Below are 70721 nucleotides of genomic sequence, written 5' to 3' on the forward strand. Positions count from 1 at the left end.
GAAATCAGGGTCCTCTTCTACATGCCCTTGGGGTAGACTGATTTCGGCTGATAATGATAAGAAGTGGGCAGGTGTCAAGACCGTATAGATCTCATCGCTTACGTACACCAGCGGTCGTGAATTTACTACTGCTTCAACTTCGACGAGAATGGTTGACAGCTCCGTTGTTCCGAGAACTAGTCTGCCAATAGACTTACGGAGGGCTTTCTTCACGATTCCAATCAACCGTTCATAGAACCCGCCCATCCATGGGGAGAGTTGCACAATGCAAATCCATTCGATTCCATGGGAAGCAGCATAATTAAGAGTGTGGTCATCCTTCACAATGGCTTCCCAAGCAAGCTGTAGAGTCGATTTCGAAAGCAGGAATTGCTGAGCGTTGTCAGAGAAGATCTTGCGCGGTACTCCTCTTCTTGCCACAAATCTGCGCAATGCCATCAGGAACTGTTCTGTGGTCATATCAGCAACAAGCTCGAGGTGGATGGCACGTGTGACCATGCACGTAAATAGGCACACCCATACCTTGTGGATGAGTCCATGTTCTCTGACTGTCATTGGGCCAAAGTAGTCGACGCCAACGTGTGTGAACGGTTTAGACTCAGCTACGCGCTCTGGAGGGTAGGGTGCCATTTTCGGTAGCGAGTACGGCCGACCATTGAACCTCTTGCATACACCACATTTCTTGAGTACAGTCTTGACGGTTTGTCGTCCTCTGGGGACCCAATAGTCATACCTGACTCGCGATAGGGTATGGTTAGTTCCACTGTGCAGCACCATGCGGTGACAGTCATTGATGATAGCTGTGGTTACTGGATGTGAACGAGGTAGAAGGATGGGATACTTCGCTGAGTATGGTAGGGATGAATTCTCCAATCGACCCTTGCAGCGGATGAGGTTATGTTCATCTAGAAAGAGCGCAAGGTTTTGGACCAGCTTGTTCTTGGCGTTGCTTTTGATAGCCTCAATCTCCGGTGTATAGTGTGTTGCTTGAACATGTTGAATCCACAGATGTTTGGCGTTGTCGATTTCAGCAGCAGACAAATGAGTGCCGCATGTGGTCTGTTGACGGCATCTCTTGACAAACTTGATACCGTATGCTGTTACACGGGCTAGCTTCTCAAACGAAGTATACTTGCTCTCATCTATACTCAGCGGTGATGGCTTGCTGCTGGTCTCGGTTTCCGCAGGACCCTCCGCCGCGAATAGTACTGTGGAAGGAGCATCGATGACGTCTTTGGGCCAGTGTACAGGAGGATCTCGAAGCCATTCTGGACCACACCACCAAGCTGTACTGTCTGTCAGTGTGGCTAGCGATGCTCCACGGGATGGTAGGTCGGCTGGGTTGTCGGCTGTACGGATATAGTTGAAGCACACACTCTGGTCTGCACGGATTTCCTTCAACCGATTGGCGATGAAGACAGGGTACGATTTCTCAGTATTCTTAATCCAGCCAAGCACGCACTGTGAGTCAGACCACAGGTGGGTAGCTGAGATGTGAACTGCGCCCAGAAGCTCTTTCTTCAGAAATTTGATGATCCTGGCGCCGATGAGTGCTGCTAGGAGCTCTAGACGTGGTATACTTGTTGCCTTGATGGGCGAGACTCGTGTTCGGCTGTAGATCAGGTCAACTGACGAATAGGCACCGTCAACTTGTCTCACACACAGGTACGCGGCTGCACCGTAACCATCTTGAGACGCATCACAGAAGACGTGGAGTTCATAGGTGACCTTGTCGACGTGGATTTTTGGTCCAATGAAGCGAGGAATGGCAACGTCACTTGCGCAGGACAGATCGGACAGGATATCCTTCCATTCATGAACGAGAGCGTCAGGCAGCGGAGAGTCCCAGTCTACATGTAGCTTCCATATACTCTGTACTAGGATCTTCGCACGCATGATGACCGGGGAGAACAGGCCCATCGGATCATAGAATTGGGCTATGCTGCGGAGGACATCTCTTTTGGTAATGACGGAGTACTGGTTTGTGGCTGACTTTGCCGTCGACAGAGTATCGCGATTGGTATCCCATGACATACCCAGTACCTTCATTACATCACAGCTAGACTTGTCTTCAGGAGCTAGAGCATCTCTGAAGTCAGGATCGTTGGTACCCCATTCACGCAAGTTCATGGTGGCACTGGCAAAGGCGTCCTTTGCCTCTCTGTAGTATGCAGTAGCATCCTGGACGCTGCTCTGCCCGGTGACAACGTTGTCAACATAGATACTGCGACGTACATCATCGCATGTCCCTGTCTGTTGCTGTTGGAGATGGTGGTCAACTGTGGCGGCGAGAAGAAACGGGCTAGCGACAATGCCAAATGGAACTCGGCAAAAGCGGTAGATCACTAGGTTGGCTGTGGTGACGGGTTTTGTAGGATCGCGAAGCCATAGGAACCGTGTTACATTGCGATCTGTCATAGATAGACCTAGCTGAAGGAAGGCCTTCTCAACATCACTGACAATGCCAATGGGGTGTAGCCGAAATCTCACCAGGATGCCACACAGATCCGGCAGAAGTATCGGACCTCGGTGCAGGCAGTCGTTCAGGCTGTTGTGTTCTGCGCGAGTTCTGGCGGAAGCATCATATACCACACGGACCTTTGTTGTGGTACTGCTGGGGCGAACAACACAGTGGTGGGGGATGTAGTGAATCGGCCCATCCTGGTGATCAAGGTTCACTTCCTCGATAATGCCATTGGCTAACTGCTCTGTGATGGTACAATGATACTTCTCTAGCACTTGTGGTGTCTGCTGGAGTCGTTTGACTAAGGATTTGAGACGGCCGAAGGCGAGCTCGTAGTTCTCTGGTAGATTAGGTTGTGGAGTATGGCTATCTTTCCATGGCCAAGATACCATATATCGGCCGTTGATCAGTTGCAAGGAGCTGCGAAAGTGTTCCAGGGCAATGTCGTCCGCTGTCTGCGGATCACTGATGTCATCGGTGATACCAATATCTTCAAGTCGCCAGAAACGTTGGAGATCAAATACTGGGTCTGGCAAGGTGGTAGCATCTGTGAGCATTATGTGGCCCGCAGTGTCATCTGTCTCTGTGTCAGTAGGGCCTGCTGGGACAAATCCCAATTTGGAGTTCAGCAAGACCAGGCCATTGTTGAGTTGGATGTGACCGTTACCCATGATGGAGAAGTAGAAATCCGTGCCGATAAGGAGGTCAATTTCTACCTCCTCACGCTTGGTGACAATGGTGTCAGCTAGTTGGATGTTCTTGACTTCAGGGTACTGGTCGATGTCGATTGGGGATTTGACAACAGGACAACAAATCCACGGCATAACATTGGCGGTTACGGGCAAGGCTGATCCATCTCGACATAGGAGGGAAAACTCCACTCTCGGCAGGGTGACCGTTCGCCGGGACGCAGATCCAAAACTAGCGATGGACAACACGTCTTCACCGACAACAGCTGCGTTGACAGAGGCAGCTAACGATTCATGAATAAATGTGCGAGTTGAGCCGGTGTCAAACAACAGTCGGCAGTCTGAGATGTTGCCTTGCCCGGCGACAGTTGCGATGGCGGTTGGGAGATTCACACCTTTGGACTGGACGTGCACCGTAGCGGTAGTATGTTTCTGTGGCCCTTGCTGCTGCTGAGTAGGATAGAAGGTACTTGCGGCAGCTGACACTGGTGATGAGCCAAATTTCTGAGGGCACAGGGCACGGTGATGGGTCAACAGATTGCAGTGATAGCAGGGTCTTCTAGCAGTACAGTCCTTTGCCCAATGTCCCTTCCGTAAGCATACAAAGCAGTGGTCTTGTAGCTGCTGCTGTCTGGTAGAAACCGTGTTGAACGTTGGGCAGGTGTCCGAGAAGTGTTGCAACTTGCAGAAGAAGCATCTCGGAGTGGCGCGCCGCACAGAGCTAACTAACGTGGCTGCCGTGGCCGGAGGTTGGGAGTAGGCAGCATGAGGCTGTGCGGAAACAGGCGGTGGTCGTGGCAGAGTGCTCTCTGGTTTGCTGGCTGTGTCTCCTGCCAGTCGCTCGGCCGATTCACGGACCTCCAGGTAGATTCCCAGCTGTTTCCGCAGCTCATCAACAGTCCAACTCTGATTGTGGGGTTTCTGTGTCTCAAGTTGTACGATGACGCACTTTGGTAACTTGGAAGTGATGACAGGAATCAGCAGTTCCTGTTGCACACTTTGACCTTCCGCTTGCAAACAGCGCAAATTAGCCTCCACCTCGTTGTAAAATCTCCGCAACATGTGAGGTTTATTTGATGGCGCTGGCATTTCGGTAATTGCGCGGTATCGGGCTGCGATGATGGCATCCTTCTTGCCAAAGCGATCCTTCAATAATCCTAACGCCACGGGGTAATTTGAATCGGTGGTGGGAATACCGGCAATAACATCCAGGGCCATGCCTGTCAAATGACTTCTCAAATACGACAGTTTCTGTACGGCAGACAGGCTTTGATTTGTACCGATCGCAGATTGAAACATGTCAATGAACTCAGTGAAATGAAGTATGTCACCATCAAACTTCCTGATTGTGAGCACGGGCAATTTTACAGATCCATGAGCACTCTGTGCAGGCTGTGCCGAGTTGGCCGCCAGCTGGCCAACCGTGCTGGTGTGCTTCCCAATGGCTGACAGCAACTGCTGTGTTTGTTGCTGAGTTGCGGTGTGCATTGTCAGCAGCTGCTGGACGTCAATTCCAGGTGCTTGACTGCTGGTACTGGTGTTGGCTGTGGCCCTTTTGGCTTGAGCACTCAGCAGGGACAGATTTTTGAAGTACGACGGTAACGTACTGGCCATACTTTCATACTCTTCTTCATCTTCTTTCTTTTTCTTTTTTTGAGTTGCTCCACTAGCCACGAAATCGTATAACGCAGCGCCGTACTTATCTAGGTCAGCATCCAACTTCGTGAGGGCATCTCTATGCTGTTCACAAAACTGGGTCCGAATCCCGACCCACTGGTCTGCGTCGTCAGATGGACAACTTTCTGAAACTAAACGTTGGCACTTCGTATCGTCATCGTGGACAGTAGAATACAATGCACTGATTTTATTTGCTAAAACTCGGAGACTCCCTGGATACTCGGACATGGTTTCGGCACCAATTTATGTTGTGACTAGAGTCTAGACTCTCTTAGTTCCACAACATAACTAACTTCATAAGGACTGGGATTAATTCTCATTCAGTACTACATGACTTACTCTAATCTCTAATCATCAAGAAGCTGGGTAAAACCATAAAGCCATCAAAACAAACAAAAGGGCTAATGCTACGTGGACGATAACGTCACACAAACATACACGTGATATTATGTACAACTTCGTGATGTAATCACGACAAAAGTTCCGACCAAACATATAGCTGTTTGTTATGGTCACTGCACACAATGTGACATCAACTCATTTGCCGTCAAGGCTTTCTTTCTGTTTGAATCTCTCTACTGTACTGGGCCTTGTTGTTTGTGAGGTGGGCCTTGTCTGAAGCGCAATCCTACACAGTTGCGTCGGGCATGCCGCTCTGATCAGGCCCTCGGTCATGTGAGTGATCTTGCCCTCGGTCGCGACGCCCTCGGGGCTACGCCCCTTGGGCGTCGCGACCTCGGGCAAGATCACTCACAGACCTCGGGCCTGATCAGAGCATCATGCCCTCGCAACTGTGTAGGATTATGTATTTCTCTCACACACTCCCACAGACCCAAGTCAATTTTTGAATTTTTTTAGGTTTAGCACGTGCTACGAGGTCGTACCTTTGATACAACATCCAGTGCTGGGACCTCCAAAGCAAGCCATTTCCACATAACAGCGCTGCACACCAAATCCAGGATACCCTCAGAAACCGGTAAAGACTACCACTCACGTTTCACTACTGCCTAGTACTGAATCCTGCCTGATGTAGTGTATCCACTAGGGGTGAAACGGTTACCCTTTAAAGTAACAAACGGGTATCTGGCTTAACGGGCGGGTTATCGGGTACCCTTTATCCGCCATACTTTTTCCAAAAACATTGCATTTGCTTGTGATCGTAAGCGCAACATGTCTTTTACAGGCATTCTGATAGGAGAGCAATTTTCGGGCAACAATTGCTACAGTAGCCTTCCGGACTTCACGCCAGGAGGATATGCGAATCATATAAGTACACTACACCGCAACAAGCACAGTGTGCACAATCACTGTGTTACATGCTAACAGTCGAAATAGTCGTAGCTACAATGGATACTGTGATATGTAGCAGGATTGAACGAGGAAAACACACTCAAAACTGTGCACTGAACTGTACAACTGTACAAGCAAGCTTCTAATACTGTACCCTACGATCCTACACGACTAACGGGTACTCGTTTGCTAACGGATCAGCAGCTAAACAGACGGGTACCCGGGTTACCCGGATCACCCCTTTCACCCCTAGTATCCACTCCAAACCCCATGGAGATTTCCGTCAAATTTGTCTAAATCGCAACTTGTACTCTTGACCTTTCCTTACTTTTTGGTCCCGTATATCCATAATCACTCTACTCTAGTTTCTGCCGATCCCGCGTACCCGCGCGCGGTGTTCTCACGCACCGTATTGCGTGGTACGATAATGTTGTACTTTCCTATGCCGCGTACCCATTTTTGGCTTTCTTCTCCCTTTTTCTGTATTCTCCCTTCGACAAGAAGTGCTTCTCTTCCCTTGGTAGTTAGGAGACGGTTGTCGTTTTTTCTCTCTCAACTTCAGTTTATCCATGTAATTCTGGTGCCCCTGGCTTGCTGTGTCGTGTGGTGTTGGATGTGAGGAATTTGCATGCTTCCCGAAGATTCCCACAATTGGTGACCCCGATTTTGCCGTGTTTTACTACTTCGAAGTATGTCTACGCCGGTTCGTCCCCCTGCCTCTGTCAGACGTGGACGTCCACGGGGTTCCGGAGCTGTTTCAAATACGCCGCCCCAGCCAACTGCGTCCAGTCCCCATGCCACTGACGGACAACCTGTACCAGCACCTCCACCAGCAGCAGTAACCAGCGTTTCTCTCAAACTCCCACCTTTCTGGCCGAACGATCCGCAACTGTGGTTCACGCAGGTCGAAGCGCAGTTTGCCATAAAGGGCATCACCGTGGAGAACACCAAATACCAATACGTGGTGAGCTCGCTATCCCATGAGTTCGCTCATGAGGTGCGCGATGTTCTTCTGCAACCGCCAACTCAGCAACCCTACACCAACTTGAAGCGGCACCTCGTGGAGCGTTTGTGCGCCAGCGAGCAGAAGCGCATCCGCCAGCTTCTCACGGAGGCACAACTCGGAGATCGCCGTCCATCGCAGTTCCTCCGGCATCTTCGCCAGCTACAGGGCACCTCTACTGTGGAGTCTGCAGTGCTCCAGGAACTGTTTCTGCAGCGACTCCCACCCCATGTACGAATGGTCCTCGCCTCCGCATCCTCACTGTCTCTGGAGCAGCAGGCCTCCCTCGCTGACAATCTAATGGAAATCGCCAGCACTCCGCAGCCGGCCCTACATCATGTCGCCGCTACGCCTGTATCACCCAGCCCTGACGCGTCCATGGAGCTTCAAGAACTGCGTGCCGAAATTTCCTCCCTCCGCCAACAACTGGATCGTGCCAGCTCGTCTCAGCAACGTGGTCGATCCCAATCACCAGGGCATGGCCGTAGCAAGTCCCCACGACGGCCACAGAAGGACCAGTCGGACGACACTCTCTGCTTTTACCACCGTAGATTTGGCGATAAAGCCCAGCGCTGCACGATGCCATGTTCCGAGTCGGAAAACTTCCGCGCCAGCCATTAGCTGCGGCGTCATGTGCTGGCGAGCAGTCACCTAGCCGCCTCCTCCACCTGACTGACCCCACAACTCGTACACGTTTCCTGGTCGACACAGGAGCTCAACTTAGTGTTTTGCCGGCCACTCGCACTGATCGCCGCGGCACATCGTCCCAGTCACTCCGCGCTGCCAACGGTACACCCATTGCTACATATGGACACCGTAGTGTTACTGTCGACCTGGGACTCCGGCGCCGTTTTCAGTGGGTCTTTGTGGTCGCTGAGGTGGAACAGGCCATTCTAGGAGCGGATTTCCTCCATACTCATCACCTGCTCGTCGACATTCGTGGCAAGAAGATCGTTGATTGCCTCACAAATCTGTCTACAACTGCACACACCATGTTTACCGCTTCTCCTGTGCGTCCGGTCGTTAACCTCCTGTCGGCACCTCCTCCTGTCCAGGAGTTGCTCGCCGAGTTTTCAGGCATTACTCGTCCGTTCTCCGCAGTTCAAGAACCCCAGCACTCAGTCGCTCACCATGTGACCACCAAGGGTCCCCCGGTTCACGCCCAAGCTCGCCGCCTCGCACCTGACAAGCTACAGTCTGCCAAGGCGGAGTTTCAACACATGCTGGATCTTGGAATTATTCGTCCTTCGTGCAGCCCATGGTCCTCACCATTGCACATGGTCGCTAAACCTTCTGGTGATTGGCGGCCGTGCGGAGATTACCACGCACTGAACAATGCCACCGTCCCCACCGCTACCCCATTCCGCACCTGCAGGACTTCACAGGGCAACTTCATGGCTGCACAGTATTCTCGAAGTTGGACTTGGTGCGCGCCTACCATCAGATACCGCTACATCCTGACGACATCCCGAAAACGGCCGTCATCACGCCTTTGGACTGTTCGAGTTCACCAGGATGCCATTTGGGCTACGGAACGCCGCCCAAACATTTCAGTGTTTCATGGACCAGGTGCTACGTGGGCTGCCATTCTGTTTCACCTACATTGACGACCTTCTCGTGGCTAGTACTGACATGAAGAGCCACATGGAACACCTTCGTGCCGTCTTCCAGCGCCTGGCTGACCACGGAATTGTCATCCACCCAACCAAGAGTGCGTTTGCTGTATCCTCCTTCGATTTTCTAGGACATCATGTTAATCCTGTAGGTATTACTCCCTTAGATAGCAACATGTCCTCCATTCAATCTTATGCACAGCCCACTACTACTCGTTCTTTGCGTCGTTTTCTTGGTTTTGTGAATTTCTATCATCGTTTCATTCCTCACTCTGCTGTCATTCTCCAGCCATTGCATGCATTGCTGTCCTCGCATCCTGCCCGTCGTAAGTCAGTGCCACTGTCATGGACCGATGATGCAATCACTGCTTTCACTGACATCAAAGCTGCTCTGTCACAGGCAACTCTCCTGGCTCATCCACATCCCTCTGCTCCTATTTGCCTCATGACCGATGCCTCGAATTCTGGCATTGGCGGTGCACTTCAACAGTTTGTGGATGACCAGTGGCAACCTCTCGCCTTCTTTTCTCGTAAGCTCACGTCTACCCAGCAGCGGTACAGCACCTTTGGCCGAGAACTCCTCGCCATGCATTCCGCTGTCAAGCATTTTCGTTACTTGCTGGAAGGTCGCTGCTTCTTCATTGCCACTGACCATCGCCCCTTGACTTCCGCTTTGGCTGCACCTCCAGAGCGCTACTCTCCACGCGAGGTACGTCATCTGCAGTTTATTTCAGAGTTCACCACTGACATTCGTGTTGTCCCTGGCCTGGAAAACCCTGCTGCAGATGCCTTGTCCCGTATCAACAGTGTCTACCGCCCTACAGGTCGTATTGACTTCAGCGCATTGGCTGCTGCTCAGCGCAATGATGATGAGTTGATCGCCCTTCGATCTCGACCAGACACCAGCCTCGTGTTTGAAGATCAGCCCTGCCCTTCCGCTGAGTCTACGCTTGTTGTTGATACCTCTACCGGCACAGCCCGCCCCTATGTCCCGCAGCTGTTCCGATGTTCCGTGTTCGATACCTTACATGCCCTGTCCCATCCTGGCATCCGTGCGACGCAGAAGTTAGTCTGTTCTCGTTATGTTTGGCCCGGCATGAATCGTGACATTCGTGACTGGTCCCGCGCATGCTCCTCCTGCCAACGCTCCAAGATCCACCGTCACACCCGCAGCAAACCTGGCATCTTCCCATTGCCTGAAGCCCGTTTTCAGCAGGTGCATCTTGATCTTGTCGGCCCATTGCCCATGTCCAATGGCTACACGCACTTACTGACATGTGTGGACCGTTTCACCCGCTGGCCTATCGCTGTCCCTCTCTCGAACACAGTCACATCTACTGTCTTGGCTGCATTTCTCTCTCATTGGATAGGTAATTTCGGCGTTCCCACCCACATTGTCACAGATCGTGGTGCCCAATTCGAATCCATTCAGTTCACCGCCTTCCTTCGTGATTTCGGCATCAAGCGTCGTCGCACAACAGCATATCACCCCCAGAGTAATGGTCTCGTTGAGCGTTTTCACCGGACCCTGAAATCTTCCCTCATGTGCACGCCTCATCCTGAACGTTGGTCTGAGAATCTTGCTCTGGTCTTGCTTGGCCTCCGGTCGACTGAGAAGGCTGATTTGGGTTGTTCTCCGGCAGAGCTTGTTTATGGTAACTCTCTCCGTTTGCCGCAGGATTTCTACCGCGCCGCGCCGGAGGTTACACCCGACCCTGCCAGCTACGTGTCCCGCCTTCGAGAGTTTGCTCACACCCTTCAACCTAGTGCCTCTCGTCCTGCAGCCACACCCGTTCACTTGTCTCCTGACCTCCGGACCTGTACTCACGTCTTCGTCCGGAATGAGAAACGTCGTTCTCTGGAGCCACCGTACGACGGCCCCTTCCCTGTTCCCTCTCGGTCTGATAAGTACTTTTCCGTTGATATCCGTGGTACCACTCGGGTCATATCAATTGATCGTTTAAAGCCTGCCCGTCTGCCAGTGCCTGCTAGTTCTGCTCCGCCGACTGCAGCCCCTGTCCATGTTGTGAAGCGAGTCCATTGGCATTGATCACTTGCCATATCTGCCATGTTCTCCGGCCATTCCTTTCTGTTCTCTCTCCTGTTCTCTACATCTACTCCTAATCTCATTCTTCCTCTCTCTTCCTCTCGCCTTGATATTCTTTTAGGGGGGAGGTACTGTAGTGTATCCACTCCAAACCCCATGGAGATTTCCGTCAAATTTGTCTAAATCGCAACTTGTACTCTTGACCTTTCCTTACTTTTTGGTCCCGTATATCCATAATCACTCTACTCTAGTTTCTGCCGATCCCGCGTACCCGCGCGCGGTGTTCTCACGCACCGTATTGCGTGGTACGATAATGTTGTACTTTCCTATGCCGCGTACCCATTTTTGGCTTTCTTCTCCCTTTTTCTGTATTCTCCCTTCGACAAGAAGTGCTTCTCTTCCCTTGGTAGTTAGGAGACGGTTGTCGTTTTTTCTCTCTCAACTTCAGTTTATCCATGTAATTCTGGTGCCCCTGGCTTGCTGTGTCGTGTGGTGTGGGATGTGAGGAATTTGCATGCTTCCCGAAGATTCCCACACTGACTTCTTGACACGACTCAAACTTGCCAAAGTCACTAAATCAACGTCAACTACAATATTAATCAATAAACAAGCCACATATCTGCAACGTCACGAGGGTGCTGGCAAAAGTCCTGCTGGCCCAATACGTGGCTAAAAAACCTGATTTTTTGGACTTGGAGCAAAATTCTGCACACTTTCACGTGTTTCCATGATACGACAAGTAACATAGTTGCGCACGGTCTGCTCACATTCAAATACAGTGCTGCCAACAAATGACAGCGTGCAACAAAAAAATCTTTCCTTGCAGGGCACATTTTCGGCCATAACTCTTGAACGGCCGGTCAGATCGGGACACAATTTTCAGAGAATTTGCAGCTATTCATGCTCTTTCAACTGACGTAGCACTAAATATGAATTTACAAATTTGATTTTTCAGCGAATTTTTGGGTAGTCTGCCACCTTAACCTGGCATGTGGACTGGTCACCAGTGAAAGGATTGCCGTAGATCTACCACTCAGTACCAGATCTACGGCTGCCGGGCTGGGATGCTGCGGGATCGCGGGTAGGCTGCTACTATTGTAGCGCTAGTCCTGGTGCATAGGTCTGCAACTATGTGTCAAAGACGATGGATCTGAAATAATGAGATCAGAGAGCGAACGGCCTCCAGCGGACATGTGGGAACATTGATCCTGAGTTGAATGATGGTAGAGTCTACATTGTCAGCTGGTGGTGTGGGGCAGTGCCAGTGGCACCTTCTCCTCTCACGTCCGCTGCAGCATTTCACCTTGTCAGCCAACACCTTCATTGCTTCAGCGAGAATGGTACCGTAGGAGTAGAGTTCTGGTCGAATGGCGCGAATCGAGTCAGGATAAAGTTCAGAATACCAGCACTTCAGCTCATCATTCCAGTTTCGACAGTCGATGTTTGCCGTCGTTCGTTTCGGATGTCCTGTCGTCAACGTTCTCGTTAGTCCGTAACGTTCTGTTATCGTCGTCGTGTATCCTGTGCTGCCCAAGACAACGTCTCGTTCCAGTGCCCGCAGGAATAAGCATCGTTTGCACCGTTGGAGCAAGGTTGCCGGCTGGTCTTCGCCGACTCTTCGCCATCAAGTCATTCACGTTTACGATTGTACTGAAGGTATCGGAAAAAAAATGAAGTCGCGAACAGTCACTACTATGATCATGATGATGGTCGTCCTACTCGTCGTGCCACTTCTAAACGGTAAGCTTGGACCAAAAAGTATAAAATTAATGATAATTTTAATGTTACAGCAAGTAACCGACTCGGAACATTTGTACGACGTGTTCTCTTTGCTATCATGTAGACCTACACAGTCTACAGGTGCACCGGTGCGGCGGTGGACATGTAGAGGCGACGGTTCGATACCGGAACGGTTTGACAGCCAAATTTGTATACACCCAAACCGATCATCAGCGTAGATTGTTCACTCGAAATATGTTTTTGGAAGGAAACTGGCATGTTGAAGTTTGCTATGAGGCCAGAGTCAATCGAACTGAGCCACTCCTTTGTGTTGGCCCATTGCCTCCAAGTTGCCCAATTTTTAGCTTCAAATCAGGGGTAGCTCCAAACCGGAAAGGTTTTAGACTGCACGTCAAATTCGCTCTGAGTTCTGAAATTAGGTAATTGCTATCGCTCCACATCGGCCAGTACAGAGTAACAATAAGCCTTGTGTGTGCTTACATTAGTTTTCATTGGTATAAGGTGCTTTATTGGCGAGAGGCGAGCCGCTGTTTACCTGCGACAAGAAGTTGATTTTGAAGTAACACGTCAAAAACTCACCTGCTTGGTGTGGCGCGTCTGGTCACCGCAGAGCCATATGAAATTTTCACTCGGAGTAAAACACATCGTAGTCTCACTGTGACATATGTTTTCTAATCAAAATACCAAGAGAGAAAGTGAATATTGAGTCCGTTCCGGTTTGCAACCTACTTCCTATTTGAAACCGTCTCCTCTATAATCATGTAGTTGTACTAGTTTTGTAGTTCCCCTCTCGCCCTGCGTCTGACACAGCCAGGATTAGGAGTCACTCACTCACCACATAAAGAAAATAAATATGCTGTGTGATCCCTGCCCCGCACGCCTTGCCTTTCTACCTTCCCGCAAGCATCCTGTACATACTGTACTGTGGTAACCTGAATATCAGCTATGCGTGTCTACAGTGTGCATATCAGAAAGTCTTAGTTTTTGAATGAGTCAGGGATAGCGAGAACTAGGGACAACATTTGTTGACATGTAAGTTGTAACCAATACTCGTTATCACTTATCAGGACGTTGATTGGATAGACAGATCACTTATCAGGACGTTGATTGGATAGACAGATCACTTATCAGGACGTTGATTGGATAGACAGATCACTTATCAGGACGTTGATTGGATAGACAGATCACTTATCAGGACGTTGATTGGATAGACAGATCACTTATCAGGACGTTGATTGGATAGACAGATCACTTATCAGGACGTTGATTGGATAGACAGATCACTTATCAGGACGTTGATTGGATAGACAGATCACTTATCAGGACGTTGATTGGATAGACAGATCACTTATCAGGACGTTGATTGGATAGACAGATCACTTATCAGGACGTTGATTGGATAGACAGATCACTTATCAGGACGTTGATTGGATAGACAGATCACTTATCAGGACGTTGATTGGATAGACAGATCACTTATCAGGACGTTGATTGGATAGACAGATCACTTATCAGGACGTTGATTGGATAGACAGATCACTTATCAGGACGTTGATTGGATAGACAGATCACTTATCAGGACGTTGGTTGGATAGACAGATCACTTATCAGGACGTTGATTGGATAGACAGATCACTCATCAGGACGTTGATTGGATAGACAGATCACTCATCAGGACGTTGATTGGATAGACAGATCACTTATCAGGACGTTGATTGGATAGACAGATCACTTATCAGGACGTTGATTGGATAGACAGATTTAAAAGTTGTGCACACTACGCAAACGAACACCTCTTATCTGGATTTGGATTTACGACTATTTACATGTTCAATCAGGGGGATTTTGGTTCGTTGCCTAATGAGGTTTGTCTGGTAACTGCACACTAACAAGGGTAGACCTGTATTTTCTATAGAGCTCATGAACTTCAATTTAACACCATAGCATTATCGTAACTTAACAGTGATAAGGTTTCCCTAAGGGTGTGTATTTTGTCTATGCTGTGCACAATCTACCTGTTATCCAAACGTGTAACTGGTCTACAACACCATTACGGATTGCGTACAGTTGGAGGGCATGACCTTGTTACAGCTGGTAAGTAATTGTATTTTGCATTATCTCTATTTCAACCATGTTTGACGTGGACAGTGCAGCCTTGGCTACACCTTCATACTAAACAGGAATAAGATTATCTTGCTGGGATTGTCTGTGAATGGCTTGTGGAGACTGTGGGAGCTTGCATGACCTACCAAAAGAACAAATTACCTGTGATTTACTTCTTCTGTGTTGATCAGTGTATATAATGTGCTGTCTTTAGAAGCTTGGTGGACAACATTTAGGATACTAGTACTACTAGTAGTTGATAATCTGAATGTTGAATGTTTGAAGATGCCTGGAGCATTACAGACACCAATTCTGAACCCATATTCGGTGAACGCATGCATGTATGTCTGAAGTCGATGTTGAATATCCACTTCTGTCACCCAACATTTCCCCACTCACTGCCGGGTGTTTCTGTTCATTTTCTGTATAGATGTCCCTACTACAACTCCCCCAGCCACTACAACTGCGTCACCCGCGTCGCAGCCTCATCCACCAACGACACCCACGTCGCAGCCTCATCCACCCACCACACCCACGTCGCAGCCTCATCCACCAACGACACCAGCCACAATGAATGCCACAGCAACTCCAGCACGAACACAAACCACTGGACCAGAGAAGGTGGTGTCGATTTCATGCACAACCAGCACGAGTGAGTTTGTTCAGTGAAACAATTTGTTAAGTCTTTGGATTTGGGGATCTGGTATATGTCACCATTACTGTGATGCTTACAGACCCACTCACAAGAGAGAGAGAGAGAGAGCGAAAGAGAGTGCGCGAGAGAGAGAGAGTGCTCGCGAGAGAGAGTGCTCGCGAGAGAGAGTGCGCGAGAGAGAGAGAGTGCGCGAGAGAGAGTGCGCGAGAGAGAGAGTGCGGGAGAGAGAGAGAGAGAGAGAGAGAGAGAACGCACGCGCGAGAGAGCGAGAGAGAGAGTGCGAGAGAGAGAGCAACTCGCATGACATTTTCTCAAAAGTGGCCTTGAGTACTGAGAGAGAGAGAGAGAAAGAGAGAAAGAGAGAGAGAGAGAGAGAGAGAGAGAGAGAGAGAGAGAGAGAGAGAGGGAGAAAGAGAGAGAGAGAGAGAGAGAGAGAGAGAAAGAGAAAGAGAGAGAGAGAGAGGAGAGCGAGAGAGAGAGAGTGCGAGAGAGAGAGAGAGTGCGAGAGAGGAGAGAGAGCGAGAGAGAGAGGAGAGAGAGCGAGAGAGAGAGAGGAGAGAGAGCGAGAGAGAGAGAGGGAGAAAGAAAGAGAGAGAGCGAGAGAGAGCGAGAGAGAGTGCGAGAGAGAGAGAGAGTGCGAGAGAGCGAGCGAGAGAGCGAGAGAGAGCGAGAGAGAGCGAGAGAGAAAGCGAGCGAGGGAGAGAGGAGAGAGAGCGAGAGAGAGAGAGGGAGAAAGAAAGAGAGAGAGCGAGAGAGAGCGAGAGAGAGCGAGCGAGAGAGTGCGAGAGAGAGAGAGAGTGCGAGAGAGAGAGTGCGAGAGAACGCGCGGCGCGCGCGAGAGAGAGAAAGAGAGGGAGAGAAAAAGCGAGAGGGAGAAAGCGAGAGGGAGAGAGCGAGTGAGGGAGAGTGCGAGAGAGAGTGCGAGAGAGAGAGAGAGCGTAATTCCAAATATTTTTGAACTGATTTCAAGTATTTTCTACTGATCTTGCACTGTGCAGAAGGGGATGCAACGGCTCTATCCATAGATCGTCATCATTACGGGATAAGTGTTGCGGCGCTACTACTCACTATCTTTCATCTTGCTTTCCATCTAGGAATATTAATCTTTGCTGATGTATACCAACTAAGATTCCGAGGTATGGGTAACTGAATTTTGTAGCCACAGACGTGTTGGTTAAGCCATATCCGAACCAACCTCCATCCATTTAGCATTTCAGTGCAAAGGGGGGTTGATGCCCGTTTTGTACACGCAACATTAACACACATACACATACACACGCACGCACACACACACACACGCACACTCACACACTGTTACATGTGCATTGTGTGTATAGAGCGCTGTTCATGGTATGACCTGTGCTCAGTATTTTGTGACTACATATACTTTGTCATGCAGGTACGGTTCATAGTAAGTAGCAACTGGACATTTTCTGATTTTTGTGCAGGGCTCTTCCATGCGCCATATTGTACTAGAACTCGAGCTGATGAGACTCATTTTTCCAACTCCTTGATTTTGCTCTCAATTGTGTTCCCAAGGGAAGAAGGATTAACTGCCGCCAGTATGGAGATGAGTTAAGACTGAGCATGCAAGCCACGCAAGCACTTCCTCTTTGGATATCACATTTGTCATCTTGCTCAGCTGGTGAGTGCAAAGACTTCGGCACCAAACACAAGCACACATGATTGTTCCACTTCTCAGTGGCCTGCCGTTTTTTTACTATTATTTCTTTTATTTCATCGTCCAGTGGCAAAAGCCAATACAAAGGGGAGGGCGTTAGCCAACCATGGAAAAAGGAGGTCAGAAGTTTCGGGTTGGAGCAGAACCCTCCCACCGACCCTTATACAAGACACCCACATTCGATGGAGAGTTCAGGGATGATGTTGTTCTCATTCTCACTTTCGTGTGTGTGTTTGTATTTTGAATTCGTTCATTTTATTCGCCTATGCTACGGTGTCCTGAATTGGCTCTCAGCGGCCGCGAGTGGTAGGGAAACGTAGGGGTTATCCGCAGGTGACATGTTTGGAGATGTCGCTGTTGCTGATGTTTGTATGCTTGTGGTTCTCTTACGGGAAATCTGGTGTGCCTGTTTACCGTAAGACTCTATTAGTCCAATGTGCTAAACCGCTTGAATACAAAGGAAGTATTTCTCTTCAGGCTTTTCCCGTTGCAGCTCCCTCAAACTATCTCTCTTCAAGCTTTTCTCGTTGCAGCTCCCTTAACTATCTTTTCTTTCCCATTTGTCACAATAGGGCTTGAAAGTGCAACGTCACAGCATAGCAACAATTTCAAAAATTCAAAAACTGGATCCACTTGGATCCAGTTTTTGTATGGATCCAAGCACATTTCAAGCAGTCTTACCCACAGCATGGTGATGTAGCCAGTGTAACTGACTGATTTGGCTACTGGGGGCGGGGTTACAACTGGTGGCGAAATAAAAGTCACACCTGCATGCGGCATGAGTGGGTTGCTATGCACCCACATACTTAGGCAATAGCAAAGTCACACCTTAGTGGATCCAAAAATAGAAATCTGATGTCAACTTACTACTCCCTGGCCGTTTTGACGTCATCACTTTCAAGCCCTATAATGCTGTGTGTTTGAATCTACTGTGTATTTTACTGTTGATCTACAGGTTGCCATGCCAATGCCCTGTAAGGTTGTGTTTCAAGCCGGAGACTATTGAACACTCACCATCATAACTACAGCTGTTAGCTGCCCTGCATACAGTGAAGCTACTTGGATGACCACATCTTCATGCAATGCTGCTGCTGTTGCTGGGAAAGTAACCACGGGTAGATTTCGACATATTGTTTATTCAACCTATCCAGTACATTACACACTCACTGGAGTTGCACATACTCTTTTTCAACAGTACAATCATCACTCTGTAGCAATTCTGTCACTAGCTCACATCAAGTCCTGTAGTCTGATCTTTGTTCCATGCAATTAGTTTATGCACTCGTTGTAGTCAATGTACGCTACCTTGGTGAACTGCCTGATTTCGAAGCATTGTACTTTTGTTTGTGGTGTTTTTGGTTTTTCCTAGTTATCTAGTCAGCGCAGTTCTCAGTTCTGCACTGTCATATTATACTTGCTGAGCTGCCTGGTTTCCATAGCATTGTGCCTTTGTTTGTCATTTTTGTTTGTTTTGTCCTGGTTATCTAGTCCTCTCAATTCTGCATAATCTGTTTCTATACAGTCATCCTGTACTGTGATATACTAGAATATTCATAGTTGTTTGAAGTACATGTACATGATGTACATGTAGCTGCCAGCTAGCACCCATGTCCATGACTGTGCTGGTGTACTCCACTGGCTCATTTTTCTTGTCCAATAAATCACAGGCAATAATACTGTGCAAGATAATGTGACTTGCATTGAAGACCAGTGCATGCATTAACGTACTATGCACGCGGGCATAACAATTCTTGTAATACAGTTATCCAACATGCCTGATTCCTGAAGTGGTCGGAAAAGTGACATTCGACTGTACTGTTGTCACAAGTGAATCCTACTGAAAGCCATGAATCATGAGCAGCAGTTCGGGTGTACTCTAGCGATCACAACAAGACTAACAGTAGTACATTGCTTTGTATATTATTATGTTCAGTATGTCTGATAGCACTTGCTCAAGCAAATGATACCGTAGTGACATTACCATAGTGACGACATTAGTCGATTTATCTAAAATTGTCCTGCTGCCTTTTGAAAGCCCCATTTTGTCGGAATTGAGGCGCAAAAACACGTCATATTTCCGCCTTCAAATGTGTTTAGCAACTCCACTTCTCAACTCCAAAAACGGTCTCTTCATTGCGACCATCATCAGGGTAATGGACCGTGATGATACCCTGATGATGGACAAGGCCAGAGAGTTTGGTGTAATGTTAATTTTAATTAATATTTGAATGGCAGTGAAGAGACCGTTTTTGGAGTTGAGAAGTGAAGTGTGCTTAATGTGTAAGTGGCTGCGTTGGAGTTTGCGGACAATTAGAAAAGTTCAAATGTGTTCTTTATAATTATAATTATTAAAAAAGGTGACTTCATGTACTCAGCGGATGACAGATTTAGCAGCGAACATCATGCATGGCTCCCGCAAGCCAAATCGTTCTCCCTCAACCCCAGGGCCCACACGCAAAATATCATCCACGGGTTTCCACTGAACTACGCAAGGCTTTAGTTGAAGCGTGGCCTATTCAGCCTCTCCAAGAAATTCCCTACGGACTACAACCTATCAGCATATAAGGCACAGCGGAACAAGGTGAGACATCTCTCCCGCTCGTGCCACCGCCAGTACATTCGTTCAATCACAACAACACTTACCTCAGGCAGCAGCACTACGCTTCACCAGTTAAACTGTTTGTCAGCAGCCAGCGATCGCACGAAGTAAAACCTGGCATCCCTGATGCTGGTGTATGACAGCTTCGAAAAATCAACCATCCTCAACAAGCAGTTTACCTCTGTCGCGGTGCCTGATGACCCACGTTTCGTTACATGTATACCCCTCTCCAATAATCATGACATTCCTCTTACTCGCCAATTCACCACCGTTCATACCACTACAGCAGATGTTCGTAAAGCAATCTCAAACATGAAATCCGGGAAAGCGCCAGGGTTAGACGGTATCACGAACAATAATATATTATGACAAAGAAGCTAGCTCCTGCGATTTCTTTTCCACTAAAAGCCGCCTATTTAACCCTCTCCTTTACCACAGGCAAGTTCCCTACCGACTGGAAACTGGCTAAAATTGTGCCTATTTAAAAGTGCAAAGGCAGCAAGTCCCAAGCTAGTAACTAACGCCCAATTTCCCTCCTGTCCTGTATTTCCAAACTTTGCGAATGGCTCTTCTTAAATCAATTTTATAATCATATTTCTCCTGCTTTGGATCCCGCGCAATCTGGGTTTCGTCGTGGCGACTCGACCGCTCTACAGCTTACCAAGCTGATCCAAGACATTGCCGACCACCGTTTGCTTTTTCGACCTCGAGACCGTGTGCTCAACTAATACTGTAACTTTCCAAAGTTTTCGGTGTGAGTGGCGCAGCGCTGGAATGGATTACATGTACATGTACACAGACTACCTATCCGGCAGAACGCAAGTTGTCTTTGTAGGATCAGAAACTGGCCGCGATAGTCAAACAATTTGACCGTCAGCACAGCAAAGCGAAGAGCAAGAAACAACAGCATGGCGAATTGGAGTAATGCGCATGCTCCGCACAGTCCCGTGCGGAAACGCGGGAATTCGGAGTGCGTTCATGTTATGCATGTACAAGTGTTGCTTATGGCAAGGATGTTGGTGTGTTGCTAACTCCACTTACCGTGCCATGCACGGAAACTTATATTTATGGAGGATCACGAGATCCGCCGAATCCGCTATCGGCAATCCACAACAACAAGGCTTCGGAGTGATGGAGAACACTCCTTCTATTCAGTTTTGAACTGCCAATAATTTCCCTGTAGACACTCATACAACACACGCCTTTCGATAGGCGTTTTTCTTCGATCTTTTCACACAAGTACAAGAAAAAACGTAACACCGACTCTAGCAACAACTGCAAGAATGCTTCATCACTGAAGGAATAATGGGAGCGCAGCGGTTCTTATGGTAGGTTGAAAGCACACAGCCAGCACATCAGGAGCCAAACACAGACGAAAGGAAACAATTGGAATAAACAATACAGTGAACAATTCCGCTGCACGGTTAACAAAGAAAAACCGCAGATAACCGCTCAGACAATCACCGGGTGGTCGCCGTCTGAGGCACGTCAATGCACAAAGGTACAAACCGGCCAATATTGCAGAAGTATTCAATATGGCAGGAAACTACTAACCAACTCTCCGTCCGTGTCCAAACACCTACATTTAGAAGCTACATGCTACGCGTATTTACTTCGGTTAAATGTAATGGCTTTCGTAACCTGCTGATGAGTGATGAGGCTCGATAGAATCATGCTACGATGACCCGACTTGAAAATTTTAAATCCTTTTTTTCTGCTCGTCTAGACCCTGCCTCCCCTCATTGCTACTTCCATTTTCGTATTTTTATTTTCATTTATTTTCTCTTCATTTCTGACTCTTCTTACTGGTTGTCATTGCTTTCATAATATTGGGCAGAACTGCCCGTTGCCATGCGATGTAAAATAAATAAACACAACAACACCCAGATGGATAGGTGCGTTGCCCGCCTCACCAAGAAAGTCGGTGTGCTGTGGCGGATGCGCCGCTGCCTCAGCATGCAAAGCCGCATCCAGTACTTCAAGTCGGTGATCATGCCTGATTTCTCATATGGCTCCAATGCCTTCTCAGCATCGCTGGCGGGTAAGCACCTGGACCGTCTCCAAGTTCTGCAGAATCGTGCGGCTCGAGCTGTGTACGGATGCTCGCCGCGCACCTCTGCCAGAAACCTGCTAGTCCAACTCGGCGCCTACCGTGTCCGGGAGATCTTCATCCAGAAGCTCATCTTCCTGGTTTGGCGCTGCCGCTACTCCCGTGCTAGCCCCACACTGCAAGTGCTGTTGCTACCAACCAGTGGCGCTCCTACTCGGCTGCGATTATCTATGGGTCTAAGACCACCGCCAACCCGCACTGAGCTGGGTAAGGGTTGTCTCGCGTTCCAAGGAGCTAGGCTCTGGAATGCGTTGCCCAGCGAGGTGCGGGCCATACCGCACCCGGCCCAATTTCGCACTGCTGCTGTTCCACACAGCATGAACCCTTGAGGTCAGACGGATCACTATCGCCATATTTTCATTATATGCCTGCCTGTTGGCCTACCTGCCCGTCTCTCTCCCTGTTCTCTGACAACTTGCTTGTTAATTCGTGCGGTTGTTTTCAGACGTAAAGCCCTGCTGTAGAGGTCTCAGCCCTCATTTGTTAGTCTCTCTCTCTCTCTGTCTCTCTCTCGCTCTCGGATCTCTCTCTCTCTCTCTCTCTCTCTCTCTCTCTCTCTCTCTCTCTCTCTCTCTCTCTCTCTCTCTCTCTCTCTCTCTCTCTCTCTCTCTCTCTCTCTCTCTCTCTCTCTCTCTCTCTCTGTTTTTGGTGGACAAAAATATCTCTGGCGTTGATTGCTTTCTTGCTTCGACTTCTGCCGCGCCTTTGTTCTCGTACTCCCCTTTATGTACAAGTGTTGTGCAGACCCTCCCTTAATATAGTCTGTCTCATTTTGTCCTGAGATGTTTTGATGCATAGTGATTATGACGCTCATCATTCGCTCCCTTGTCACTGGACAGTTCTGTCCGTTTGGTTTTAGCGAATTCAAATAAAGAAAACAACAAACAACAACAACAACAACAACAACAACAACAACAACAACAACAACAACAACAACATGGAATACTGTGGCTGTGGTATATCAGAATACATACTGAATGACAATGCACAACAGAAACTAGCAGTGTCCTCCTGAACAAGTGTGTCCTTATTTGCTGACGATGCTGCACTGCTCCGGCTCAATGAGAGTCTAGACAGGCTTCGTGACAGTCAGAGTCTCCAGCGCGGTATCAACGAAGTCCATCAGTGGATGACTACCTCGAGACTAAGACCTAATATCGCCAAGACTGAGATATTTATTCCTGCCGAACTCAGAGCCAACCCCTGCATTCACTCTTCCCGGATCCCTCACAGACTTCACAGTGGTAAAGCAACACAAGCATCTTGGTTTGGTCATTGAATCAGACTTATAGTTTAGTAGACATGTCGACTATATCTGTAGCAAAGTCAGTAAAGCTGTTGGCTACCTCGTGTCTCACTGCTCCCACCTACCGCTTGAATGCATTCGCCTTTTTATCATTGCTACATTCTCCCCATTTTTCTCTATTGCTCAACCGACTGGTCATCCCTACTAAGTAAAATTTAGTCGTTAATGAGTACCCTGGAAGGCCACAATAAGAGGATACTGAAAGTCCTTTTCTGCAAACCATCATACTTTCCTTCTGCCGAGAGCTGTATGATATGTTTAACACCGTCCCCATCTCTAGTCAAGCGGATCGAAAACGGTGTATAGTTGTTCATTCTATTCGTCTTGACAAAGCCCCCGCCACACTTGCCTAAAATAGACCGTGTAAGTAGAAATTTTCGTTTGGAATTAACTTTCGCTATATTCGTGATCCACGTGATTCCGCCAGACATGTTGTATGCATATTCTATTTTATTTTATACTTTGGATGAAGTTTTCCATTAGTCCTATTTGTATTGTTGCGAACGGCTTTTGTTGACGTCACTTCTGTTATTTCATTGTATCGTATTACCCTTGTTAGGAATGGGTTTGCTCCCACACTGGAGCTCGCGCTATTCCGCGGACGACTTGACACTTGACTGACTCTCGACTGCCATCCAGAGAACACGAGAAGTCCATCCAACCTTCAACTCGGCAAACCTGCAAGAAAGCACCACTCCCTGCTCAATACACAGTGTTTCGGAGAATTCACCCCTCATCAGTTGAGCTTGAGTAGGCTGAGGAAGAGTGTGCCTGAAGAGCACCACTTATATTATAGTGCTGTCCAGGCACAAACATCACCAGGGATACAAACTTAGAGAGACACTCCGTTTCCAGCGCGACAAACACCTTGTGAACACCAGATAGCAGCGTGATTCAGTTATCGCTCCTGGACGGTGAGAACAGACGAAGAAGACCCTCGGTCATTCACAACGCTGTCACCTCCAAACCAGCTAGTCGCACGCCCGCGCTGGGCACAACAGTACGAAATAGGGTGATGTTTGGGGGGTTTTCGGAGTTCCGTCGCCGACTCCATGGGCTGACTCTTTGCGCTTGTAATTGTACTGGCACCTTCGGCCGTAGCTGGTACCTCCATGAAGTCCTTCTTGACATCGTCTGCGGAGGCCATGACTGCGCTGGTTACGCTTTGTACACTTTTCGCGAACTGACTAACGACGAGGAAACCATCCTCTGCTACCAATGAACACACGAGTGGTTCGAAATCTTTACTACTTCTAATATTTTAAAAACAGGCTCATGGAAACAGCAACGGGGAAATACAATTGATAATCATGGAGAACACAGACTCAACTCCTCAGACGTTCTCAAACTAACTCAATAACTACATGATTGTACTCTAACCAAGGAGAAGCAAACTCCAGGGCTATAATGAGGAGAAAAGGCAACAAGGCGGGTAAGATGAACGTGAATGCGGATGACAAAGCTGGTCAATGGAGGAAAAGGTGCTAACGACTTGGCGCAAAAGGCAGTGCATGGCTCTACTGGCATGCATCGCCAGAACCTCACATACTCATGAACACACCTCTTCTGCTCACCACTGTTCATCCAGCCCTTGCCGCTATCGCGGCGCGCGCTGAATTCGGCGGTAGATCCACTGCCCTTGTAGTTGTACTCGTGCAGGAACCTGTTACCGGCGCTATGTACATTCCTCACTCCGTCACCCGGCATGTGTACTGGTCACCATAAAGTGAAAGGATTACCGTAGATCTACGGCTGCCGGGCTGGGATCGCGAGTAGACTAGCGCTAGTCCTGGCGCATAGGTCTACAACTAAGTGTCAAAGACGATGGATCTGAAATAATGAGATCAGAGAGCGAACGGCCTCCAGCGGACATGTGGGAACATTGATCCTGAGTTGAATGATGGTAGAGTCTACATTGTCAGCTGGTGGTGTGGAGCAGTGCCAGTGGCACCTTCTCCTCTCACGTCCGCTGCAGCATTTCACCTTGTCAGCCAACACCTTCACTGCTTCAGCGAGAATGGTACCGTAGGAGTAGAGTTCTGGTCGAATGGCGCGCATCGAGTCAGAATAAAGTTCAGAATACCGGCACTTCAGCTCATCATTCTAGTTTCGACACGTCGATGTTTGCCGTCGTTCGTTTCGGATGTCCTGTCGTCCACGTTCTCGTTAGTCCGTAAAGTTCTGTTATCGCCGTCGTGTATCCTGTGCTGCCCAAGACGACGTCTCGTTCCAGTGTCCGCAGGAATAAGCATCGTTTCCACCGTTGGAGCAAGGTTGCCGACTGGTTTTCGCCATCGAGTCATTCACGTTCACGATTGTACTGAAGGAATCGGAAAAAAAATGAAGTCGCGAACAGTCACTACTATGATCACGATGATGGTCGTCCTACTCGTCGTGCCACTTCTAAACGGTAAGCTTGGACCAAAAATATAAAATTAAACAGCAAGTAACCGACTGGGAACATTTGTACGTCGTGTTCTCTTTGCTATCATGTAGACCAACACAGTCTACAGGTGGACATTGTCATGGACATGTAAACTAATTACTTGTTCTAGTGTTTGTAGTTCCCCTGGCCCTGCGTCTGACACGGCCAGGATTGTGAGTCACAAACTCACCACATAAAGGAATATGCAGTGTGACCCCTGCCCCTTTCTACCTTCCTGCTAGTATCTTGTAGATACTGTACTGTGGTAACCTGAATATCAGCTATGCGTGTCTACAGTGTGTATATCAGAAAGTCTTAGCTTATTTTGAGTCAGGGACAACATTACATTTTTATGACTAACCAATACTCAACTTTGATTGGAATGGCAATGAAGTTTGTGTACACTACACAAGCGAATTACCTCTCATCCGGATTTGCATTGACGACTATTTACATGTTCAATCAGGGGGATTTTGGATCGTTGCCTAATGAGGTTTGTCTGGTAACTGCACACTAACAAGGGTAGACCTGTATTTTCAATGTAGTACATGAACTTCAATTTTACATCCTAGCATTACCGTAACTTCAAACAACAGTGATAAACATGTTTCCCTAAGGGCGTGTATTTTGTCTATGCTGTGCATCATCTGCCTGTTATCTAAACGTTTTACTGGTCTACAACACCAATACGGATTGCGTACAGTTGAAGGGCAAACAATTTCAGGTCGTAAGTAATTGTATTTTGCAATATCTTTACTTCAACCATGTTTGAAGTAGACAGTACATCCTTGGCCACAGCTTCATGCAGAACAGGAATCAGATAATGTTGCCCCTGGGATTGTCTGTGAATGGCTTGTGGAGACTGTGGGAGCTTGCACGACCTACCAAAAGAACAAATTACCTGTGATTTACTTCTTCTGTGTTGATCTGTGTATTCTAAAATAATGCGCTGTTTTTAGAAGCTTGGTGGACACAATTAGAAAAGTTGAAAATCTGAATGTTGAATGTTTGAAGACAAGTAATACTCGGTGAACGCATACATGTATGTCTGAAATCGATGTTGAATATCCACTTCTGTCACCCAACATTTCCCTAATCATTTAGCATTGTAATGACTTGCAAATGATCCGATGCAGCAAACGGGGCAGCATCGTCAACAGAACGCACCGAGAGGGGGCGGATCGTAACAAGCAAGTCCAGACAAGACAGTCTTCCATTCGGAGCGACACGGGTGGGGAAGCTGCTGGTGGCGAAAGCTGGAGAACACGTGTGATTGCTCCGTAACAGCACGTGACACCACATCGCGTGCTGATACGGAGCTATCACGCGTGTTCTCCAACTTTGGCCTCCAGCAGCTTGTCAATTTCCCCACCTGTGTTGCTCCGAATGGAAGACTGTCCTGTCTGGACTTGCTTGTTACGAACCGCCCCCTCTCTGTACGTTCTGTTGACGATGCTGCCCCGCTTGCTTCATCGGATCATCTGCAAGTCATTACAACGCTAAACTACAACATTGCCACTGCAAACACCTCTTACAACTGCTCCCAGACTCCTACCCCTCCGCGACATGCCTTCCGCAAGGTTACATCCTCCACCTGGTCAATCATCAACTCTGCACTTTTTGCCAGTGATTGGCATCCTTTATTCACCTCAACTACTGTTGATGAAGCTGTGGAGAAGTTCACCACAGTTCTTGATGACGTGCTCTCCTTCTATGTGCCACAATATGGAGCCAGATCCACAACACCCAAACATGGCAGCCACCACCCTCGTCAGTCCAGCCGTAACCCCAAGATCCCTTGGCTCGACAACGATCTCCAAGGTGCAATTAAACTCAAATAAGACTATTACAGCTTAGCAAGAAGTACTCCACCTATGCTAATATTCCTTTGTACAAAAAAACAGCGCAATCTGGTGAAGTCATTGTCACGTTCTAAGTATCGAGCATGTTTACGTTCGCTCACTACCACCCTATCTCACCCCTCTTCCAGGCCTAACCTGTATACCTTTGTTCGCACTCAAAGGAAGTACACGTAAGACATACCTCCGTTATAAGCTTCCAATGGTTCGATGGTGACTGGCCAGGCTATGTACGGAAGCTCCCATCGACAGCAGAAGCCTTTCCTTGCAAGCTCCCGATGTTCGCTGACGACATGACGTTGTATGCCTGTACACAAGCTGAGGCCGTCGCTACCGTTACTGATTCGTTATCTGCAATTTCTGTGGATCTAGACGAGCTTGGGCTGCGCATTAATACAACAAAGACTGTAACTTTGATGATTTCTAGTCTTCTCAACCCCTCTCAACTCCAATCGTTTTTAACCAACAGCCTCTGACTCAAGTGTCTAGCACGAGAATCCTGGGAGTCATTGTAGACAGTGATGTTTCTTGGTCTGGTCACATAGACTTTATCGTTAGGAAGACTTGCACAAAAGTTGGCGCTCTTCGACGGTGTTTTCGGAAACTAAGTTTGAAGGCAACACGGCAGTTTATCCTCTCTGTTATCCTGCCTGACTTACTATACTGCTGCTCTTGCTTTGCGATGAATCTATCCGCAAAGGACCGACAGCGACTCTCGTCCGTTTATCGTCATTTTGACGAGCTGCTTGTGGCTCGAAACTACAAGATGACGTCATGCCGCTGTTAGCTAGATTGTCGAGTGAAAAACTTGTCAGCGCCTTCTAGGTTCAGCCTGGTCCCATAGCTCAGTGGTTAGAGCATTGCTCATCACAAGCAGGGTCCCAGGTTCGAGTCCTGGTGGGTCTGGCGTTTTTTTCTCTTTTCAGGCAGTTCACTTCCCTGACTGATAATAATAATAATAATAATAATAAAAATAATAATCACTGCCTGGTGTTTCTGTTTATTTTCTGTATAGCTCCCCCTAGGACAACTCCTATGACAGCTCCTAGGACAGCTCCTAGGACAACTCCACAGGCCACATCCGCTTCACCCACATCGCAGTCCCAGCAACCAACGACACCAGCCACAATGCATGCCACAGCAACTCCAACACGAACACAAACCACAGGACCAACGGAGGTGGTGTCGACTTCAGGCACAACCAGCATGAGTGAGTTTGTTCAGTGAAACAATAAGTCTTTGCATTTAGGGATCTGGTACAAGTCACACTCACTGTGATGTTTACAAACCCGCTCACAAGTGCATACCCGCCATATGACTCTACTTGCACAGATGTGTTGTGTTCACACACACACACACACACACACACACACACACACACACACACACACACACACACACACACACACACACACACACACACACCTGGTCCTGGTAAACACTGCCATTACGGTCACGTGTCCCCTCGCGGGGCCGACAACATGGAAAACGACGCGCGTCGGCAGAAAGTCGGCAGTCTGCCGAGAGATCAGGGACCATGTTCAATCGGCATGACGAGAGAGCCATCTCCGGCAGCTATGGATTTGGAATCCACGAGTAGAGCGGCAGCATCGGCCACAGGCCCCACAGTGGGCCTTGCAGCATGAGAGAGCGAGCCGCACACGCTGCGGCGGTGGAGTCGCTGAGCAGCAATGGTAGACACCGCCGCCCGGCACGGAGCCCGAGACGATGTCGCGGGGAGCATCCGGGAGTTGGGGCACTTGTGGACCGCCAAACCTCCGGCACTGCGGAACCAGCGCTCGCAGGAAGAACATTGTCGGCTACCTCTCTGTTCTGATACAGGTTTGCGGCGCTCATCGAGGCATTTATGGCGAGGCAAACCACTCCTGGAGAAGAGACGGCCACACTCGGCACAAGGTATCCGCAGGGGCTCACAAACGGGTTCGGACGGGGGCAGAACACTGCAAGCGGCCCGCCATTCCCGTCTGTCCTGGGCCAAGTCATACCATTCGTCGATGCCCAACGCCGCCAGATCCTTCCGCGCAGCATCGCGCCACCTTTTCCTCGGGCCGCACATTGGACGGACAGGATGTAGGGTGCCAAACAGTAGTTGACGCGGGGCACGCTCCTCATGCATTCGCACAACATGCCCAAGCCACTCCATGCGGCGCGATGTCAGCAGGCTGGGGATGTCACGGGGCTGACGCGGATTCCACCGCTCCAGAACATCAACCCTGGTCAGTCGTTCGTCCCAGACATTCCGCTGGCTGATACCCATCACGGAACGGATGCAGCGCAGATGGAAAGAGCACAGTGCATCAAGGTCGGGCCTCAACGGCACCCAACACTCGGCACAGTACAGAAGCAGAGACAACACGCATGCCCCGTACACAAGCCGCTTCGTAGCAAGCGAGAGGTTGCTGTCAGTGAAAACCGGCTGGCGCAGGGCTCCAAATGCACGTGATGCACCGGCAATGCGCAAGCTGATATCTGGGGTAGATCGGCCATTTGTGTGGAGGAGAGAGCCAAGATAACGGAAACTATCTACACACTCGACCACCTCACCCGCCACGTCCAGGGGCAGCCGGTCTGCTTCCGCGAGTCCATATCCAGCAGCCATCACCTTTGTCTTGTCCAGGTTGACTGTCAAGCCGAAAGAATACGCTACATGTATGAATTGGTCAAGGGCCCGCTGTGCACCATCATGAGTGGTAGCCAGCAGAGCAGAGTCATCTGCAAATTGACACTCGCGATGGACCTTGCTCTTGTCTGTTGACTTCCGACTGAATAGGAGACTGCCCCAGGGTTTGTTGCCACAGGAATACCAACGCCAGGAATGTCGGCAACAGCACGATGCCACTGCTGGAAAACGGCCCACATCAACAGATTGAAGAGTACCGGTGCCATGCAGCAACCCTGCCGAAGGCCGTTCCGCACCTCAATTGGTGGCGCATCAACTCCCGGGATCTTCAACGTTGCTGTCATATTGGTGTGGAAAGAGCGTATGATATTGATGAGGCGCTCAGGGACACCTGCCTTCTTGAGGATAATCCATAGGCATTGGCGGCCGACAGAGTCATACGCCTTACGGAGGTCTACGAAGACTAGAAAACCCTTGCACCGATGTTCGTAGAGCTTCTCTGCGACCTGCCGAACGGCGAAAACCATATCCGTGCATGACCGACCCTTCCTAAAACCACATTGGGAGTCGGGAAGGATGGTCTCGGCCAAAGATTGCAAGCGGCGCTGAATCATGGCAGCAACGACCTTGCCAACCACCTCCAACAAAGCAATGCCCTGCCAATTATCGCATTTGGCAAGGTTGCCCTTCTTCGGGATGGGGACCAGATTGCTACACACCCACTCTTGAGGGACTGCTTCGGCCTCCCACACGGTACAGTCCAAGAGGGCACATATAAGAGCGGGGCCACCGGCCTTAACCATCTCAGGTAAGATGTCAGAGCCGCCAGCCGCCTTCCCATTGCTCATGGCTGACACCGCACGCTGAAGCTCAGCAAGGTTCGGTGGTTCGCCAAGCTCCTCGACGATGTCCTGCTGTTCCACCTGATCGATAACACCGGAGTCGAATGTGCTGGGGATGTTGGAGACCTTGGTAAAGTGGCGCGACCATCGCTGTCCCTGCTCCGCCGGAGAAGTACAGATGTTGCCATTCTCATCTAGGATTGCCATACTTGGGATTGGCTTGTGGCCAGATCGGGCATCTTGTAAGGACCGTATTCCGGCCCACACGCGTGCGGAATTAAACCGGCCACTCTCAACCCTGCCCGCAACTGTGGCGAACCACTGGTTCTTAGCCGTGCGCACTGCCTGCCTAGCCTGTCGTCGTGCCGTGCGCAGCTTCTGGTAGTCATCGTTCCGACGGCCATTCGTTATCCAAGACCGATGGCAGGCATTACGTTCCACCAGTAGCGGCTTCAAAGTATCCCTGCTATCAGCAAACCAGTCCGGCTGTCGGCGACCCTGGCGGCCCAAGGCAGACTGTGCGGCATCTGTCATAGCACTACGGATGTTGTTCCATTTACACAGTGGAGCAGGGGTCGGCGGCACCCCTGAGCCTGGCAGCGATACTGTCTTGATACTCGTCAACAACACGGCGGACCTGACCATTGTCATCAGTGGATACAATATCCGGTAAGCGGCACGTTGCAAAACGAGCCCTCTTGGTCTGTGCGGCCGGCTTACGCCACCTGACACGACCCAGCCGGAAGCGCATTGCGAGTAGACTGTGATCACTGCCACACTCAGCCGATGGGATAATCTGTGAATCCGTACACCGGTGACGGTCCCTCCGAGCAACTATGATGTAGTCGATGCAGTGCACATGGCGACTCCTAGGGTGCATCCACGTACCCTTCAACTCTGCTTTCTTACAGAACCAAGTGTTACATATCCAGCCCTCATGCATGGCCAAGAAACTGAGGAGGTGCTCACCAGAAGAGTTCAAAATGCCAAGGCCATGTGGGCCACGCACCCTGCACCAGCTGTCCTGACTGTGTCCACTTCCGACCCTGGCGTTTTTCGTCAAAGTCCAGGAAAACTTCGGTGTAAACAAGGAAAGGAGATGGTAACCTGCTGCACAGCATATTTCATTGCCGCCCAGCAAAAATTTTTTTCACTCGGGGCGATGTTGTTCATGACATTCTGGAGCGACGCATAGAACTCGTCCTTTGCAGAGCGTTTGCTCCGAAAAGTCGGGGCATACGCGGTGACAATGGTAATCCAGTCTGTATTCACACACACACAAACACACACACACACACACACACACACACACACACACACACACACACACACACACACACACACACACACACACACACACACACTTGCTATTGTAATTCCATTTATTCCCGTGGCTATGCAAGAGACGTAACTTCAGTAATGTCAGCTTTAATCCTGTGTTTTTGTGTGTTTGTGCCGTCGGCATGCCTGGCACTATCCCGCACATGGCCCGTACCATCAAAGACAGCTGGCCACAATATTCAAATAGGGCTTTCAAATGCAAGATCATAACATGAAGCAACTTGGAAGAATGAGTACTGTATGCATGCAAGTGTATCGGGGGAATGCATTTTATTATCATTATTTTTTTACAATGATCACCGCTCACAGGTAAAGACAAAAAATTGCACAGTGAGAGCATAGTGATGGTGAGGCTTTTTGCCCTCAGCCGTGAAAGGAGTGACCGGGACATGATACGAAATGTTAGGAGGAGAGACAGTACATTAGAAGGAGGGGAAGGATAAGACAGACAGTGCTAGGAGGAGAAGGAGAGAAAAGAAGAACAGATGTTATTGGGAATAGTATGTGGAGCGGAATTTGGAAGTCATGGGGTGAGGCAGATATGATGATGATAATCAGAGATGGTCATGTGCGCATGCAGGACGATAGTGGGGGTTTGAATCCTAGCTTGAGCTTTTTTGCCTAGGTCATCAACGTGGTGGACGGTGTCGTATTTATTACCCTCGAATGCAAAGAGAAAGTTGACACTCGCTAAGCAAAACAGCATAGCGTAGGGCCCTGGGCTTCCCAGCTCTCTCGTTTTTGAACTGATTTCAGGTATTTTCTCCTGGTCTTGCACTGTGCAGAAGAGGATGCAACGGCTCTATCCATAGATCAGCTTCATCGCAAGATGAATGTTGTAACAATAATCTCTTGTGTTCATCTGGGTGTCGATCTGCTGCTGGTCATAGGAATTGTAGTAATCGCAGTGATTCGTTCAGGGATTCTACGTAAGATTAATTGTATAGGTGAGTACATAGCAGACTCAGCGGTATGAGTAGGTATGAGTACATAAATATTGTAGTGACAGACGTGGTGGAAATGCTTGCTGGTCAAGCCTTATCCGAACCAACCTTCATCCATTTCAATGCAAAGTGGCGTTGGTGCCCGTTTTGCACACGCACACACACGCACACGCACACACACGCACACACACACACACACACACACACACACACACACACACACACACACACACCTTGAACCTTGACCCTGAACTTGCCCATAGGCAATGATAGCGAAAGAACTAATTCGGCGGCAACCGGCAGCAAGGTTTGTGGCGCTTGAGATAGCCGTGGTGGCGGCACGTCTTCCCGCAAGCACAACGATACTCTGGCCCGGCGGAGACATCACGGAGGCTGAGGACGACGGTGGATGACCTCCCTCCACTCCGAGCGGTTCTGGGCAGTGTCGAGCCATTCCTTCTCCTGGGCCGCTGGATGAATGCGGTTGAAATCGTCCTCAAACACATGCCGCCCACGCACACACACACACACACACACGCGCACGCGCACACACACACACACACACACACACACACATACTGTTACATGTACATTGTGTGTATACAGTCCCGGTGTTCATGGTATGACCTGTGCTCAGTATTTTGTGAGTACATATACTTACGGTTCATGGCAAGTAGCAACTGGTAATACAACTGGTAATACAACTGGTAATACAACTGGTAATACAACTGGTAATACTCTGATTTTTGTGCAGGTCTCTTCTGTGCACCATATTGTACTGAAACCAGACATTCTCGAGCTGCTGAAACTCATTTTGCCAACTCTGTGCTTTAATTTTTCTCTCAATTGTCTTCCTAAGGGAAGACGGATTGAATGCCGCCAGTATGGAGATGAGACTGAGCATGCCAGCCACGCAAGCACTTCCTCTTTGGATATCACATTCGTCATCTTGCTCAGCTGGTGAGTGCAAACACTTCGGCACCAAACACAAGCACACATGATTGTTCTACTTCGCAGTGGCCTGCTAGTTTATTTTATTCCTGTAGCTATGCAGAAGACGTTACTTCAGTAACGTCTGGCGCTAGCCAGGGTCCACATAGCTTTAATTTGGTGTTTGTTTGTTTGTGTCACGCCTGGCGCTATCCCGTATCTGTCCCGTACCGTACCATCAAACACAGCTGGCCACATACAGTTGGCCGCAATATTCAAATAAGGCTTTCAAACGCAATATCATAACGTGAAGCAACTTGGAAGAATGAGTATGAATGCGAAGTGTATGGGGGAATGCATGTAGGGCGATAATGCGGGTTCGAATCCTGATGCCTGAAAAAAGGGGAGAATTGAAAAAATTATAAACTCCCTTTTCTTTTGTTGCCGTCATCAAGGCGGTAGACGGTATCGTATTACCCTCGACCGTACCTGTCCCGTACCTATCCCGTACCGTACCATTCAAAGACGGCTGGCCACAATGCATATTTAAATAGGGCTTTCAAATACAAGATCATAACGTGAAGCAACTTGGAAGAATTGGTATGTATGCGAAGTGTATCGGGGGATGCATGCAGGGCGATAGTGCGGGTTCGAATCCCAGGTTATGTCTAAAAACAAAAAGTAGAACATTTATAACATCCATATGCTTTTTTTGTCTAGGTCATCAAGGCAAAATAGCATAGCGTAGGGCCCTGAGCTTCCAAGCTCTCTCGTTTATTATAATTTTATTTCACCGCCAGTGGCAAAAGCCAATACAAAGGGTAGGGCGTTAGCCAACCATGGCAAAAGAAGGTCAGAATTTTTGGGTTGGAGCAGAACCCTCCCACCGACCCTCATGCGATACACCCACATTCGAAGGAGAGTTCAGGAATTATGTTGTTCTGATTCTCACTTTCGTGTGTTGTATTTTGAATTCGTTCATTTCATTCGGCTATGCTACGCTGTCCTGAATTGGCTCTCAGCGGCAGCGAGTGGTAGGGAAATGTTGGGGTTATCCGCAGGTGACATGTTTGGAGATGTCGCTGTTGCTGATGTTTGTATGCTTGTGGTTCTCTTATGGGAAAGCTGGTGTGCCTGTTTACCGTGAGAGGTTTTTTGTGCACATTTGGCTCTTTGTGCCACTTATTTATAGGTCGTGGTGAAATATAGGAATTAAGGATTCGAGTTCAATGCAAAAACATCAAAAATAGAGAGGTAAAGATAGCTGTGTATATGCTGATAATCATAATTGATAAAATCCATTACCGGTCACTAGCTGTGCTACTCTATAAGTCCTATGATGTGCTAAACGGCTTGAATACAAAGGCAAGTATTTCTCTTCAGGCTTTTCCCATTGCAGCTCCCTCAAACTATCTTTTCTTTCCCATTCTACACAATAATGCTGTGTGTTTGAATCCACTGTGTATTTTACTGTTGATCTACAGGTTGCCATGCCAATGACCTGTAAGGTTGTGTTTCAAGCCGGAGACTATTGAACACTCCCCATCATAATTACAGCTCCCAGCTGCCCTGCATACAGTGAAGCTACCATGCATCTTCATGCAATGCTGCAGTTGTGCTGGGAAAGTAACCGCGGGTAGATTCCGACATATTGTTCATTCAATTTATCCAGTACATTACATACACACTGCAGTTGCACATACTCTTTTTCAACAGTACAATCATCACTCTGTAGTAGTTCTGTCTTTAGCTCACATCAAGTCCTGTAGTCTGATCTTTGTTCCATGCAATCAGTTTATGCACTCATTGTAGTCACTGTAGGATGAGCTGCCTGATTTCAAAGCATTGTGCCTTTGTTTGTCTTCTATGTTTTGTCCCAGCTATCTAGTCAGCTCAAGTCTCAATTCTGCATAACTTGTTTCTATACAGTTATCCTGTACTGTGATCATATAATATTCATAGCTGCCAGCTAGCACCCATCACTGTGCTTGGTGTACTCGACTGTCTCATTTTTCTTGTCTTATTTTGGCCAGCAATAATATAATGCTGGATCACTTGAACCCGTGATGGTTGTTAAGTCAATTTAGTCCAATAATACTGTGCAAGATAATGTGACTTGCATTGTGGACCAATACATGCATTAACGCACTATGGACGCAGGCATACATATTAATACTATTGTCGCAAGTAAATCCCACTGAAACTGCGGCCATGAATAGCAGTTCAGGTGTACTCTAGTGATCACAAACAACTTCACAAGTAGCACATTGCTTTGTATATTATTATGTTCAGTATGTCTGATAGCACTTGCTCAAGCAAATGATACCATAGTGAGATTACTCAATTCATCCAAAAATAGTCCTGCTGCCTTTTGAAACCCCATTTTGTCGGAATCGAGGCGCTAAAACACTTCATATTTCCGTCTTCAAATGTGTTCTTGTTATATACATGTATATATGTTGGACTCAGTAGAGCGTCCAGCCCCTATATGATGTCCAAGCCCTATATAGAGTCCATTGGTTCAAAATCCACTGTACAGAGTCAAAACTTGGAATCAACTGTGAGCTCAAAGTTTCGATGGACATCACTCCCTGTATAGAGTCCAGCCTATTGGCTTCACCCCCTATCGAGTTCGAAAATAGACATAGGATCTGCTGTAAGCAGTGAATATTAACCAGAAAACGGCCTCTCCCTTTAATCCTTTACATCATTCACTTCTCAAGATAAAAAAATATGTATTGAGGCGCCACTGCAGCCACTTCATTACATGAAAAACCCTACAAACACCATCCTCAAATCAAGTGGTCTCTTCACAGACGCTGCAAATTACAATATCTCAATTATGTAGTGTTGCCAAATTATTGTGCACGCAAACACACATGCACACACCCACACAACGCCAAGAAAATACCTAGAAAAAAACCAAGAATCGAAAGAGAATAATGGAGAGCCCAGGATTAATTATTTGTTTTCAAATTATTGTGTGCGCGCGCGCGCGCGCGCACACACACACACACACACACACACACACACACACACACACACACACACACACACAAACTTATACAACGCCAAGAAAACACCAAGAAAAGAGTAGAGACACAATACACACGCAACTCAACAGCCATGCAAACGTCCACCCATTTACATGTAAAGTCAAGAGGGATAACAAATAATTATACGAAACGAATGCGTACGGGGACGGGTATACGCACGTTTACATACACGTAGTAGTGTAAGAGAGTAACATAGTGCAGTGGTCAGCATAATACTAGCACATGCTGAGAGTGCAATAGCAAGCTTCACCATCGCTCATGGCCATGCAAATGTTCAGCAGCACTCAGTTCCGCAAGCTTCTGAAGATCAGCACACCTGCAACAAATAGATAGCACAAGGATACGCTTATTACCGTAATGATGCATGGGAGCACACAACTACCAAGTTCTCAACGAATGTGATGCTCAATGAAAATCAATCCACTCAAAGACCTGTGAACAGGTGATGGTGGGGACAATAATCTATTAGTAATACGAGGAATAAGATCGTTTGTGCACACTCAAGACGCACAGACACACCAACATACATGTAGTGTACACAGTGTTGCACTTCACTGCAACTAAATTGAAATGAGATGATTTGAACAATCTGTACAGCGTTGCTGTCAGTCAGTCTTCCCCAAGATGGAAATGCAATGATTTGTTGTCACGAGGCAGTTTCACTGACACAATGTCATGTTCGTGACATCAAAACGGTTACTTCAGGGAATACGAGTATTAGCTTGAGAAGCTTTTTCTTGTCATTGGCACACAAGCAATCCTCCTAGTCCTACTACTACTAGTACACTGGCACTGCGTTTGTGGATCCCATTGTATTTGACATCATACTACAGGAAGAGTGTCGTGGAGTTCACATAATTATCACAGGGATAAAAATACATTTCTCATGAAATAAAATAATAATTGATGATAGCTAGACGATCATACGATTGATGCAAAGTCCTTGCAGTCCTTGAGGACTATTACGAAGTGGTTGATTACTTTTAGGGCATTCATTTAAGCAACATCAAACAAACGCGATACGCTCCTTGAAAATGGAAAAAAAATTCAAGCATAACGACAGAACAGCAGACCAATCGAAACGAGTAAAAGCTTCCTTACCTCAGTCATCGTCCTGCCATGTAGTTGGACAGCCTTTTGACACGGTGGTACAGGCAGCTCTTGTCCAGTCAAACAGGGGTATCCTTGTGGCGTCGAACGAAAGAGAGTGTCAGTATCTGACTCGTCAGATTGCAACTGTGCTGAACTTTTCTCTTTCTCCGCTTTCTGCTTTCATCCCTCGCTCTGATGAAACCGTTCAAACGTCTTACTGGCAGCAATGGCCAGCCAAACAGGGGATCCTTGTGGCGTCGAACGAAAGAGAGCGTCAGTGTACCTGACTCGTCAGATTTGAACTGTGCTGAACTTTTCTCGTTCTGCAATTTCTGCTTTCATCCCGCGCACTGATGAAACGTCTTCAGAGAACCACAAGACGCTTTCCAGATTTGATTTTGAACGTCTCCTTATCCTCCTTGGTTAGCTCGAGACAGATTACTGTCAGCAACTGCACAGCAGAATTGGCAGCCGTGGCTGAAGTGAAGAAAGGAATGCGCTGCCACGAGGCAAGCAAAACTGAAAATGTGTTCTCTTTCGGGCACAACACACAGGACGGCGTGACTGGATATACTGGACTCCTGGACCGTGAATAGGGGACTTGTAGAAAAAGTGTACTCCTTATAGGGGATTGCGCGGCAGGATGAAGCTGATCAAAACTGAGTGGACTCCTGGACTCTGTATAGTGGATTTTGGACCAATGGACTCTATATAGGGTGCTGGACATCATATAGTGCATGGACTCTATACTGAGTCCTACATATAAAAAAAGGTGACTTCATGTACTCAGCGGGTAACCACATGGTAACAGATTCAGCAGCTAACATCATGCATGTGTGAATCATACGAGCATCAGCAAACTACTAACTTGGTCAACAATTTGAGGGTGGTAACCATTTTGCTCCAAGTCCAAAACATCACGTTTTTTAGCCATGTATTGGGCAGCAGGACTTTTGCCAGCACCCTCGTGACGTTGCAGATATGTGGCTTGATTATTGTAGTTGACGTTGATTTAGTGACTTTGGCAAGTTTGAGTCGTGTCAAGAAGTCAGGTAGGATTCAGGACTAGGCAGTAGTGGAACGTGAGTGGTAGTCTTTGCCGATTTTTGAGGGTATCCTGGATTTGGTGGAAATGGCTTGCTGTGGAGGTCCCAGCACTGGATGTTGTATCAAAGGTACGACCTCGTAGCTAGCCCTTTCCCAAAGATGCCAAAATATTTCGCAACTTTACCTGGGATGCTTTTCGCAACCATGCCAAAACAAGCGAAAGTTGCTGAAAAAGCATCCATATTTTCAGAAAAAAAGCTTGAAAGTTGCTGATATCGAAACTCAAATTGAGCGAGTTCTTGTGCATAATATCATAGCATTATTGCTCAGTGCTTACTACAACCATCCACGGTTGGCAGAGCCGGTTCAAATGGTCGCAAGACTGGGGCTCTGCCAACCGTGGATGGTTGTAGTGAGGTCACTGTTTCCAAACACAATGGTCCTCCGCCTTGTAACATGTTGTTGTTGACTTTTATTTTTACTTCACCAATGGCACAGGCATGATTGCCTTCTCACAGAAAGATGAAGGATGCTGTCAAACAACAATGCATGTAGTATGTGCAAGACTTCTGTTACATACATGTTCTTCGAGAAGTACACTTGTTATGATGATTTGATGCAATTTTTCAGCGCTTCAAATTGTAAATGCATTTTTTTGGCCCCTGGGTGGCTCGCACACCGTGGCACTATGCCGAATTTTGAGTTTTTCAGGCCGGGAAAGCCTATCGGTGAGGCTCAAGAACTTTTAAATCATATCCAGAGGGCCAGCATAGTGGCAGGAGTGTGTGGTGAGTAGGCCTGGGCGGATAATGCTAGTTATTTTGCGGGATAATGCTAATGGCAATGCCAGAAAAACTGTATCATAATGCTACTTATAATGCTGCTGTTCCTCTATAATGCCAGCAATTCACCAGAAGTAAGTATGGAAAAATGGCTTGGTTTGGGCAATAATGTGCACGTTTCATAGTTCTACGTAGCCGGCATGGAAAATGCTAGAAAATCATGATCATAATGCTAATTTTATGCTGCTATTGCTCCATACATGTATACAATCCCTTACAGCTAGATGTCCAGCGAGGAAAGTCTCGAGTGGAGGCCTCTCGATCTGCTCGCTCATTCGCCTGGCATTCAGTAGCACTTCATCGCAAAGGACTTCAATTCAAAACAGTTTTCACACTGCGCTTCAAGCCCTTTTCCTCGTGAACTCGCTGCAAACGTATGAGCTCTGCTGCGCGTGTTCCCTTTGTGTGAGGCCCAGAAACAGCTAGTATCTCCGTACTTTGATTGGCTGGATCGATGTCGTCCAGGTTCTCCTCGCTATCGCCATCACGACTCTAACTGGATACGATTTCTTCACCATTTTCCGCAAACAGCAGCTAGAGCAGAAATTTCGCCATCCCTGAGTGTAGGAGATGGAATCCGTTCGATCAGCCCAAAAACTCTTCGTTGTGACAAGAGGAGTAGCAGGAAATATTCTACCGGAAGCCCTTTGACTTCCCTGAATGCTGAAACCCTTCCTGCCTTGACCATGTTGACTGCTACTTCTTCAAACAAGCGAGATTCTCTTTGGTTCCACTTCACTGCACTTGAGCGTCCACGAGACACAACCTTTTTACAAAACAATTTTTCTCCAAAAAATGATTTTCACCCTAAGCCTGGTTTTCGCAGAAGTTGGGCCATTGGAGTATACCGGTAATGCCACTTCTGTGGAAATGTAGTGTTACAATGCTAGCATAATGCTCGTTGCAAATCGCACACTGTAATGCTACTTATAATGCTAGCATTATCCGCCCAGGTCTAGTGGTGGGAATTTCACTCAAATCCCCATCTTGTGGGGCGCAGTGGCCGCAGTCACCCAGTTTCGGTGGAAGTGCGCGAGTTCGATTGGGATTCAAGTAGGAAGGGAGCGTCTCCGCTTTCTCGGACCAAGACCATTCGACTCAGCACCCCGAAGACTACAACTGGTGAAATTTTAATTTTTGCCTTAACTTCCCCTCTAGGGAATCATCTCGTATCCTCTGATTAGGCATTGGCGGATAATGCTCGAAAAGGTGGCAGATTCTGCTCGAAAAGCAGTGAAATCGGTAGAACCATACAAACCTTATGGCCGGCAATTCCTCGAATTCTGCTCCATTTCTTTATCCACATACCAAACATGCACGAAACTTACCAGAAAAAGTACCGAATTCTGCCAATTTTTCTGCCGGCATTATCCGCATATGCCAACCTCTGATTAACCCTTGGCGGGTCGGGTTATGGTCGGTGTACGCGTGGAGACGCTTTCCACCGCACATCAGAAACCGAAACGACAACTTGCTCGTCTTCTCAAGAACTCTCAACAACGAAGACACTGGCGCACGCAAAGCTACGTGGCACACAGCGCTCCAAAGAAGAAATGCGTAGATCACGTGCATGCATATGAGAAAAACAATGATGTCACGCTGCCATGACGATACACAAGCTGTACTGGCACGCGCAGTGGACAAAAATAATGGAAAATCAAGAAAAGTCAGAAAATAATACAAACAGTGAAATTCGAAAGTAGAAGTCAAAGGAAGTTCAAAGAACAAGGAAAACGAAGATCTGTGCTGATGGGAACTCAAAGCAATTTCAACCATGTCCTGTCAGAGAGTGTTAGCACCCACAGGGTGAAGGCAAGCCTTGTCAGAGCAGAACCTACACTAGGACGGACTAGAGCTGCAGAACGGACTTTCTGAAGGAATGCAAAGATAAGTAACAATTCAAATTCGAGATAATCAACTTAGAAACAACACCAGCTGTTTTGTAACCTGTAAACTGCTTGTAACAATCAGCGATGTACTAGTAACTAACTCCTAGTAAACGCTTTGACTGTGCTCTCGGAAGAACGAAGGATTAACAAAATATAGAATAAACACAGTAGATAAATAATAGTGACACTCGTAAATTCTACAATATCTGGAGTCTTCTGCACAGTACATGAAGAACACACAGATCGCACAGGGAATACACAAGAGAACAGAGCGCACACAGATCGCACAGAGAACGCACAGAAAACACACAGAACGCACACCACTGCATACTGTCTTCAGAACATTCTCCCCCTCTTGATCAGACACGGATCAACCCTGCTTAGAACTCCAGTGGGCACAGCTTGGTGATTGGACGAGTGTAGCGCTTGCTGCCCACCAATACTTCGGCGACACGCACCTTGCCGTCTGCTCCTGGGAACACCTTGACCACACGTCCCAGAGGCCACTGTCCGCGCGGAGTGTCCGACTGCAGTACGAGAACGGCATCATCGGGCTGCAGGCTCTTCTGTGCATGCGGCCACTTGGTCCGACGGTTCAGGGCGGGCACCCACTCTTGCATCCAGCGCTTCCAGAAATGCTGGATTAACTCTTGTACAACTCGCCAACGGTTGCGAGGATGAAACGGCGTGTCATCCACCGACTCTGGAGCGAACCGACCTCCCGCTTGTCCCGTCAGGAAGTGATTTGGCGTCAGCACAGTCTGATCCTTCGGGTCTGCAGACTGATAACTCAGCGGACGAGAATTCAGTAGGCCCTCTGCACCACAAAAGGCTGTCATCAACTCCTCGTCGTTGACTTCTGCATTGCCCAGAATGTGCTGGATTGCTCGCTTTGCGGATTTCACCATCGCCTCGTGAGCGCCACCGAAGTGTGGAGCGAGCGGAGGATTGAACGACCAGGTGAGACCGCGGTTGGCTGCTGAGCGCTGTACAGCCTTCTGGTCCAGGGCGTTAACCAGTTCCTTGAGCTCTCGGTTGGCGCCGACGAAGTTAGTGCCGTTGTCCGACAACATCTGCATGGGCAGACCACGCCTGTCGACGAATCGAGACAGTGCGCGGAGGAAGGCATCTGTGTCAAGACCGTACGCCATCTCAAGGTGCACTGCTCGACTGAGTAGACATGTAAAGAGACACAAATAACGCTTCTCTCGCCGCTTGCCTCTGCCTTGGACTGTCACGAATGGCCCAGCAAAATCCACAGCTGTACGAGCGAATGCCCGCAATGGTGGTGATAGCCGCACCTTGGGCAGAGGCGCCATCTGCTGCTCCGCTGCTTTGGCTTTCTCTCTTCGACACACCGAACACTCACGCTCCCACTCTCGAATTGCTTCACGGGCAGACACTACCCAGAACGTTGTGCTTAGCGACGACAGCGTCTGGTTCGTGCCGCCATGCTGCTGCAGCTCATGATGGTGCTTCACAATAAGCTGCGTGACGTGATGATTGCGTGGCAAGATCACTGGAAATCTCACGTTGTGTGGCAGCCACTCGGCGTACTGCGTCCGGCCGTCGCATCGCAGCAACCCATCTGCGTCGACCTTGGGGTTGAGCTTCAGTAGCGCTGATCTGGCTGGCACTACTTGCTTGTTGCGCACACTCTTCAGCTCGTCGCTAAACGCCTCGCTCTGAGCTTGCGCGATCCACAACTGCTCGGCGTCACTGATCTCCGCTGCTGTCAGTTCACTTGTGATGCGATTCCGGCCAGCGGAGTTGCCGATGAAGCGCATAACCCACGCTGTCACTCGCACGAGACGCAACCAATCGGAATATCGTTCGTGCTTCAGGCGAAATCCTGGCGGCTGTGCAACAGTTACGAAGCTCACTGCTTCCGCTGCGCTGCTCTGCTTAAACTCTTCAGCGCTCGGGGCTGTCGGTGGTCCTGCTGGCAATGTCGGCCAGTCGGCTGAGTCACTGTGTAGAAATGACGGACCTTCCCACCACAATGAACTCTTGACTAATGCTGAGACCGTGGCACCACGTGACGCGAGATCCGCTGGATTGCTCGCTGTCGGTACATGCCGCCACTGTTGAGGTAGCGTAGCCGTCTGAATCAGTCCAATACGATGGGCAACGAATGGCTTGAACTTGCGACTGGCACTTCGAATCCAGTGGATCACGTCCATGCTGTCTGACCAGAAGACCACCTTGTCCATACTCAACTGCAACGCCGATGTCACTGAGGTTGCCAATTCCACTGCAATCACTGCTGCCATCAATTCCAGACGCGGAATGCTGGTGGCCTTGAGCGGTGTCACTCTCGTCTTGGCGGCTACCAATCGTACTTGGACAGTGTCGCTGCTCTTGCTTCTGGCATAGACAACCGCGCCATATGCCACACTGGATGCGTCAGCGAATACGTGCAGCTCCACATCGTCACTGCCGGGTGATCGAATGCAACGAGGAACTGCTACCTTGGTGAGATGAGGCAGTTGCTGAAACCACTCTGTGGCCGCTGCTAGTAGTGTGGGCGTCAGCGTGTCGTCCCAGTCCAGACCTGCTGCCCAGATATCCTGCATCAGGATCTTCCCCTGAACAACAAACGGTGCGATGAGGCCGAGGGGGTCGAACACTGTCGCCAGTTTCTTCAGGAATGCTCTCTTCGTGACGGACTGTTCATGCTCCGGACTGAAGTTGAAGGAGAACACATCGTCCTGAGTGGACCATGCCACTCCGAGTGTCTTTGTTGCCGGTAGCTCGCTGCTGCTCAGGTCAATTACTGAGGCTCTATCGTCGATCGGCACGTTCTTCAATACCTCCTCGGAATTCGACAGCCACTTCCGTGCTTTCATTGACGCTGAGCCCCACAGCTGAGTCAGCTGCTCGTATAGCTGCAGGGCGGTGACTTCATCATCCACAGAGTCGAGGGTGTCGTCCATGTACGTCGACTTCAGTACTGACTCGGCCGCTAGTGGAAGCTGGTTGGCATTGTTCTGGGCGTGCTCCCGCACAACGAACTGTGCCAAGAACGGTGACACATTCAGCCCGAACACCAATCTCTGGAACTGATAGCACTTGATGCGCTGCTGCTCGTCGCGATGAAGAAACTGTAGACGCTGACGATCATTCTCAGCCACTTCAATCTGCAGGTACATTTCCTGAATGTCGCACACAAGTGCCACCGATCGACTGCGGAACCGCAGCAGGATGCAGAACAAATCTTGCTGCAGCTTTGGCCCAGGATGAATTGCATCGTTCAGCGAGATGCCGCGGTGCTTTGCTGCGGCGTCAAAAACGATCCGGACCTTGGTGGTGTCTTTGTTCATCCGAACTACCGGAAAGTGAGGCAAATACCAGCTGGATGTGTCGGCTGGATCATACGGTATTTCCTTAATGTAGCCTTTCTCAGCGTACGCCTTGATTGTGCCGTTGTACGCTGCCGCTACTGTCTCATTCTTCGCCAGTCGGCTCTCCGTGTTACGCAGCCGCTGCGCTGCCATGCCGAAATTGTTGCTGAGCTCTGACACTTTCTCCGTCCAGGGGATAGCTACCTGGTACCGTCCTGCCGATTGCGTTAGTGACGATGTTGCTGTCTGCAGAGCTGCTGCGTCACTGACAGATAGTGCGATTGCTGGATCTTGGTGGGTACCACTCACTTCCACCTCCCAGAAACGCTGCATCGTGCGGTTGAGCTCTGCGGTTACATCTGACTGGTCTCGTACCCCTGCCGCATAGCTGTACTGGAACAATGACGATCTAGCCATTGTCGACGTCGTGGGCCCGACACATGTCCACCCTAACACTGTCAGACGCGCCACAGGTTCTCCAGGAGCTCCACGTATCTCCTCCAGCGCACAATGGATGTCTGGTTGGTCAATGCCGATGAGCATATCTACCTCTCTACGCTTCGGCAAGCTGGCAAATGTCACTTCCTTGAGATGTGGCCAATGCCGCTGCTCTGTTGACCAATTCACTGCGTGCATGTCGTCCGTGATTTGCTGTAGCGTGTTCGCCTGGATCTTGCGCTCCCAGCTGCCATCTACGCTGCTGAGCTGCACGTCGACGTCCTGGGTGTCGTACGTTGAGCGCTGTCCGTTTAGTACTCCGACTGATATCTTGGAGCTTGGTCCACTTAGCTGAAGTTCTGCTGCTACTCTGGCGCTGACATACGTCTGCGTGCTGCCGTCGTCCAGTAGGGCATTGATACGCACACGTCTGTTGCCATTGCCGATCATGACTGGTACGGTTCGCAAAGCCAAATTCCCAGCGCCACTGGCTTTCATGGTCGTTGCTGCTGCTTGAGACTCCTGCGCCTCCCCCTCAGTGGCGAGGTACACACCTTGCTTCTTTGTGCTTGGTCTGTCCTTGGGTGGATCTCTGTTCTTGATCTGCTGCTGCCCGTGCAGGAGCCTATGGTGCGTGGAGTCGCAACCATCAACGCCGCAAACTCTCGTCCGTTCACAATCATTGCCGCGGTGACCACTCGCCAGACACCGATAACACAGACGCGCTGCTTTGGCCTTGACCCAGCGCTCTACAACAGTCATTCCTTTGAACTGGTCGCACTGCCACACGCCATGGACATCGCCGCACACTTCACACGACTTTCCGCTACGAGCCACAAAAGATCTGTTGTATGGGTGAGATCCTGGCTTAGCTGGCCGGTTGACAGGCGCATGTGCTGACGCTGCTGGCTGGGATATGCTGATCCCGTCTGCCGTTTCTGCTGCCACAGTCAGGAACTCTGCCTCTTGTTCCAGCCACACTGCTAACATGGTGACTGTTTCTGGCTGCTGTTGCACGAATAGCCAACGCTGATACTGCGCGATCAGCTTCTCATCCAGCTTTCGCAGCAGCTGGTTATACAGAGTTCCCGGACCCAGCTCATGGGAACGCCCCGCATCCGTCAAGTTTACTATTGCGATCTCCAGCAGCTCAGAATACCGCACCAGTTCGCGCTGGCGACCACTGCGGACGGTTGGCATTCTCTCAATGTCCTCCAGCTGCAGAGCAATTTGTCTTCGACTGCCGCCGTACTTGCGCTCAAGCTTCGCCTTTGCCGTTGCATAAGCTGCTGGCGAGTACCCGAGGGCACTGATCGTCTCCAGCGGCTCACCCTTCAGGTAAGTACGCAACTGCAGCAGCTTGTACGCATCGTTGGCTGGCGAGACATCTACGCATGCGTTGAAGGCAGCTCGCCACTGCTCGTACTCTTTGCGGTTTCCGGTGAAAACTGGAATGCCGACTCGTGGCATCTGCCGCCATGGCTCTACCATTCCACCTGGTGGAAAGTTTGCGTACGGTGCAGGTGCTGTGAACGCTGCTGGTGCTGCGAATGGTGCTGGTGCTGCTACCGGTGCTGGTGCCACTACACTCGGTGCTGACACTGCTGGCGGAAGGCTAGTACTGGTCACTGGTGCTCTTACAGGCTGACTGGTGGCTCTGCCTCCGCCACTGGCTGTCAGTGGTCCAGCCTGACCCGAGTTTACAACCGAGGTTATGCCCCTTGAAGCTGTTACAACAGCCGGCACAGACCTCAACGACATACTATTACTAAAGGCGGCAGCAGGCACAGAACTAGCGGACGTACTGGTGGGAGCCGCAGCAGGCACAGAACTAGCGGACGTACTGATGGGAGCCGCAGCACTGCCACCAGGCACAGAACTTGCCAAGGTACTCGTACTACTGCTACTAGTACTACTGCTACTCGGAGCGCGAGCGGCAGTCCCCGAGCTGGCAGCAGTCCCCGAGCTGGCAGCAGTCACACTCAAGGAGCTCGGTGCCGACGACCCAGATAGACTACTCGGTAAGAGTCCTGACTCCAGACCGACAGGTCCCTGGTGCGGTTCTCGCTTCGGCACAGTATGCATAAATTTCTCTTTTTTTTCTTTTTCTGGTGCCTGTTCACTTTTTTCCTCCTTGTCAGCCTCGCTCTCAGCAACGATCTCCGATCTTTGCAGCAGATCCCGCACTTCCTTAATTCTCTGGGCTCGCTCCTTGCCCGCTGGAGATCTCCCTCCACGACTGGGCCGCGCGGAGCATATCTCGGCGAGCACTTCGCTGGCCTGCTCCAACACGTTATCGTACTTGCTTTGGAGCTCGTCCAGCTCATCGTATATTGCCTCAGTAGGGCGACCTGCCGCTCTCATCAGCTTGCACAGCTCAAGCATCACCCGCACTGCCTCCTCTGCCGCATTGTTCAGTGCATCTATCTCAGCGTTCAGGTCTCTGGCGTCTATGGGCGTGGTCTCACTGTGCAGCTTTGTCAGTATTCCACGTTTGATATTCGTGAAATTGGACTTCACTCGAATCTTTGCCGATCGTAGTTCGTCCATGGTACAACTAAATTTGATACATACACTACAACTAAACTAAACTGAACCTCTAACCATCCTCTGCTACCAGATAATGTACGCGTGGAGACGCTTTCCACCGCACATCAGAAACCGAAACGACAACTTGCTCGTCTTCTCAAGAACTCTCAACAACGAAGACACTGGCGCACGCAAAGCTACGTGGCACACAGCGCTCCAAAGAAGAAATGCGTAGATCACGTGCATGCATATATATGAGAAAAACAATGATGTCACGCTGCCATGACGATACACAAGCTGTACTGGCACGCGCAGTGGACAAAAATAATGGAAAATCAAGAAAAGTCAGAAAATAATACAAACAGTGAAATTCGAAAGTAGAAGTCAAAGGAAGTTCAAAGAACAAGGAAAACGAAGATCTGTGCTGATGGGAACTCAAAGCAATTTCAACCATGTCCTGTCAGAGAGTGTTAGCACCCACAGGGTGAAGGCAAGCCTTGTCAGAGCAGAACCTACACTAGGACGGACTAGAGCTGCAGAACGGACTTTCTGAAGGAATGCAAAGATAAGTAACAATTCAAATTCGAGATAATCAACTTAGAAACAACACCAGCTGTTTTGTAACCTGTAAACTGCTTGTAACAATCAGCGATGTACTAGTAACTAACTCCTAGTAAACGCTTTGACTGTGCTCTCGGAAGAACGAAGGATTAACAAAATATAGAATAAACACAGTAGATAAATAATAGTGACACTCGTAAATTCTACAATATCTGGAGTCTTCTGCACAGTACATGAAGAACACACAGATCGCACAGGGAATACACAAGAGAACAGAGCGCACACAGATCGCACAGAGAACGCACAGAAAACACACAGAACGCACACCACTGCATACTGTCTTCAGAACAGTCGGTAAATTGCTGAATTCAATGATGCTTTCCATTATGCCCAAATTAACGTTATGCCAGTGATTACGCTACATTTGTAATAGGTCACCGAGTGGTATCAGGAGGCACACAAGAAGACTGACTAATATTATGTTCTTCGGCTCAATCTGCCTGAAATTATGGCTCAATCTGCCTGGAGGAACTGAACTGAAGAACAACAACTACTGAACTGACACAATATAGAGTAAGGAAAAGGTTTTATAGCCAGCGATAAGAGTTCTGAGAAGTAACGGGTGTTGAGGAAGATACTAGGAAGACACTTAGGACAAGACCAATGGAAGAACTAGCTATTGGTGTAATGTGAGTCAAACGGGAGAATTGTAATGTGCAAAATACGAGCTAGTGTGCAGTGTATGTAAGTAAGTGCAGTAGATGTGAACGTGTTAGTAATAGTGTATGGGTGATACGAGTTGTCAACCGAATGTACAATGTGCAATGTGCATGACGGTACATGTATGACTCAGACTCAGACTCAGAGTGCTAAGGGACTGGCCATGCATCATAGTTATTTTTCGTTTACGTACATGTACATGCAGGATACTACTACTACAGTTACCAGCAAGGTAGGGATACTAGTACTACACATTATGCTGGAGTTATGCCAATGATGGTGCTATACTGTACCCTTGCACTCTTGTTGCACTTTGCAATGTTACACAGACTCTGGCACCATGGCATCACGCTAAGGGGGCAGCCTATACATAAATTTCATATTTGGCATTCAATTGACCGTAACTTTGGTGTTTCTCTATGGATTTGAGTGAAATTTTGACCACACACTCCTGCCACTATGCTGGCCCTCAGGACTTGATTTACAAGTTCTTGCGCCTCACTGACAGGCTTTCCAGGCCGGAAAAACTCAAATTTCCGGCATAGTGCCACGGTGTGTGAGCCACCCAGGAGCCAAACAAATGCACTTACAATTTTTTTCACATTTTCGTGCCCATTCTGTCCGTGCACGGGACCCAAACCTAAAACAAGTCCAGAACTGGCAGAAGCAGCCATGGGTGGTGGGGTAGGGCCCCTCAACGTGGCCCTGGAATCTGTCACAACGGAACGAGTGGGCGTTCTCTCACAGACTCCCACAGACTCAAGTCAATTTTTGAATGTTTTTAGGTTTAGCACGTGCTACGAGGTCGTACCTTTGATACAACATCCAGTGCTGGGACGTCCACAGCAAGCCATTTCCACAGCGCTGCACACCAAATCCAGGATACCCTCAGAAACCGGCAAAGACTACCACTCACGTTCCACTACTGCCTAGTACTGAATCCTACCTGACTTCTTTACACGACTCAAACTTGCCAAAGTCACTAAATCGACGTCAACTACAATAATCAAGCTACATATCTGCAACGTCACGAGGGTGCTGGCAAAAGTCCTGCTGCACGGCGGCGGGCAAAGCCCGCCGCCGTGCAGCCCAAAACGTGGCTCAAAAACCTGATTTTTTGGACTATGGTTATGCAAAATTCTGCACACTTTCGCGTGTTTCCATCAGGGAGTCGTGTAGCGACCTGATCTGCTGACTCACTGAGTATTACGTCATTCTACATACGCATGCGCAAGAAATAAAATCATTCTCTTTGGTCACAACTTCTTCGTTGTCCGGTTGGCCAAAGTAGCCGTCGTCTAGGGCCCGACGTAAAACCCTAAATTGGTGACCCCTGACGCTGCGCTCTTCGGAGTTTTGAGCATGCCATCCCTGAGCTCGGCCCGCCGCAGTTTCCTGCTCGCCTCAACCGTCTCGGGATCCCGTCAATCGCCGGCTGTTGACGTAAAACTTGAGCCTCACCACCACTCACCATCACTGGATCCGCCTCGGAGCTGCTGTGGCCCCTGCCACCCTCCCCGGCCCACCTGGATACCCCGCTATCCTGCCACGGCATTGTCCAGTCGTCCGTATTCGTCCATATTCGTCCTGGCCTCAAGCTGGAAATTGGCCACCTCCACCCGTCGTACCAGCTCACTCACCGTGCACGCACGCAGGCACACGCCCGGCACCGGACCCCATGGAGCTGCGCTCGCCTCCATCTGTCCCCGCCTCAATCGGCACGCCTCGCCCCAGTGCAGCGCTCCTGCTGGTATCCCGCCAAGCCTGCAACATGCAGCCGCCTCTGACATGATAATACTCCTCTGTCACGCGTACATTTCCTTTCTTTCCGCCTCTGACACGATAACACTCCTCTGTCACGCGTACATTTCCTCTTTTCTTTCTTTCTGCCTCTGACATGCTCTCCACCTCTGTCACGTAAACACACCTCTGACATGTTAACCCGCCTCTGTCATGCATCTCTCTCATTTCCGCTTTCTGCATTTTTGATTTTGTTTCGGCCTTTGTTGCCACGTCACAAACAAATTTCACGCACGCAGCGCTCTCGCTTGTACATATGTATCATATTTTTATATTTTTGCCTTTCCGCCTTGTACATGCTGCGCTTTCCTTTCTCTTCTCTTTCTTGTTTCTTGTTTATCGTGCTTCACTCCACCCGACCTCACCACTGGCGGGGGAGTACTGTAGCGACCTGACTCACTGAGTATTACGTCATTCTACATACGCATGCGCAAGAAATAAAATCATTCTCTTTGGTCACAACTTCTTCGTTGTCCGGTTGGCCAAAGTAGCCGTCGTCTAGGGCCCGACGTAAAACCCTAAAGTCGTAAAATACCGGTATTTTACGACTCCCTGGTTTCCATGATACGACAAGTATTAGTTGCGCACGGTCCGCTCACATTCAAATACAGTGCTGCCAACAAATGACAGCGTGCAACATAAAAATCTTTCTTTGCAAGGGCACATGTTAGGCCATAACTCTTGAACGGCTGGTCAGATCGGGACACAATTTTCAGAGAATTTGCAGCTATTCAAGCTCTTTCAACTGACGTAGCACTCGATATGAATTTACAAATTCGATTTTTCAGCGAATTTTGGGTAGTCTGCCACCGTAACGGCTTACTGTGCAATATGCCTGGAGCATTAATCGTCAGCCAGCATCCAGTCCGTGCGCCAAGTTCAAAAAAGGCGTCTAAAAGTTGCACTTTTATTTGCAACCGCGGGAAATTTGAAGACGAATTTAGTGACATACCGAATTCTTCTCAATTTTCGACAATTGGTTACCTTGAGAATACAGGCTTATCCTCCTATATCGATTGCTTTTGCGCCGTTATCGTGTTAGAAGGGTGAGTGATGAGCACATTTTCGAAAGTGCACCACGATATTCGACATCTCACGTCGTTGCGGTGCCTTTTTGTTTCTCTTCTCAATTTCCCATTTCGTAGATACGTCGCAGGAGATTGTGGGCCGTCTTATTTTGCAAGGCTCTATCTCTGATAAAACTACGCGAATGGGCGGACAGATGGTGTTGCTATAGGCCAGGAAGAAACCACGAGTGTCCGCATTGTGACCAAGTCCAAATAGGCCGCCAAAGCCAGGGCTCGAAATTGCATCCTGACAGGCAATGCGGACCATGTGTAGCCTGCCAAGATGTTCCCCTTGATGGCAGATATGTCCACCCCGAGACCACGCAATGCTGGGAATATGCACATCATCCTACAATACCACGAAATACATGTATCTGCAAGAAATGCATGAAAAGGCTCATAAATCATTCAGCAGAGCCAATGCCTGTCACTGACAACGTGCAGCCTACAGAAGCAATGCCTGCACAGCATGTTGCAGCAGCAGCAGCAGCACCAGCACCAACACCTGTACCCGTACTCGCAACAACACCAGACTGCTCAGTAGATGGTTGTGACTTGCCACGGCATGTCACAGTTTCATTACAAGCAGTAGAGCAGTAGACTTTCATTACAAGCATTAAACGATCAGCCAGCGGGTCTCTGCAACCGGCATAACATGCAGCTACATGACAGCAACAGGCCCACATGCACCATGTGCAGCGCACAAATAAGGAGTGTTAATTAAGCGTAAATGTCCGAACGTCGGAGCCGTTCAACGTCAGCTGCACGCTGAGCGTGGTCTTACGGTCACCGCGGATAGTGCTTTTTGCCTAGCCTGTTATAAAGGCCAACTGGATATGGTGGACAGTCAGACTACTGACTTCAAGCTGGAGAGCCTGATGCAGAGTATAACAGACGAAATGCACCAGTGCACCTCACCCGAGGAGTCCGCATTGTTGGCAACAGCAAGATTCGTCTGTCTTGCATTCCTCGAGAACCGTTCTCTTCTTCTGGCAACGGCTGCTGATTTCTTCACCTCTTCTTTACCATCCATCAACTGCAACAACCGGTGGCTACTGTCCAGCCTTATTTCGAAGCTTGGCGCTCATCTCAGCCATGGGTCATATGGTACCAGTAAGAAACGAGGTACGCTCCTGTACCGTACAGGGTGTGACACAGTTCTGTGCTTATACAATTCCCTCGCCGTTGCACGATCCGAGACCCTGAAACACAGAGCACAAAATGAAACCCAGCGCACACAGCACACAAGCCAACCCAGTGGCCCATCATCCTTCGTGTCAGAGCTGTCGGCTGCAATGCACTCACAAAATTAATCAAAAGTCAAGCACAAGAATTCAAACACAAAGAGCATAACGTTCTAACTTCACTGTCGGAAATGAAGCTGGACGCAGTGGTGGATAGTGTGGACAGTGAGTTGTGGGGACACATTTGGCTGATGATGTACGGCCAATCAAAGTCAGAAGGAAGTCAAGCATCCAACCACCGTGCAAAGAGGATCAGGTGCTTGTTTGTGCTATCATGTATGATGCATGCAAGCACACCAGCATGCACTTACCCTTTCCAGCTTGTTCTTTCGGACTTTGTGGATGCACATAGCAATTCCAGCGAGCTCATGCGAGTACTAGCTCGAGCCGGCGCAACAGCAGGTGTCGACTCCTACAAGCGATATCAAAAGACCATCATTGATAAGAAATCAGAGCTCGGAATGAACAGTGAGATACCTCGCGCAAAGTTCTCCATTGCAACAGTGGATAATATCGACAAAAACGAGCCAGGCAAGCGAATGTACTGCGGAGACCAATCAAGAGGCTTTCATGGTACATCTATTCAGAGCATCACACCAAAGCCCATCAGTAGCAATATTGTCGCGTGCAACAACATACATGTACACCGAGTGCCACATCAAGGATTCCACTGTGCATCACAGCCTGCCAACACGAGTGAACCACAGGGTATGAGAGGCAGGTCCCGTGCAAGAACAATGATTGAAGGCCAGAAGCCACAAGTCGACCATCAGAGCACACAGAGACACTTACCTACACCCACCCCAGTCACAGCTGGATGATGACGTTCAGCCTGATTGGCCCACTGGACCTACAGTAGTGTAGTGCTGTTGATGACGAGCGCACAAGACCATCTACAGAAAGCACAGAGAATCCAGAAAATAGGGCAAAAACCTGTGACACAACTATCACACATGATCAAGATAAGGCTGCAAGTACAGAATGTTCAGTATGCAACACCCAACCAGCGCCAGATGTGCGTGCGTGTGTGTGGTGTGTATGTGTGTGTGTGTGGTGTGTATGTGTGTGTGTGTGTGTGTATGTGTGTGTGTGTGTGTGTGTGTGTGCGCGTGTGTGTGTGTGTGTGTGTGTGTGTGTGTGTGAGTGTGCATATGTGTGTGATGCTGAATTCGAAGACACATGCTCTCACAATGCATTCGCATATGCTGCGGACGCTGAGTCTCCAGCTCTTGTTTTGTTTCAGGCCCTGCACTTCTGTGCAGCTGTGCTAAACTACATAAAAAGTTTCTTTGACTATGTACTCCATCTATAATTATGTAATGAACGTCCTACCATCTGACCATGGTACATACAAAAGAAACTGTTCAACCGACTACCTTCAGCCAGAACTTTAGCAAACTAGATTAGCAGCCAGGAATACTGCTGGATTTTGATTAAAATCTGGACCCCAACCACACGACTTACATAGAAATTCCGTTTAGATGTCGAAGACACAACAGCAAGGGGACTAGTTTGCAATGTCGAGATGCCCAAGGAAAATAAGCAGCCAAAACGTCCTTGTTCAAGCACAATTACTTTAGTGCAAAATTCCACACAATTCGACATACCTCCACGAAATTGTGGGCCGCTCCATTTTGCATAGCCTCATTGGGATGTGCTTTGGGAATCCAAACCCAAATATATCTACCTTTCGCTTAGAGCATAAGCCGAGAGTGTCCGATTATGCTATCCACTCCAGCACGACAAGCAAGTTGATGGTACGATTACGACGAAAAAATATGTAGTGCAAACACAGGTCTTCATGGTCTACAGTTGGGCGCAACGAACCTCAGCTAAAGTGCCATAGGTTACAAAGGGACATACCTCAGCTGCAAACCAGTTATGAACAAGGATTCCTCCAGCACACGCCAGTTCAGGTCCAAATAAGGTTGCAAAATACCAACAAAACAATTGTGTCGTCGTCATCTTTTTGCACCTCGATTTTTCCCGCGGTTGCAAATAAAAAACGGGCTACTCAAGGGCTTGGCGCACGGACTGGCATCATAAGGTTTTGCCGACCATCTGGTCTCAGAAGTCCTTTTATGCCAGGGCATAAGTTTGTGACAAAATCCGAAATTATGCCAGTAGTATAGTAGTGTTAGGTACCTCCTCCCGTACCTTTTCTAGCTGGCCTGCATGCACTTGCGTACGCACCTTTTGTCTCCTTTTGCTCCGTTGGCCATGGGTAGCTACTTGCGCGCCCATATTTGCCATAGCTACCCAGGCCCTTTATCTTGCCGTTTAGACTTGATCTCTCTCTCTCTTTTCTCACTCGTCAATAGAGAGGTTCCGGGGTACGATTTTCCGTGCCAAAATCCGTATGGGCGCTACGGATTTTTTCCAGGCGTGCTCCATACGATTTTTCGGCACGAGAATCCGTGTGGACTGGCTTTCATACGAACCATGCTTCGTATGGAGATTTTGCGTCATCGGGTGCAGAAAGATTTTTCGCGTACAAATTTGGTACGAGAAACATCGATTCTTCGCGGGAAGTTTTGATTTCGGTACAAATTTTCAAAATAAAAAGGCATAGCGCGGGAATGTGACGTGTTTGCGATCGTAACCTAGGCAATGACGGCAAACACAGTTCCGTACCCCGGAACTTTTCACTGCTCGAAAACGACGTATAAAAAATCCGTAGAGCCTCCACGGATTTTGGCACGAAAAATCGTACTCCGGAACCTCCCTAATAATCACCATGTAGTCGTTTCGTTCGTCTTGGTCTCTTGTCTCGTCGTCTATAATAAATGTCTTTCCCCCAACCTACCTGTTCCCGTTGTAATGTCTGGATAAGTGTCGTCAGTCGTCCTGTTTCGAACTCAACATTGGCGCCCGATTATTGATCGACCCACGACCCTGAGATCATCCCATGCCCAGCCGTCCTCAACCACCATTCGTCTCGTCTATGTCAACCTCGTCTCGTCCATGTCAGTCTCGTCTCTCCTACGCCAACCTCGTCTCGTCTCTATCAACCTCGTCTCTCCTACGCCAACCTCGTCTCGTCTGATGTCAACCTCGTGTCGTTCAAGCCATGCAGGTCAGCTACATTTCTCTCTTTCTTTTTTTTGTATGCGTTCCTTCTTCGTCAAATTTATTTTCGTGAATTTTTTTTGTAGTGTGTGTGCGCGCGGGTGTCCTTCATTAATATTAGGGGTCCGATCATGGTGAGCCACGCTCTCTTATTTATGTCGTATATTAAAGTGTAACTAGGCTCTATTAGCCGTGCAAAATACTAGTCATCAGAATACAATTCAAGTCCCTCGTTGAACTCCAATAGTTATTTTTTGGGCCATGTTTTGAAGGGGCGTTTGGGCCCGTTGTTATTGGCAATGTACACACTATAGTATGAGTAGTACAGAAACATTGACGGTTGTAATGATCTGTAGTGCATTTTTTAGTCCACACTTTTGTGAGGCCCGTGCGTTGTGTGCGTGTGTGTGTGTTTTCTCCACCAGTCATTTTTTTTAAATCTTTTTCTTTTTTTTCTCTCCGCGAGGACGCGGGATTTTTTTCATGGAGGGGTGGTATGTTAGGTACCTCCTCCCGTACCTTTTCTAGCTGGCCTGCATGCACTTGCGTACGCACCTTTTGTCTCCTTTTGCTCCGTTGGCCTGGGTAGCTACTTGCGCGCCCATATTTGCCATAGCTACCCAGGCCCTTTATCTTGCCGTTTAGACTTGATCTCTCTCTCTCTTTTCTCACTCGTCAATAATCACCATGTAGTCGTTTCGTTCGTCTTGGTCTCTTGTCTCGTCGTCTATAATAAATGTCTTTCCCCCAACCTACCTGTTCCCGTTGTAATGTCTGGATAAGTGTCGTCAGTCGTCCTGTTTCGAACTCATATGTTAGGTACCTCCTCCCGTACCTTTTCTAGCTGGCCTGCATGCACTTGCGTACGCACCTTTTGTCTCCTTTTGCTCCGTTGGCCTGGGTAGCTACTTGCGCGCCCATATTTGCCATAGCTACCCAGGCCCTTTATCTTGCCGTTTAGACTTGATCTCTCTCTCTCTTTTCTCACTCGTCAATAATCACCATGTAGTCGTTTCGTTCGTCTTGGTCTCTTGTCTCGTCGTCTATAATAAATGTCTTTCCCCCAACCTACCTGTTCCCGTTGTAATGTCTGGATAAGTGTCGTCAGTCGTCCTGTTTCGAACTCAACAGTAGTATAGTATTGACATATCCGCGGCAAGCCGCTTACATGTATGTACAACGGCATGGGAGAGGATAACAAAAAATGAAAATATATTGTTGGGGAAATCCACGCTATTATCGAATATTCAACAATGACGGGTGTGGGGTTATACCAAATTCCCATAATGTGGAAGTACGTTATTATTGTTGAAAGCACTAGGTGATCTGCACTCTACAATGTGACCTGTGCGATTATATCGTTGAATGATTGCCTGTTCCGAGCCACCAAACGCAGTGTCTCCAGGTCCTTCAGACTCCGGAGACGCATGGACGTTGCCTTGGCTAATTCGTTGTCTATCACCACTGGTAGGGTGATGCGCGGGCGTCCGCGCCAGCCCCGATTCTGTCGCTGGAAATACGCTGTCATGCTCACCTGCGCTGGAGTTGCTTCAGGGATAGGCCTTGACAGATTATGCTAATATTTTCGTGAAATTATGCTTTTCGCATTGCTGAAAAAATTGCAGAATTATGCTATTTTTATGCTAAAAGTTATCATATTATGCCGCATTATGCTCAAATATGCTGCTAATGATTGTACATGTATATGATGGTTCTGTGCAAAATAACAGGTGAATTGTTTTGTAGAGGGCGTTGTACTGTAGTAGCAACAGGTCAACGCACTGTCCGACCTAGCTACGACCGTCACCCTGGTCACTGATTGTAGTGGACTGGACATGTTCTCAAGGGAGTCGTAAACCTGCGACTTCCTGGTGCATCTACTTGTACTTGTACTTGTACTAGTACAACCAAGAGTACATGTACTCATGTTTTTTGTTTTTTTTTTTCACTCTTTGAGCCTCTTGTACGGGCAAAATAACACATTTTGTGAAGAATCAACGCATAAAACGAATCATCAGATACAGTATTTACAGAATCTGTCACTCAGTAGGATCACTGCACTGTGCAGGTTCACTGGATGCGTGCCTCCGCCGCCACTAGCACAGCAGGGGACTCAGGCACAGCAGGAACAAACATGCTCCTTGAGCCACGCAGGCACATAGCACCACAACGCACCAGGGCAAACCCAAGGCGGCTGCGCAGCAAGGAGATAATCTGCCCGTACGGCTCCTTACTCTTCTCAGCCAGGAGAGAGGCGATCCGCGTGAAAAGAGCATTGGCATGCTTGCCATAGCCACCAGAGGCAGAAAGCACAACGGGCACGAAGGAGGCATGCTCAACTTCACGTACTCGCTCCTCGTACTTCCGGCGCTTTTCCTGTTCATGGCGTCTGTAGCTAGCAGCGAGCGAGGTGGCACGATTCGAAGACGCAAAAGGGTTGAACACCCGTACATCAATAAAGATGCGCTCGAATCGGCCACCCCACACACCACTAGCCGCAACGTCCAGCCGAGCTTGCTCCTCCGTGACAGCTGTGCGATGGCGGAAGGCCTCTCCGGTGACGGGCTGGAGGTGGGGTTCCACTGTCACGTTGTGAGCGACCTGCCTTAGAGCTCTGGCGGTGATGTCCCTCACCTCGTTATGTCGCAGCGTCGGGAAGCCACCAAACGGGCACGACAGGGCGTGACTCACACTCAGCGGCTTACTGCACACGCAGAGGCTTGGGAGCCGAGGAGGTGTCCAGCCGTACCGGAGGCACAGGCCATCCCGGAAATCTCCCTTGCTGAGTGTGAAACCATGGCGGCTGAGGGGGCGGCAGGTCAGCCAGCTGGATGCACCCTTTTCTGAGGCCAGGTCGAGAACAGGGGCCAGCTCTTGGCCTTGGCGGATAATGCTCGAAAAGGTGGCAGATTCTGCTTTTTTTGCACCGAAATTGGCAGAACCATACAAACCTTATGGCGGGCAATTCCTCGAATTCTGCTCCATTTCTTTATCCACATACCAAACATGCATGAAACTTACCAGAAAAAGTACCGAATTCTGCCAATTTTTCTGCCGGCATTATCCGCCAAGGCCTAGCCAGCTCCCGGTTATCCGAGCGAAGAGCGTCAGCCATAGACTTGAACACGCTCCGCTTCTCGGCCCGAACCGTCGCCTTGACCGTCCGGAGCTGAGTCAGAGAGTCGCCAAGAGACGACTCCTGCTCCAGCAACAACCAAGAGTACATAATTGAAGATTCCGCAAGGACTGCTTGCAGTCTGATGTGGAATCTGAGTTACACGAGGAGTGGAGGCAGAGAATGTGACAGTGTGTTCCTGGTTGCGGTGCATGTGCCGGGTGCCAGCAACACGACCGCAGATTACCTCTGTGTTTGGCCTAATTCGCTCCTAAAACCATAGCAATTCAAAGAAAAATTTCAAACTCCGCCACCATATTACTCCCGAACTCCAGACCTTCTTTGGCCTTTTTCGGAGCTCTTGACTTACATGTATGTGACAGTGTGGGAGGGCATAAGTCTATTCACAGACATCACTGACAACTGGGAGGGAACACACTGTCACATTCTCTGCCTCCACTCCTCGTGTAACTCAGATTCCACATCAGACTGCAAGCAGTCCTTGCGGAATCTTCAATTACACTTCGGAGCTCCGGCTTCGAATGTGACAGTGTGATGTTCAAAGTGATATACCCAGAGCACAAGCCTGATGGAACCCAGCCTGCGTTGGCCATTAGGTACAACAGACAACAAGTCTACAAGACAGTGCTATATTTATATACTAGTAACTACACAGGACCCTAATGGAAAACAGAACGGGTCATACCAGGAATGGTCCAAACTTGCATAAAGACCAAAGCAGAGGAAAGCGCGACAACTGAGCCAAAGTTGTCCGCAGAGCAAATATTGCACGAAAGTGAGCCAGAGAGAGAGCTAGAGTGAACAGAGTCATGATTGACGAGAGTCATGATGAGAGGTTATCTCATTGCCAGACGAGAGGACAGCATCCGTGAACAGCTGTGAACTGGGACGATAATAGTGCTCAATGAAAGTATGCTGACCACTCCAATCAGCTGCGGCGAGTACCTCAGCCATCGTGACACCAGCCACGGTAGCCGCCGTTGTGGAAGCACCACGAGTTGAATGCGCTGTAAATGTGCTCGAGATGCCAGCTGCCTTGAGCACGGTCTTTAGCCAGCGAGCAAGCGTAGCAGAGCTGACAACCTGATGAGGAGGGCGAGTTGATACAAAGAGCCCAGTGTCAGCAGCAGACCGCAAAGAAATAGTGCGGGACAAATACTCATCCAGACAGACCACTGGGCAGAGTGTAGACGCCTGTGCAAACCGAGGCAGCACAAACTCTTTTGGTGCAGAGCCTACCCTTTGGGTCTTAGTGGGGCGTGTCAAGATGAACTGCACGCCATCCGGCTTCCTACGCATACTCTGTATGGAGAGTGCATGCAACGTCGAGACTCTTGGGGCTCTGGCCAGGGCGATGAGCATCACCAGCTTCTCAGACAGCTGGCCAAGTGAGACAGATTGATTATCAAGACTGGCAAGGTATTGCAGGACAGATGCAACACACCAGGTCTCACTGTAGCGCGGTTGCGGAGGGCGCTCGTTATAGACACCGGCCATGACGCGCCGAACTGTAGGGGACTGGCCAATGGGCAACTCATCTGCACGTACCGGTAACGTGGACGAAAGTGCTGAACGATAGACATTCAGTGTTCGGTACTGCTTGCCGCTCTGGAATTGGGAAGCTAGAAAGTTGGCTACCCGCACTTCATCAGCTTCCAAGGGATCAAGCGATTCCCGCTGACACCAGCGAATCCAGATGTTCCAGGCCGACTCGTAGCTGGACTGGGTTGATGAGCGCCACGATGAAACCCATAGACGGGAAGCGTGTGCTGAAAGGCCGCGACTTCGTGCGGCCTCCCGGATAGTGGCCAGACGGCTAGTTGCAGCCGGTTGGCTTCCATCGGATGTGATTCGCCGAATGGACCCAACACGGGATCCTGTATCTCCGGCAGCCACCACGGGTGGCTCCGTAACATGGACAACAGCTGAGGATAATACGCCTGACCCTTCCATGCTGGTGCTACTAGTACGGCATTGGCAATTTGGTGGTACTGGATGAACTGGAGACAACGGCTGACTAATGCTATCGGGGGAAAGAGATAGCCGTCCTCCCACATGTGGCTGGGCAGCGAAAGCGCATCCACTGCTACTGCGTCCGGGTCCGGATACCAGCTGACATACTGGGGAAGTTGGCTGTTGTGTCTCGATGCGAACAAATCGCAGAGAAGTGGACCCTCGTGCGTCACAATCAAGTGAAACAGGTCGCTGTCCAGCTTCCAATCGCTGCTGTCCACCAGTAGATGACGGGAGAGGTAATCTGCGGTCGTGTTGCTGGCACCCGGCACATGCACTGCAACCAGGAACACACTGTCACATTCGAAGTGTAATTCATAAACCGTACTCTTGGTACAACTGAATGGAATTTGATGGGAACAGGCGGATTATTCCAATTTTATGCGATTCGTATGCAATTTGCCTCGAATTATGCGATTATTCGATTTTGGTAGGAATTATGCGAAAAATTATGCTAGCATAATCTGTCAAGGCCTATTCAGGGAGGCGTAGAATATGACCAAACAGTTTCCACCGTGCTCTTCTGCTTAGTACGGATATTGGCTCGGCATTGCAGCGGGTATATAGGTCTCTATTATGCCAGCATAATTCGCCAAGGGCTAGGCCCAATTGTGCAGGTCATGGATATGCATCTCTTTGCAAAAAATAATTCTGCTTGGGGGCACACGGTAAACACGTTTCAGTCACCATGGTCACTCATAATTATACAATATTAAAGTCATGTACTGTCATAGAATCGTAGATTCCGCTAGGACCCGCAGGGTCCGACGTGGAATCGGGGTTACACGAGGAGTGAAGGCGAAGAATGTGACAGTGTGTTTGGCCTCAAATCGCTCTAGTTTTCCATAAATTTCCAGCGGTTTAAAGATAAAAATGCAAATGCACGCCTTGATTGCACCTAGCACCTCTTGCTTTCTTTGGCCTTTTCTGAGCGACCAAAATGATAGTGCAATCAAGAGTAGTGACAGTGAGGGGTGGGTGACACCAGCACAATGGGTGGGAACACACTGTCACATTCTTCGCCTTCACTCCTCGTGTAACCCCGATTCCACGTCGGACCCTGCGGGTCCTAGCGGAATCTACGATTACACTTCGGAGCTTCGGCTTCGAATGTGACAGTGTGACTTTTAAAGTGATCCACCACCTCAACCAAGGCAAGGGCGTAGCCAAGCATTATGCGCGAAGGAGAAGCGCGCATGTGGAGTGAAGGAACAGGCATCTCGCAGAGTGCCTGATATACAGTAAAAATGACGCTATTTATCGAGGATACACCATATGTACAGGTGCCCTTCAAGTCGGAGACATGAAGGGAGAAAAGGGTGACAGTCAATTAAAAACGACTAGCACCGGACACAGATAATAATACTGCGACACCATGGCGAGGCTGTGTCAAAATATGGAATGTCACAGTACTCCTCGAGCCAGGAATGTGGACAAAGAAGTTTGTCCCTTGCAAACCAGGGAACCAGGAAGGTCTTAGATCTGGAACCCTAGACATTTGTCTTGCGGACGGAGGCAAGGGCGAACACAACACGTACCTTCGGGAGTTGATGGCAGTGGAATACGGACAGACTGCGAAGCTCCGAGGTGAACGGGGAGCCTGAGTCAAAACCATCTACATGGGAACGTGCCGCGTCAGACGTTTCCGAGGCAATTGGGATTGGGTCTCCAAGCCTGCAGAACCTCCAGAACATTGATGACACTCCATGTGCTGGCAGGCCAGCAGTAATAGACATCGGGCATCAAATGGGTGGTCGCTACATCAGCCTGGCCAATACTCCAAGAGGCCCTGAACACGTAGCTGAAGTGTCGACGAGAGAGGAGAAAGATGCATAGGTAATTGGTCTATACTGCCTCCCTACATCGCACTGGGTGGCTAAGGAGTTGGTCCGACTGCGATGAACTCCAGACCGGACCCACCAACAGCACTTGCTATATGTGGTGAATAGCGCCAACCATCAGGATGAGGCAGAATGGAGGGTGCAGAAGTGCATTCTCCCACTGGTCTGGTCTGCCGGAAGGTCCAAGGAAGCCTGGCCCTCGGCCTCAGGATCTGAGCGCTAACTCACATACTGGTCCAGGTAGCGGGTATGGCTGGCCACAAATCGGGCAAGTGGTCTGTACCAATGATGTAACTGTGTACATGGTGTAAGGACCTACCTGTCCAACAGGCAGTTGCAGCTGTCTGCAAACCGTGACGGTCGTGTGGGTCGTGGACGATGTCCCGAACATTGACGGCGACTAGGTGGAGCCAGCGGGGTCGCGCCAATAGTAATAGTTATGTACTCTTGGTAGCGCTAACAGACACATAGTTATCCAATGTTTCTTTCCTTGGATACGTAAGCAACAGCCATCACATGATCAATCTCGACATGCAAAGGTACTCCAGTTATGCCATGCACTGGGGCTTGCAGACCAAGGCACTCCACCCACAAGCAGTAGATGAATGGAGTTTAACTCCTGCAGAGTCATGTGGTTATGGGTGGCTGCTGTGCATGGGTCCTGAACTGACGGGCTCTCGTAGCGCAGCGATGGCACCTGTGAGGTGACTAGCTGGCCATCCCCGACTGAAAAGTGACAGACCCAGTAATGGAGACTTGTCAATTGAATCACGAGACCATATATCGAGGTTGCACAGCCAAGGCTGTGGAGCTCTATCCTGCAAGCACTATACTGTAATGAATTGATCGACTGTGAAGCTGGACTAGCGGGAACGCCTTCCTCAATTCCGGACACTTCACGTTCAGGCGCCTCAAGTGGCTTGGTGATGGTAGAGATGGTGAGCCTCATACATTCCAGGGACTGCACCAGCTACAAGCCGGACTTGTGCAGGTTTACTTGGAGCTCAAGATGCTCCAGGAGGCGGATCGTTGCTTGCACTATGGTGTGCCGCAACCAGACCGCACACAATAATGAGGCAGGTGGCAATGCACATCACTACCTTCACCGCCCATGTCCGGAAAATGCAGACGATCGATGCAGACACTTGGTGCATGTGCGGAGTGAATAACACATGCCGAACGGTAGACATGTGTACCGCCAGCCACTTCCGGATGGCCGGATGGATGCCGGTCGAGTGACACATGTCCTGCATGGCCAAATAGCACATTGCCTCCATGAGGCTGGCAACATCGTCAGTGGCCGTACCGGGTCTGCAGCTTGCAGGGACCTGTGGTGATATAATCGTCATATTCGGGTGCTCACCGATGGTAGAGATGACGCAGGATGCGGAGCCAATGGCTGCTTGGATGGTCATTTGAACTGGACATAGTTTATATCCGTAGATCTCAGGTATATGTATGGCTTACTCAGCTATTGCACAACATGGTCATGGACCTTGGGAGTGCACAGGACGTCTACGGCAAGACAATGGTGAATGTACATGTAGGTCATCAAGTTCTTCCTCGACGGTGAGAACACAAAGACATCACATATTCACTGATTTCCTTCTGCGCTAGGAAAGCAGTTTTCTATACAATATACATAACTGTATATTTGTTTACAAAGAGGCGTCTTTTCGCCAGGGTAGAGGGCTCAACACGATGCGGAGCACTATGATGATTTCATTGAGTAAGGAACTTAGAGTTGCAACAAACTCTAAGACCTCCTTGTGCGTGTTGTGTATATACCTGTTCTGTATATATTTTATACTTGAAGTACATTTATGCAACTGTACTCGTAAGCATACCAAGTAAGGCACACCGTGAAAGGCCACCGACAGCCTAGCAGGCTGGTAGTGTGGACCATTCATGGCTGCACCATTACGGGATTGGCACGACATGCATCCAGCTGCTTCAGCTCGTCTGCCAAGCCCTTGTTGGTAACGAAAGCCTGGTACATCGTGGGTCGGGCACAAGGCACACGTGCATGCAGTACCGGCGTATCCGCCATATCAGTACTAAACAGTACGAGACTGATCTGGTTGCTAGCTATGGTTGCTAGCTATAATATACCGGTAAGTAGATTCCTTCTGGGTGCGTAGATATTCCAGGATACGTACGATGAAATGCTATCCACAGTAGTAAATTACAGATATGGTTACTTGGACCTGCCGTTGCACGGAAAGGGCCGCGCTGATATGCACATATCATATGGGCAATGAATTGATCCCAGTTATGGATGCGGCAGTAATCGTGCAAGGCCTTGGCTGGCCAGACCAAAAAAGGGGGTGGTCCCTCGCGGTACCCGAGGTGGGCACTAACTTGAGTAGTGGAAGGCAGTATACCACAAGTCATAGCGTACACAAAGGCAAGTGTACATGACATTGCACTCTTGGCACTACGCTCAGCAGATAGCTGGAGCGCCCGTGTCCGTACGTGCTCCAGCCACCGAAGGTCAGACTGAGGTATGGCAACAGCAAAAGTGTTATATGCTTCACCACTTCGAGGTTGCTATCACAAAAGGTGCTTGAGCAATAGGAGTGGCAGTACATTGTTGGCACTGCACAAATGGCAACCATTTGATGTATATTTTTCATTGCTCATAGAGGTGCATCAGCCACCTCTGACATCGTGATTATGCTTCCAGAACCATGTATCTACATACAGGTAAACCTGTCTTAACCGGACGCCCGTGGTGCAGCGGAAATTGGTCTGATATGACATTATTCCGCTTGACACAGGGATGTACGTTCGATCCACAGCCCTTTGGTGCAGGAACATTTCCCGGTCAATACGGGATTCTGCTTGGTATAGGAGCAAGCAAACACAGGTAGAACTGTACTTGCGAAACAACAATATGAGCATGGCAGAACGGCATTAAGTTATGGGCGTGACTCTGGGCATGAAACAAAGCACTCGCCGGTGCTTGCAAAGCCACGAGACCATCGTTCATCACCAATGGACTAATGGTTAGAATGTGGCAAGGCCCCCGACAGGGCCTGCCCACTGGCGTGACGGAAGCCACCATATCTACAATGACCGCACAGTCCACCGACATGGGTGGATGCGAGTTAGGCACAGACATTGGAAAGGCACTCCTGCTTTTCATGAAATTGCCCTCACCACACCAGGAAGGCACGACTCAGGGCAAGAAACAAAGCACTCGCTGGTGCTTGCAAACCCACGAGACCATCGTCCATGGATAGTGGATAGAGTGGTTAGAGTGCGGCAAGGCACGCGACAGGGCCTGCCCACTGTAGAGACCATCGTCCATCGACAGTGGACGGATGGTTAGAGTGTAGCAAGGCACGCGACAGGGCCTGCCCACTGGTTCGACCATCGTCCATCCGCAGTGGATGGATGGTTAGAGTGGCTAGAGTGTGGCAAGGCACGCGACAGGGCCTGCTCACTGTAGACTATCGTCCATGGACAATTGACGTATGGTTAGAGTGCGGCAAGGCACACGACATGGCCCGCCCAGTGGTGTGACCATCGTCCATCGACAGTGGATGGATGGCTAGAGTGTGGCAAGGCACGCGACAGGGCCTGCCCACTGGTGAGACCGTCGTCCATCGACAGTGGACGGATGGTTTGAGTGTGGCAAGACACGCGACAGGGCCTGCCCACTGTCGTGACAGAAGCCGCCGCATATCCGCCATGTCCGCGTCGTCCATCGATTGGGGTTGGATACCAGTGACTTGTAGGTACATAGATTGGCAAGGCACTCGTCAGGGCCTGCCCAATGACGTGACGTAAGCCGTCTGTTGATGTTGCTACGCGCTAAGCGCAGAGCCTTGGCAAGGCACTCGAAAGAGCCTGCCGAACTCGTGAAGGCCGCCCTGACCCAACAGGGAAATCGTGACTCGGGGCATGAAACAAGGCACTCGTCGGTGCTTGCAAACCCACGGAACCATCGCAGCGTCGCCATCAGCATTGGCGGCCGAAAAGGCCGAAATTTCCATATCGGCACAAACTAGTTACTTCAGCACTTACCTACACGGACAGCACGACGATCCGGTAGGAACTCTTACTAGTCCTAGGCCTGGACTTCGAGCTTCAGCTTCGGAGTCATCATTACTTGTCATTAGACAATAGACACTGCCATAGCGGCGGTAGAAGACTGAAGTCTCAAGGATACTGGACAAAGGAAAAAGGTAACCTATCAGCAAAGAAGCGAAAGAAAAGGCCAAAGAAAGCAAGAGGTGCTAGGTGCAATCAAGGCGTGCATTTGCATTTTTATCTTTAAACCGCTGGAAATTTATGGAAAACTAGAGCGATTTGAGGCCAAACACACTGTCACATTCGAAGCCGAAGCTCCGAAGTGTAATCATACTCGGTCAGTACCGCTGTTCATCCAGCCCTTGCCCCTATCGCGGCGCGCGCTGGATTCCGCGGTACTGCCCTCGAGGTCTACTCGTACTCGTGCAGGAACCTGTTACCGGTATGTACAATCATGTAGATCTACTGACTACCATGGACTACTGTCTTTTCTCAATCTGTCTTATAGCATGTTATGTGGACTGGTCACCAGTGAAAGGATTGCCGTTGATCTACCACTACTAGATCTACGGCTGCCGGGCTGGGATCGCGGGTAGGCTAGCACTAGTCCTGGCGCATAGGTCTGCAATAGTAAGTGTCAAAGACGATGGATCTGAAATGATGAGATCAGAGAGCGAACGGCCTCCATGGGATCCAGCGGACATGTGGGAACATTGATCCTGAGTTGAATGATGATAGAGTCTACATTGTCAGCTGGTGGTGTGGAGCAGTGCCAGTGGCACCTTCTCCTTTCACGTCCCCTGCAGCATTTCACCTTGTCAGCCAACACCTTCAGCGAGAATGGTACCGCAGGAGTACAGTTCTGGTCGAATGGCGCGCATCGAGTCAGAATAAAGTTCAGAATACCGGCACTTTAGCTCATCATTCCAGTTTCGACACGTCGATGTTTGCCGTCGTTCGTTTCGGATGTCCTGTCGTCAACGTTCTCGTTAGTCCGTAACGTTCTGTTATCGTCGTCGTGTACCCTGTGCTGCCCAAGACAACGTCTCGTTCCAGTGCCCGCAGGAATAAGCATCGTTTGCAACGTTGGAGCAAGGACAAGGTTGCCGGCTGGTCTTCGCCGACTCTTCGCCATCGAGTCATTCACGTTTACGATTGTACTGAAGGTATCGGGAAAAAATGAAGTCGCGAACAGTCACTACTATGATCATGATGATGGTCGTCCTACTCGTCGTGCCACTTCTAAACGGTAAGCTTGGACCAAAAAGTATAAAATTAATGATAATTTTAATGTTACAGCAAGTAACCGACTGGGAACATTTGTACGACGTCGTGTTCTCTTTGCTATCATGTAGACCTACACAGTCTACAGGTGCACCGGTGGACAAGTAGAGGCGACGGTTCGATACCGGAACGGTTTGATAGCCAAATTTGTATACACCCAAACCGATCATCAGCGTGGATTGTTCACTCGAAATAATATTATGTTTTTGGAAGGAAACTGGCATGTTGAAGTTTGCTATGAGGCCAGAGTCAATCGAACTGAGCCACTCCTTTGTGTTGGCCCATTGCCTCCAAGTTGCCCAATTTTTAGCTTCAAAAAATCAGGGGTGGCTCCAAACCGGAAAGGTTTTGAGTACACGTCGAATTCACTCTGAGTTTTGAAATTAGGTAATTGCTATCGCTCCACAACGGCCAGTACAGAGTAGCAATAAGCCTTATGTGTGCTTCCATTAGTTTTCATTGGTATAAGGTGCTTTATTGGCGAGAGGCGAGCCGCTGTTTACCTGCGACAAGAAGTTGATTTTTCCAAAGGCGTAAAACTCGAGTCGCAGTGCGAAGCGACACGTCAAAAACTCACCTGCTTGGTGTGGCGCTTCTGGTCACCGCAGAGCCATATGTCACTCGGAGTAAAACACATCCTAGTCTCACTGTGACATAATGTGTTCTAATCCAAATACCAAGAGAGAAAATGAATATTGAGTCCGTTCCGGTTTGCAACTTATTTCCCATTTGAAACCGTCTCCTCTACAATCATGTAGTTGTACTATTTTTGTAGTTCCCCTCTCGCCCTGCGTCTGACACAGCCAGGATTAGGAGTCACTCACTCACCACAAAAAGAAAATATGCTGTGTGACCCCTGCCCCGCACGCCTTGCCTTTCTACATTCCCGCAAGCATCCTGTACATACTGTACTGTGGTAACCTGAACATCAGCTATGCGTGTCTACAGTGTGTATATCAGAAAGTCTTAGTTTTATTTTTAGTCAGGGATAGCGAACTATATAGCGCCAACATTTTTTGACAAACCAATACTCAACTTTGATTGGAATGGCAATGAAGTTTGTGTACACTACACAAGCGAATTACCTCTTATCCGGATTTGCATTTACGACTATTTACATGTTCTATCAGGGGGATTTTGTGTCGTTGTCTAATGAGGTTTGTCTGGTAACTGCACACTGACAAAGGTAGACCTGTATTTTCAATATAGTACATGGACTTCAAAAAATTTCATCAAAGCATTACCGTAACTTTGAACTGACAACAGTGATAAACGTATGATGTTTCCCTAAGTGCGTGTATTTTGTCTATGCTGTGCATTATCTGCCTGTTATCCAAACGTGTGACTGGTGTACAACACCATTACGGATTGAAGGGCATATGCCTAGTCCTACCCCACGTAAGTAATTGTGTTTTGCAATTTATTTTATATCGGCCATGTTTGAAGTAGGCAGTGCGCCCTTGGCCACAGCTTCATGCATAACAGGAATCAGATGATGTTACCCCTGGTATTGTCTCAGTGAATGGCTTGTGGAGACTGTGGGAGCTTGGACGACCTACCAAAAGAACAAATTACCTGTGATTTACTTCTTCTGTGTTGATCAGTGTATTCTAAAAATAATGTGCTTTTTTAGAAGCTTGGTGGACAAAATTTAGGATGGTTGAAAATCTGAATATTGAATTGGTGAACGCATACATGTATGTCTGAAGTCGATGTTGAATATCCACTTCTGTCACCCATCATTTCCCCACT

General features: G+C 48.9%; 6 protein-coding genes and 2 long non-coding RNA genes across 12 annotated transcripts in view; 4 read left to right on the plus strand and 4 right to left on the minus strand.

Moving 5' to 3' along the window:
- The window catches only part of LOC135808354 (uncharacterized), a 5262-nt gene extending 495 nt beyond the window's left edge, over positions 1-4767 (minus strand). Inside the window, exon 1 of the mRNA XM_065321534.1 lies at positions 1-4767. This exon is cut by the window's left edge and continues 495 nt beyond it. Coding sequence (XP_065177606.1) covers positions 1-4767 — 4767 coding nt within the window.
- Positions 4768-6811: 2044 nt separating this feature from the next.
- LOC135808363 (uncharacterized) lies at positions 6812-7744 on the plus strand. The gene has a single exon (XM_065321547.1). The coding sequence runs from the start codon at positions 6812-6814 to the stop codon at positions 7742-7744; it is 933 nt and encodes a 310-aa protein (XP_065177619.1).
- A 4454-nt stretch (positions 7745-12198) lies between these two features.
- On the plus strand, positions 12199-18651 carry LOC135805945 (UV excision repair protein RAD23 homolog). 2 transcript variants are annotated; one of them, XM_065320068.1, is made up of 6 exons: positions 12199-12523; positions 14591-14617; positions 15057-15278; positions 16280-16454; positions 16820-16926; positions 17918-18651. In XM_065320068.1, the coding sequence occupies exons 1-4, from the start codon at positions 12454-12456 to the stop codon at positions 16429-16431; spliced, it is 471 nt and encodes a 156-aa protein (XP_065176140.1). In that variant the 5' UTR covers positions 12199-12453; the 3' UTR covers positions 16432-16454; positions 16820-16926; positions 17918-18651. The 2 variants fall into 2 exon arrangements, with proteins under 2 accessions (XP_065176140.1, XP_065176139.1); XM_065320067.1 differs by having other exon boundaries at positions 16280-16417; positions 16821-16926.
- A 6411-nt stretch (positions 18652-25062) lies between these two features.
- Positions 25063-36416, plus strand: LOC135805947 (G8 domain-containing protein DDB_G0286311-like). The gene is made up of 6 exons (XM_065320070.1): positions 25063-25387; positions 26106-26129; positions 28277-28471; positions 32871-33032; positions 33889-33989; positions 35444-36416. The coding sequence occupies exons 1-5, from the start codon at positions 25318-25320 to the stop codon at positions 33900-33902; spliced, it is 465 nt and encodes a 154-aa protein (XP_065176142.1). The 5' UTR covers positions 25063-25317; the 3' UTR covers positions 33903-33989; positions 35444-36416.
- Positions 36417-36774: 358 nt separating this feature from the next.
- On the minus strand, positions 36775-38895 carry LOC135805953 (uncharacterized). Its single transcript, XR_010551190.1, has 2 exons — positions 38117-38895; positions 36775-37331 (listed from the first exon to the last, which is right to left on the minus strand). It is a non-coding gene; the product is annotated as an uncharacterized LOC135805953 (long non-coding RNA).
- Positions 38896-42265: 3370 nt separating this feature from the next.
- LOC135808381 (uncharacterized) lies at positions 42266-48217 on the minus strand. The gene has a single exon (XM_065321568.1). The coding sequence runs from the start codon at positions 48215-48217 to the stop codon at positions 42266-42268; it is 5952 nt and encodes a 1983-aa protein (XP_065177640.1).
- A 4668-nt stretch (positions 48218-52885) lies between these two features.
- On the minus strand, positions 52886-55586 carry LOC135805951 (uncharacterized). 2 transcript variants are annotated; one of them, XR_010551188.1, is made up of 5 exons: positions 55196-55586; positions 55053-55095; positions 54381-54481; positions 53900-54000; positions 52886-53546 (listed from the first exon to the last, which is right to left on the minus strand). It is a non-coding gene; the product is annotated as an uncharacterized LOC135805951 (long non-coding RNA). The 2 variants fall into 2 exon arrangements; XR_010551187.1 differs by lacking the exon at positions 55053-55095 and having other exon boundaries at positions 55196-55579.
- A 13004-nt stretch (positions 55587-68590) lies between these two features.
- Positions 68591-70721, plus strand: part of LOC135805949 (uncharacterized) — a 4822-nt gene continuing 2691 nt past the window's right edge. For 2 of the 3 annotated variants that reach the window (XM_065320074.1, XM_065320075.1), the window contains exons 1-2: positions 68591-68934; positions 70344-70367. In XM_065320074.1, the coding sequence (XP_065176146.1) occupies positions 68865-68934; positions 70344-70367 (94 nt within the window). In that variant the 5' untranslated portion in view covers positions 68591-68864. The remainder of the gene's footprint in view (positions 68935-70343; positions 70368-70721) is intronic. The other variant, XM_065320073.1, reaches the window with a different exon arrangement.

The sequence above is a fragment of the Sycon ciliatum genome, chromosome 1, assembly GCF_964019385.1.
Source record: "Sycon ciliatum chromosome 1, ocSycCili1.1, whole genome shotgun sequence".
Lineage (NCBI taxonomy): Eukaryota > Metazoa > Porifera > Calcarea > Leucosolenida > Sycettidae > Sycon > Sycon ciliatum.

Bases quoted from the DNA above. Each gene is read 5' to 3' on its own strand.
- LOC135805947 (XM_065320070.1), top strand. From the start codon at position 25,318: ATGAAGTCGCGAACAGTCACTACTATGATCACGATGATGGTCGTCCTA. The intron at 26,130-28,276 runs GTAAGTAATTGT...TTTTCTGTATAG, and splicing joins AGGGCAAACAATTTCAGGTC to CTCCCCCTAGGACAACTCCT. The intron at 28,472-32,870 runs GTGAGTTTGTTC...TGCACTGTGCAG, and splicing joins TTCAGGCACAACCAGCATGA to AAGAGGATGCAACGGCTCTA.
- LOC135808363 (XM_065321547.1), top strand. From the start codon at position 6,812: ATGTCTACGCCGGTTCGTCCCCCTGCCTCTGTCAGACGTGGACGTCCA.
- LOC135808381 (XM_065321568.1), bottom strand. From the start codon at position 48,217: ATGGACGAACTACGATCGGCAAAGATTCGAGTGAAGTCCAATTTCACG.
- LOC135805945 (XM_065320068.1), top strand. From the start codon at position 12,454: ATGAAGTCGCGAACAGTCACTACTATGATCATGATGATGGTCGTCCTA. The intron at 12,524-14,590 runs GTAAGCTTGGAC...GATTGCGTACAG, and splicing joins CGTCGTGCCACTTCTAAACG to TTGGAGGGCATGACCTTGTT. The intron at 14,618-15,056 runs GTAAGTAATTGT...TTTTCTGTATAG, and splicing joins GCATGACCTTGTTACAGCTG to ATGTCCCTACTACAACTCCC.